At 35.6% G+C, this 65,089-nt stretch overlaps 2 protein-coding genes and 1 long non-coding RNA gene across 5 annotated transcripts; 2 read left to right on the plus strand and 1 right to left on the minus strand.

The window, feature by feature from the left end:
• Positions 1 to 36,484: 36,484 nt before the first annotated feature.
• LOC133035418 (uncharacterized) lies at positions 36,485 to 37,283 on the minus strand. The gene is made up of 3 exons (XR_009686637.1): positions 36,902 to 37,283; positions 36,699 to 36,811; positions 36,485 to 36,621 (listed from the first exon to the last, which is right to left on the minus strand). It is a non-coding gene; the product is annotated as an uncharacterized LOC133035418 (long non-coding RNA).
• Positions 37,284 to 43,853: 6,570 nt separating this feature from the next.
• LOC115711672 (uncharacterized) lies at positions 43,854 to 47,161 on the plus strand. The gene is made up of 11 exons (XM_061111646.1): positions 43,854 to 44,221; positions 44,304 to 44,398; positions 44,657 to 44,714; positions 45,173 to 45,364; positions 45,526 to 45,602; positions 45,713 to 45,795; positions 45,892 to 45,943; positions 46,069 to 46,137; positions 46,264 to 46,350; positions 46,442 to 46,506; positions 46,761 to 47,161. The coding sequence occupies exons 1-11, from the start codon at positions 44,083 to 44,085 to the stop codon at positions 46,873 to 46,875; spliced, it is 1,032 nt and encodes a 343-aa protein (XP_060967629.1). The 5' UTR covers positions 43,854 to 44,082; the 3' UTR covers positions 46,876 to 47,161.
• Positions 47,162 to 49,467: 2,306 nt separating this feature from the next.
• On the plus strand, positions 49,468 to 60,700 carry LOC115708744 (uncharacterized). Of its 3 annotated transcripts, none has more exons than XM_030636747.2 (12): positions 49,486 to 49,706; positions 57,454 to 57,521; positions 57,627 to 57,721; positions 57,934 to 57,991; positions 58,320 to 58,511; positions 58,701 to 58,777; positions 58,938 to 59,020; positions 59,115 to 59,166; positions 59,368 to 59,436; positions 59,712 to 59,798; positions 59,890 to 59,954; positions 60,347 to 60,700. In XM_030636747.2, the coding sequence occupies exons 1-12, from the start codon at positions 49,636 to 49,638 to the stop codon at positions 60,456 to 60,458; spliced, it is 1,029 nt and encodes a 342-aa protein (XP_030492607.2). In that variant the 5' UTR covers positions 49,486 to 49,635; the 3' UTR covers positions 60,459 to 60,700. The 3 variants fall into 3 exon arrangements, with proteins under 3 accessions (XP_060967630.1, XP_030492607.2, XP_060967631.1); XM_061111648.1 differs by having other exon boundaries at positions 49,635 to 49,706; positions 57,934 to 58,004; XM_061111647.1 differs by lacking the exon at positions 59,368 to 59,436 and having other exon boundaries at positions 49,468 to 49,706.
• Positions 60,701 to 65,089: the final 4,389 nt, after the last annotated feature.

Here is a 65,089-nt window from a genome sequence, read left to right on the forward strand (position 1 = left end):
CTAGGAACTCACCTTCTTGTAACTTGGAAGACACTAGTGATTAAAATCCATTGTGGGTTTAAACAAGTAATGGATTGTCAAGATAAGAAACTAAGAAGAAAGCCAATAGAACTATGGTTTGATCCATTCACATGGAGTAACCTAAAGTTTTCTGTTACAAGGACATGAAAGGAAATTTTCGTTCATAAGTCTATTCAATGGACTTAACAAAACTTCCTGTTCCTAGTATTATAGGTTTGAGTTTATCTAAACCTATGGCTTGTGGTATACCTGGAAATTACTTACTCTAATGCAAGCATGAGATGCTGATGCATTTTCTTTCCAATGGAAATCTATAGAAGCTTCACAACTTCTTAGACATAGATTTTATTTATCTAAGGAAAAGTCTCAACTATTCCAGAGAAGATAAAGCCATGAAAGAATTTCTTAAATCAACAGTGAGGGGTCTCAGATATACTTTAGTATGCCTTAGACCAGACACCTGCTGTTGAGTGGGAGTAATGAGTAGGTATCAGATTAATCCAGGAGAGGAACATTGGAAAACAATCAAGTAAATCTTAAGATTAAGAAGAGGAACTATATGTTAGTGAATAAGGGTGTTTGTTTAAAACTCTTAGACTACACCACATCAGATTTCAAGACTTGCCTTTGTGCTAGAAAGTCTGCTGATGAGATGGTGATTACCTTGGGGGTGGAGTTGCGATTTTGGAGAAGTGTAAAAACCTATATGAAATCTCTTGGTCTACCAGAAAGAGACTGAATGTTAAAAGTTGCAGGAAAGATACTTTTTCAGTCTAAGGAAAGTTCTATACATTTGTGGCAGTGTTCCAACTTGCCTTAACTACTAGGGTTACTTCCTGTATAACAAAAGAGTAGTTGCCCAAAAGTATAGAATCCAGTATCCCAAAAGAGTAAACATATAGAGAGAAATTTCACATTATCAAGGATTTTGTGATTAAGGAAGAGTAATGGTGGAGAAGAGGTTGTGTTTAATTCAACCTGTCAGATCCCATTACGAGGAGTATACTACTATTACACTTGATTGGTATATCAAGGTGTTAATGATTATTTGAAATGCACTTTTTGTTTTATATTAGTGCAAGTGGGAGTTTGTTGGGTTTTATGCCCTAAATAAAACTCATTTCAATATAATCAGATTTACTTATTAATAAAGATCAAAAATAACATTTTATGTTGCATGGTTCACATGATTTATTTCATGATTATATGTGTATATAATGTATGAATTCTTTTTAAGTCCAGAACATATGAGTTGGTTAAAGATTATAGTGTTGTCAGCACAGTGGAATATAATCTTTATTATATGTTCAAAAGTTGATTCCCTGATTTGTCAGAACACTGGATTTAGACTGACATGGGTATAATCAGCGATAGGTATTCTTACACCTTGGAAAAGTGTTATGTCCTTTCCAGGACATTGACAAAGTTTACCAGTATCGGATGCATGGAGTATGCATTGGAATGGACCGATATTGAACTTTGATTAGATATTTTGAAACTTACCGTAATATCTATTCAATTCAATATCAACTGTTGATCCTAGATCACATGATCGAAATCCTGATATGGTTAGGCTCAATTTCAAGAGTATTATTCGTGTTCTTTGATTTGTTAGTTAAGCCTAATTTTTAGTCTGGGCAATACGTACATTTTGGGAACACGGTAGTGCAATTGAGTGGGGGAGCGCTAACATAAATATGGAATCTATAGCTTCTATTTGGGAAATAGAAGTAAAGGATGATTTCCTTCGAGCTTAACCAAACGAAGATAAATGGTGGAGATCTCATTTCACTTAGGTGAAATATCATTTATACAGGGTTAAGTGTTTTAAGGTTAAAATACATTGTAGGGTGTTACGGTAATTTAATCCTGTACAGTGTAAATCATCTATATAGAGGATCATTGATCACATTAGGGTTATAACAATGGATAACTAATGACGTGTCTATATCGTGGAACATATAGAGCGTTTCTATATGACTGAGAGTGCAATTCCAAGTTCTAAGTGTGGATTCAATGAGGAATTAATAAGTTAGGGAATTTACTTGGTAAATTCGGTTCGACTTATTGGAAGCTCGGTTATATAGACCCATGGTCCCCATACTAGTTGAGGCCATACTGCTTGTAAGACTCAGTTAATTGATTTTAATTAATCAATTATAATTCTAAAAGTTAGACTATGTCTACTTTATGAATTCTCACAGTTTAAGGATGAAATCGTAAAGAAAAGGGTTTCTAGGTTTAATTATTAATTAAGAGACTTTGTATGTCTAATTAATAATTATTTTAAATGACAATATTATTTAATAATCTATTTTAGTTATTAAATAATTAGTTTTGGCATTTAAATGATTAGAATTGGAAAAATGACATTTTTGGAGAAATAGAAATAAAATTGAGGAAACTGCAAAATCCAAGTGAGGCCCATTTCCCTCTATGGCCGAGCACTCCCTTTGTGTTTCCCAATTATTATTTTTATTTTTTAATTGCCATGTAATTGCTAATCAAAGCCTAGCTATAATAGGAAAGTGGTGGATCACACTAAATAAGGCAGTTAATTGATTACACAGTAATTAAGGAAACTGTTTTATTTGGAAAGTTGTGCTCTCCCTTTTCCGTATATAAAGCAACCTTGCTCTCTTCTCTTGTATGAATGAAAAGCCACGAAATTAAGAGAGAAAAATAGAGAGAAATTTCGAAATCCTTGTGAGATGAGTAGTGCCCACACACATCAAGTGGTATCTCAATCATAGTATGGAAGACTGTGGAATTACTACATCAAAGAAGGAGAAAAGAAGATCCAGGTTCAGATCTTGGTGATGCTCTGCTACAGAAAGGAATCAAGGGCTAGAGATCTGAACGGAAGGAGTCATATTATTCCGCTGCACCCACTGTAAGGTTTTCTAACTTTATATGTGTTTATTTTCATTGTTTTAGAATTCATATTAGGTCGTTAATTCAACATACTTGTTAGTAAATCTAGATCCTGGTAAAATAATTTCCAACAGTTTTATATTAGTGCAAGTGGGAGTTTGTTGGGTTTTATGCCCTAAATAAAACTCTTTACAATCTGATTGGTTATCAATATAAGAAATTTGAAGTGATTGATGTTTGCATGAAATTTACATGCTAATGGTTTAAATATGTTTATTATGTTCGCACACAAAATCAGTTAAATCCAGATCATATGTTTATTCACAATTACAGTATCGTCAACACAATGGAATGTGATTGTGATCATATGAATCAAAAGTTTTGGTCCCTGTTTCATCATTGTTATTGGATTTACACTAATGTGATAATCAGCGATGATGTGTACTTACACTTGGAGTAAGTGTTATGTTCTTTCCAGGACATTAGTAAAGTATACTAGTTTCGAATGTATGGAGTATACATTGGACTGGACCAATATTGCAACTAAGTTAAGATATTACAAACTTACCGTTATACATATCTTTCCAAGTCAATATCAGTAGTTTATCTTAAGATTAAAAGAATCTAAATCCTGATATGCTTAGGCTCAACTCAGGAGTGCTATTCATGTTCTTAGATTTATTAGTTAAGCCTACTTTTGGGTCAGGGTGATACGTATATTTTGGGAACATGATAGTATGATTGAGTGGGAGTGCTGAACATAAATATGGAATCTATAGCTTCTACTAGTGTATAGAAGTCAAGTGATGATTCCCTTCGAGCTTAGCAAATAGAAGCAAATGGATGAGCTCTTGTTTAACTGACTAATTATTAGATCACTAAACACCATTTACAAGTAGCTAAGTGTTTTAAGGGGCAAAATACATTGAGGGGTGAGAACGGTAAAGAAATCCCATCTCGATGTAGATCATCTATATAGAGGATCTTTAAATCACAATAAGATTATAACAATGGTTAAATGAGATAGTATATTGATATCGTGGAACATACAATATGCTCTATATAAGTCTGAGAGTGCAATTCTAAGTTCTAAGAGTGGATTCAACGAAGAATTAATAAGTAGGAATTTACTTGGTAAATTTGGTTCACTTATTGGAAGCTCAGCATATAGATCCATGGTCCCCATTCTAGTTGAGAACATTCTGCTTGTAAGACTCATTAATTGATTTGTGATTGATCAATTATAATTCTAAAGTTAGACTATGTCTAATTTTATGAATTTTCACTAAGCAGGGGTGAAATTGTAAAGAAAAGAGTTTTCTAGGTTTATTTATTTATTAATGGACTTTATATGTCTAATTAATAATTAAATTAAATGACAATATTATTTAATAATCTATTTTAGTTATTAAATAATTAGTTTTGGCATTTAAAAGGTTAGAATTGGAAAATTGGCGTTTTTGAAAAAATAGAGATAAAATTTGATAAAATTGCAAAATTAAGTGAAGCCCATTACTACACCATGGCCGGCCACTTAATGTGCCTTTTCAAATTAATATTTTCATTATTTTAATGCCAAATAATTCCTAACCTAAACCTAGTAGTTGCCTATAAATAGAAAGTGATGGCTCAGTCAAATCATAAGTTTTAACAAGCCTTTCTGACAGAAATTTCTCTCTTCAGAAAAACTGAGCCTTCCCCACTTTCTATACCTGGCCGAAATCATTGCTCTCTTTTCCCTTCATCAATTTCGTGACCCTAGTGAAAGAGTGAGTGCCCACACACAGCAAGCAGTAACTCAATCATAGATTGGAAGACTGTGAAGGATCAAACTTGAAGAAGAAGGACATTCGGGCTCAGATCTTGATTATACTCTGCTACAGAAAGGATTCAAGGGTTAGAGATCTGAGTGGAAGGAGACATTAATTTCGCTGCATCAATGTAAGGTTTTCTTAACTTTATATGTGTTTAATTTATCGTTTTAGAAAGTTCATATTTAGGGTGTTTAAACAACATACTTGTGAGTAGATCTAAGATCCTGGTAAAATAATTTCCAACAAAGTCAAGTTTGGATCAAAACATGCAAATCAAGCTAGGAAGCTCATCTACATCAAGACTACAGACAATCAAGTGGTATAAGTTTAATTTAGTCTTGTTAAAGTGATTTGCATAGTACACTAGGGTTTATAAGTTTAAAAGTTTCGCTCACTAACTTGTGCAACAAGTTATTTCTCAAAAAAATGATATTTAAACTTTTTAAATTGATTTTTAAGATCACATATCATTCAAATAAGAGAACGTAACTGAAATTTTTGAAATCGAATAAACGAGTAAAAAGTTATGCACGTTTTAGTTAAAAAAAATGAATATTTTGCCCATGTTAGCCATTCGGAATTCCGGTTCCCAACTGGAATTCTGGTTGAATCAATTCGGAATTCCAGATCACGGCTGAATTGGCCTCGAAAAAATGTGCTAACGGCTATAAACGGTTAGTTTTCATTCCTACACTATATAAACTCGTTTTTCACTCAAAAATTGAGGTTTGTTGAGCTTCTATTCATCATATAACATCATTCTAAGTGTTCTAAGCTAAAGAATTATCATATTTTCATAAACACACCAACCACACACACTTGAGCCAAACTTGTTCTTATCTTCTCTAGTGTGCTTGCACTTCTCTCTAGGATTTCACATTATTTTTCATCTTATTAGAGAGAGTTTGCTTTGTATTTCAAAATTAAATATTCATTGTATTGAGAGGTGTGGTTGGCACCAGTAGAAAAACAACTCGGTTGTAGGTGAGGTTGACACCGGTTTTTGTAAACAACTCGAGAAAAGTAAGATTGGCACTTTAACAATCCAGTGAGGTTGATAGTCCTTGGAAGAAAACTATTGTGAGAGGTTTGGAAAAGACCTTGGTGAAAAATTCCCCAGTTATAAGGGTTAGTCAAGCCCGTTAACTTGGCTCGATTGTTGAACTCAAAGCTAGGTCGATAGCTTTGAAGACCAAGGACGTAGGTGGCTTAGTTCTACCGAACCTTGTAAAAATCGAGAGTTTGCAATTTCTAACCCTTAAACTCTTTACTTTACAAGTTTGAATATTTGTTATAATATATCGCTTGCCATATTACTTGCATTTATTTGATTAAGTGTCTAATTACTTAATTTTGTGTTAAAAGTTTTAATTTACTAAAATTAGTTTAAATTTCCAATTCACCCCCCTTGTAAACATATCTTGGGCTAACAAAATATGTTGACGAACAAATGGATGAGTTTAACAAATTGATCATTGATCTCAAAAACATTGGTGTCATCAAGACCTTGTTGTTGCTAAGCTCTCTACCAATATCTTTCGGGTATTTCAAGGACACAATGTTGTATGAAAGAGAATCCATCTCCCTCGATGAAGTTTAATCAACCTTGAATGCAAAGGAATTGTATCAAAGAAGTTTAATCAACATTGGTGTCATTGAAATATCATTTATAGGTGGCTAAGTGTTTTAAGGATAAAAAACAATGAAGGGTGTAACGGTAAATTAATCCCTATACAATGTAAATCATCTATAGAGGAGCATTGATTATTGGGATTATTGTTGGAAATTATTTTACCAGGATCTTAGATCTACTCACAAGTATGTTGATTAACACCCTAAATATGAACTTCTAAAACGATTATGAAATTAAACACATATAAAGTATTAGAAACCTTACATTGGGTGCAGCAGAATATAATGACTCCTTCCGTTCAGATATCTAGCCCTTGATTCCTTTCTGTAGCAGAGCATTATCAATATCTGAACCTGGATCTCTTTCTCTCCTTCTTTAGTGTTGAAACTCCTTCTTGCTGAAAGTCTTTCTTCACGATCTTCCTCACTATGATTGAGGTATCACTTGCTGTGTGTGGGCACTACTCTAATCACTAAGTATTTCGAAATCTAATTTAAGTTGTATTAGAAAAAATCTAGAATATTTTCAAATTTAAATTTAATTCAATATCAAAAATTAAGTTGTAACCACTTAATTTAAAAAATATTCCATTTTAAGTTAATATTCGAAAAGATATTAACTTAAAAAAAATATCTAAAATATTCTATTTTAAGTTAATATTCGAAAAGATATTAACTTAAAAAATATCTAAAGAATCTTAATAACCAATGCCTAAAATTCCTCAACTTAATTTTAAAATTTTAAATACAAAAGATATTCAGATTTAAGTTGGTTAGTTGTAGATAACTAAATATCAACTTAAATAGGAATATTTAATGAAAAATTTAAATTAAGCTTGAGAAAGAATCTAGATGGTTATAATTCTATATTTAATTAAATACAAGAAAATACATATAGTTTAGCTTAGAATAAAAAATTCTTTAAACTATAATTTTCTTAATTTCAAAATATTATGTTGCTAATCAATTTTATTAGGTTAAACTAGTTTAATTAACCTAGTATAGTTATTCAAATCAGGCAAATGGGCCTTCACAATTGGGGTGGTTCATGTGAGGGGGTGCTGGGTTCAGTATGTCGTACCCACTACTATGGCTCCCAACTCTCACACAAGGCCCAAAAGAGACGAATTTAACCTTAAAATGAACAACTGTTATTAATTGAATAAGCCCAAAACTAAATGGGCCTAAATAAAATCTATCAAGAACTATGACATTTTATTTAGCAACAGCAACCTATATGCATCTATAATGAAATTAAACACATAGGCTCACACAGGCACACTTTGGATGGGTCCTATCATGTTGCTAGGTCATACACAGATGAAAGAAGATTGTAAATATACCTGTTACAAATTATTAACTTGACCAAGGGAGCCATGAGTTAAAATCAGATCATTGGATCTGTCAACAAGTTAACCATGGCTATTTGCAATCAAGCAATAATAGGTTTTGAAAACTTACACACAAACTAAAACACATACTCCTGCAACAAGGTTAGCTGGATAGTTGGATGTAGAATTTATTTAATTTTAAATTAAATAATTAATTTCAAAATAAGTAATTAATTAAAAAAAATTCGAAAATTTAAAAAAAATTTAAATTTTAAAATTAAACCTACAATTTTGAAAAAAAATAGGTTTCAACCAACCTAAATATCATTTCAAAAATTTGCTAACTACTTTTAAAATTTAAATGTTATTTTATGAATAAAAATTAAAAAAAAAATTAAAAAAGATAAATGAATATCTTTTTCAGATTTTAAATGTAATTTAAATAAATAAAATAACAAAATTTAAAAGTTAGCAAAATATCTTACATCTTTTTAAAATTACATGATTATAGTTATCTTATTTTAAATTTAAATAAGGTCAAATTATTAAAAAAAATAATTTAATTTAAAAATTTAAAATCTGACCTTAAATATAAAAATAAGATAAGATACAATCAAATTTAAAAATAAGATAGATTATTAAGCAAAAAAGATAGATACTAACTATTTTTAAATTCAAATTACACTAATATCTTGAATTAAATTTAAAACATATTAAATTAATTCAAAATGATAATTAGAATTGAATTAGGAATAGTAATAGTATAAATACAGAACTGCACAAAAAATCAGAAGTTAATTCCATGAAAAAGCATGAAAAAACGAAGAAAAACGTAAAAATTGCGAGCTGTACGGACGGGATGCTATGCATACCCGTCCGCGAGCGCAGGAGGGTGTCCTGGGCGAGTTTGTGCGGCGTAATCATGTCGTGCATGATTTCCGCGCGCGCATGCAAGTTTCAGCACGACTCCGATTTTTTCGAATCTTCAAAAAATCATAACTAATTCAAATTAAATCGAAATTGAGTTCTGTAAAAAAGTAACTTGCTTAATTTTTTCCATACTATCCAATAAAAATAATTCCAGAAACAGATATTCATTTATTTTTAACGAAAATTCACAAACACCAATCAATCATCAAATAACACTCAATACAACATGATACCATCCAAAAACAAACAAACAATCGTTTTAAAGTCCAAATTTCTTGCAAGTAAATCAATTACCATGGCTCTGAGGCCAGTTGTTGGAATTTATTTTACCAGGATCTTAGATCTACTCACAAGTATGTTTATTAACACCCTAAATATGAACTTTCTGAAACGATGAAATAAACACATATAAAGTTTAGGAAACCTTACATTGGGTGCAGCGGAACATAATGACTCCTTCCGTTCAGATATCTAGCCCTTGATTCCTTTCTGTAGCAGAGCATTATCAATATCTGAACCTGGATCTCTTTCTCTGAATCTTTGATGCTGAAACCTCCTTCTTGCTGAAAGTCTTTCTTCACGATCTTCCTCACTATGATTGAGGTATCACTTGCTGTGTGTGGGCACTACTCTCACACTAAGATTTTCGAAATTGAAGAGGGAAGGAGAAAGAGAAGGGTCGGCCAAAGATAGGGAGAGAGAAGGCTCAGTTTTTTCTGAATTAGAAGAAGTCAGAAGAAAAGTGTAATTTTCCTGAAGCCTTCACTATCTATTTATAGCATTCCACTAGGGTTAGGTTTGAATAATTTGGCATTAAAATAATGAAAATATCAGTTTGAAAAATCATTCCAAGTGGTCGGCGATGTAGTGTAATGGGCCTTACTTGGATTTTGCAGTTTTCTCAATTTTGCATCTGATTTTCTCAAAAACGCCAATTTTCTAATTCAACCATTTAAATGCTAATTCTAACTATTTAATAACTATAAATAATTATTAAATAATATTGTCATTTATCATATTTATTAATTGAACCATACAAAGTATCATAATTAACAAATATGCCCCTAAAACTCTTTCTTTACAATTTCGCCCTTACTTAGTGAAAAATTCACAAATAGACATAGTCTAATTTGAGAATTATAATTGATTAATCAAAACCAATTATATGAGTCTTACAAGCAATATTATCTCAACTAGTGGGGTTCCAATAAGCAGATCAAGAATTTATAACCTAAATTCACCGACTTATTAATTCTTCGTTGAATCCACACATAGAACTTAGAATTACACTCTCAGTATATAGAATTCTCTATATGTTCAACCATATAGACACATCATTAGTTATCCATTGTTATAATCCTAATTTGATCAATGATCCTCTATATGAATGATCTACACTGTAAAGGAATTAGATTACCGTTACACCCTACAATGTATTTTATCCTTAAAATACTTAACCCTGTATAAATGATATTTCAGCTTATGTGAAATGAGATCTCCACTATTTATTTTCGTTTGGTCAAGCTCGAAGGAGATCATCCTTTACTTACTATTCGCCAGATAGAAGCTATAGATTCCATGTTTATGTTAGCGCTCCCACTCAATTGCACTACCGTGTTCCCAAAATGTACGTATCACCCTGACCTAAAAGTAGGCTTAACTAACAAATCAAAGAACATGAATAGCCTCTTGAGATTGAGCCTAATCATAACAAGATTAAGATCATTTGATCTAGGATCAACTAGGCGATATTGACTTGAATAGATATTACGGTAAGTTTAATAAATCTAAGTCAAAGTTCAATATCGGTCCCTTCCGATGCATACTCCATGCATCCAACTTGAGCTTTAATTTAACCAATGCTCTGGAAAGAACATAGCATTTCTCCAAATGCAAGTAAACTCTGTTGTAGATTATCATATCAGTAAAACCCTGTGTCTGATAAATCTAGAAAACTTTATTCACATAGTCATGTTTACTTTCCAATGTGTTGACAACACAATAAACAGGATCAAGTATGTGAAAAGGGTTTCAAATGAATTCATACATTATGTACATATAATCATCAAATAAATCATGTGAACCATGCAACATTAAATGTTATTTTTGATCTATATTAATAAGTAAATCTGAAATGAGTTTTATTTAGGGCATAAAACCCAACAAACTCCCACTTGCACTAATATAAAACAAAAAGTGCATTTCAAATAATCTCAACACCTTGATATACAAATCAAGTGTAGTAGTAGTAAACTCCTCGTAATAGAATCTGAAAGGTTGAATTAAACACAACCTTTTCTCCACCATTACTCTTCCTTAATCACAAAATCATTGATAATGTGAAATTCCTCTCTATATGTCTACTCTTTTTGGGATACTGGATTCTATACCTTTGGCAACTACTTTTGGTTAATCAAGAAATTAACACTAGTAGTTTTAGGCAATTTGGAATGGTGCCAAAGATGTATAGAACTTTCCTTAGACTGAATAAGTACCTTTCCTGTAACTTTAACATTGAGTCCCTTTCTGGTAGACCTAGAGACTTCAGATAGGTTTTTACACTTCTCCAAAATCACTATTCCACCCCCAGAGTAATCACCATCTTATCAGAAAGATTTTCTAGCACAAAGGTAAATTTTGAAATCTGATGTGGTGTAGTCTAAGAGTTTTAAATACACCATTATTGACTAACATTGTAACACCCTCACTACCTTAGGCGCATTACGTGATTTTTAAACGTACTGTGCAGCTCGTTGCTAATCAACGAGGTTTATGGAAAAACGTGATTAATTAAAATTTTGCTTTTTTAATTAAACTTATAAAATCATATTACAAAAGACTCGGGATCCCGATTATAAAAATATTTACAAAAAGTTTAACTGTTTAACTATTACATAAAATTAAAAGTCGTCTAACGACCAGTTACAAAATTCAGCCTTGCTGTCCCGAGGATCGTACGCTCCAGGCCTAACCGCCCCGACATGTACAATCTCATAAGCTCGCTCACGGTCCATCAGCTATAGCCTTGCCTTTACCTACACATGAACATAAACTGTGAGTCGACAGACTCAGTAAGAAAAGCATAATAATATCATACATAAATCTAACTGCCGTGTCCAACACGATACTGAGTCCCGCTACTGCCATGTCCAACATGGTACTGAGCCACTACTGCCATGTCCAACATGGTACTGAGTTTTGAACGTTCACAGGGACGGTACTATTGACAAGTATCCTCCTGATCGGTCGAACCAGTCATACTCCGCCGTCGGTCATACTCCGGCTGTACCGACGGATAGGTCAATAAGCCGAACCACCAACCAAATGTCGGCTGATCGGTCAAACCGGTCATACTCCATTCTTTGGTCATACTCCGGCACCGACGTGACGGGGTTGGATGGTTCGAAGCCTAAATACATAACTAATGTAATCTAGCGGGCTTCCTACATGCACGCTAAACATGTAATCTACATATGCATACCGTTATACTAATCTTACACGGATTCCGATTTCGTGTGTGCCGTCAACCCGACCGGAATCGAAACCGAGCGGCGGACATCGGCTCCTAAACCATAAAAATCACAACGCTATAAGTGACACGCTAAATCACTTCCCGGGGACTAAAACTTGGAACTAAAAGTTTCCCTATCGATAAAAAGCATGGCAATACCCCTAAAAACATAAAAACGAGGAAAACTAGGGATCTGAAAATTCCCCAACCGGTAGACCGGTTGCCCAACCGGAATTCCGGTTCTGGGAATTACTGGACACCCATCCGGAATTCCGGTTGCACAACCGGAATTCCGGTTCCTCGCAGGAATTTTTTTCAAAAATTCCTAACTCAACCAAATCAAACCCAAATGGTTCCAAACCTTCCAGACCTGCTCTAAATACCCCAAAGAACAAATCTAAGGCACCAAACTAACCCAGAATTCACAGATACACAAAATGCCATTAAAGCTCAAGCTTTGAGTTCTAAACTCAAACTTGAGCAAACCCCACAAACAAGCATTCAAACCTAGTTAATTCTACTCAAATATGCAAGAATAAGCCTCTGAAAATGAACATAAACAACCACAGCAAGTAATTTACAGATTCAACATATATTTTCAAAATTCATGCTCTTGAACTAAAAACTCCCAAAACTTGATTCCAAGTAATCATCATGCATACACTAGCTCTAAATTACTTAAAAATAGCAAGATTAAACTTTAGAAAACAACAACAAATTACAGCAGCAAGGACTTCAAATTAACATGCATGTACTCAACTTTTCCATCATTTTTTCATAATTTTAAAGAAGAAATCAAGAGAGCTAACCTAGCTTGGAAAAAATGCTTAGATTAGGATGAGAATTCACTTGAAAGATTGAACAAAACCCAGCTCCAAGCACCCACATGCACAGCCGAAAATAGAGAGAAAAAGAGAGTGTTCTTTGAAAATTTTCTTACTTTCTTTACTTAATGATTTTTTTGATAAAAAGAGAAAATAACATATAACACATACACTATTCATTTCAGCCAAATAAACACTTAAATAATTATTTATTTTCCATTTCATAAAATCACAAAAGACAAAATACTAATGGGGCAAAAAGACCATTTTGCCCCTCCACCTTAAAACCACATAAATCATACTAAAGGGGTATTTTTGGGAAATTCTAAATTCCCGGCCATTCCTGACATGCCCAATGTCTAACACCCGTCCCCCAAACTACTAACATACTAAGTTGTGATTTCTACTGAGCCAAACGCCGAGTTCCAAAATACCGGACACCAGAAATGCAAAATATGCAAGATACTGAATAACATAAATAACTAAATAATAAATTATTTAAATAGCTATAAATAATTTCATAATTAATCATAAACAACTGATAATTTCCAAATTAACTAAGCGGGCTTTACAACTATTCCCCCCTTAAAAGGATTTCGTCCCCGAAATCTAACCTGAATAACTCTGGATATTGAGCTCTCATATCTGACTCTAGCTCCCAGGTGGCTTCTTCCACCTTACTGTTTCTCCAGAGAACCTTGACCAATGCTATGGTCTTATTCCGAAGGACTTTATCCTTTCTATCCAGGATCCGCACCGGGCTGTTCCTCATAAGTCATGTCTGGCTGAAGCTGAAGACTCTCATAACTGAGTATATGAGAGGGGTCTGAAACGTATTTTCTCAACATTGAGACATGGAATACGTTGTGCATCGCCGATAAATTTGGAGGCAATGCTAACCGATATGCCACTTGACCTATCCTCTCGAGAATCTCGAAAGGTCCTGTAAATCTAGGGCATAACTTGCCTCTTTTCCCAAAACGTTTAATCCCCTTCATCGGAGATACTCGTAAAAACACATGGTCCCCTACTCGGAACTCAACATCTCTGCGTTTCGGATCTGCGTAACTCTTCTGTCTGCTCTGTGAGGCAAGCATTCTAGCTTTTATCTTCTCTATCGCCTCATTGGTCCGCTGTACTGACTCAGGACCTAAGTATTTCCTCTCCCCTGTCTCATCCCAGTGGATAGGGGATCTGCATTTCCTACCGTACAACAGTTCATAGGGAGCCATCCCTATCGTACTCTGATAACTGTTGTTGTACGAGAATTCTATCAACGGTAGGTACTTACTCCATGAGCCTTCAAAGTCCATAACACAGGCTCTCAACATATCCTCCAATATCTGAATTGTCCTTTCAGACTGACCATCTGTCTGAGGATGGAATCTTGTCTTGAATTTCAGCTTTGTACCCATTGCCCGTTGCAAACTTTGCCAAAATTTGGAGGTGAATTTCGGATCCCTGTCTGAAACTATAGACTTCGGTACCCCGTGAAGTCTCACTATCTCTCTGACGTACAGTTCTGCCAACTGATCCACTGTGAACGTTGTTCTAACCGGCAGAAAATGAGCAGATTTCGTAAATCGGTCCACCACCACCCAGATGGAATCATACAAACCCGTGGTCCTAGGTAAACCGACCACAAAATCCATCGTAATATCTTCCCATTTCCATTCTGGTAGGGTTAGAGGCTGCAACAACCCTGCTGGTCTCTGATGTTCAGCCTTAATCTGCTGACAAGTGAGGCATCTCGATACGAATTCTACCAAATTCTTCTTCATACCGCTCCACCAGAAGTACGGTTTCAAATCTTGGTACATCTTAGTGGTACCGGGATGTAGAGAATATGGGGTAGAATGAGCTTCCTCAAAGATCTCATTTCTCAGTTCCACACTGTTCGGAACACAAACCCTGGCTTTATACAAAAGCATCCCACTATCTGACACCGAAAAGTCTTTGGCTTGACCAGCCAATACCTCATCTCGGATCTTCACTAACTCCGGATCTGTCATCTGAGCGACCTTTATTCTTTCCAACAAATCAGATTGCAGCGTTAAGTTGTGAAGCTGACCTACCACAAACTCAATGCTGGATCTAACCATATCCTCTGCTAGCTGAGGTGAGATCTGAACCATGCTAGCTACTTGCCCGGGACCCTTTACGCTCGGGGCATCGGCCACTACATTGGCTTTTCCGGGATGATAGAGGATCTCGCAATCGTAATCCTTCACTAATTCCAACCAACGCCTTTGTCTCATGTTCAAATCTTTCTGAGTAAAGAAATACTTGAGACTCTTATGGTCGGTATAGATCTCACACTTCTCTCCATACAGGTAATGCCGCCAAATCTTCAGTGCAAAAACCACTGCGGCTAATTCTAAATCATGAGTCGGGTATCGCTGTTCATAATCCTTTAACTGACGGGAGGCATAAGCGATGACCCGATCGGCTTGCATCAATACACACCCCAAACCCTGTTTGGATGCGTCACAGTAGACTACGAATTTCTCCTTGTCCGAAGGCAAAGCTAGTACCGGAGCAGTAATCAATCTCTGCTTTAGCTCCTGAAAGCTAGCTTCGCACTTATCTGACCAAATAAACCTCTGATTTTTCTTTGTAAGCTCGGTTAGCGGCATTGAAATTTTGGAGAACCCCTCCACGAACCTACGGTAGTACCCAGCTAATCCCAAGAAGCTTCTGATCTCTGTCACTGTCTTCGGTCTCGGCCAATCCCTGACGGATTCAATCTTCCCGGGATCCACCTTGATCCCATCTTTACTTACAATGTGCCCTAGGAAGGATACCTGAGACAACCAGAACTCACATTTCTTGAACTTGGCGTAAAGCTTATGTTCCCGAAGCCGTTGCAGAACCATCTGAAGATGTAACTCATGCTCCTCTTCTGATTGAGAGTACACGAGGATGTCGTCGATAAACACAATCACACAGATATCGAGGAAATCCTTGAATACTCTATTCATCAGGTCCATGAATGCTGCAAGAGCATTGGTTAGTCCGAATGACATAACCAGAAACTCGTAATGTCCATACCTAGTGCGGAAAGTCGTCTTTGGAATGTCCTCCTCTCGGATTCTCAACTGATGATAACCCGAACGGAGATCAATCTTAGAAAAGACCGTCTTCCCCTGAAGCTGATCGAACAAGTCATCGATCCTAGGTAATGGATATTTATTCTTCACCGTCAGCTTGTTCAATTCCCTGTAGTCGATGCACATCCTCATAGATCCATCCTTCTTCTTGACGAACAAAAGCCGGGCTCCCCAGGGTGACACACTGGGCCGAATGAACCCTATGTCAAGCAACCCTTGGAGCTGAATCTTTAATTCCTTAAGTTCAGCTGGAGCCATCCTATACGGGGCTTTGGAAACCGGATCCACCCCTGGTGCCAAGTCAATCACGAAGTCAATCTCCCGCTGAGGTGGTAACCCTGGAAGTTCTTCGGGAAAAACGTCCGAAAATTCCCGAACCACTCTGATGTCCTCTGGCCGAATGGTGTCTGGCCGAGTGGTGTCCACCACCACGGCCAGAAACCCTAAGCACCCGCCGTGCAATAATTCTCTCGCTGACATAGCCGAGATCACCGGGATCCGAGATCCCTGAACTGAACCCACAAATACAAACGGTTCTTCACTTTCCGGTTGGAAGACCACCATCTTCCTTTTACAGTCAATGCTCGCCGAATATTTAGATAGGAAATCCATTCCTAAAATAATATCGAATTCGACTAAGCTCATCTCTATCAGATCAGCGCTTAACTCTCCACCATCTATCCTGATCGGCATAGACCTAATCCACCTATTGGAGATAACCAATTCTCCACCAGGTAACAGGGTTCCAAACCCTGATTCATATCTATCAAAGGGTCTACCCAACTTACTAAAGACTCTGGCCGCCACATAAGAATGTGTAGCCCCAGAATCAAACAAAGATCGAATATAGCGAGTTGTTAATAGAAAGGCGACTGTGACTACCGATGGGGTGGCATCCGCATCGGCTGCGTGATAGCGAACACCACGGCCGGAGTGGGTATCGCCGGAGCTCTCGGTGCCTCCGGTCGGGCGGGGACATTCCCTCTTGAAGTGTCCGGGCATGCCACAATGAAAGCATCCCTGACCTTTGCACTCACCCCGATGGTGCCTCTTGCAGCTAGGGCACTCGGGATAGGAGAATCGGGTCTCGGTACTCACCGGGACGACTCCTCTCGTTCGGTTCCCCCGGAACCTCTTGTTCTGACTCGAGCCGCCGGAAGCAGTGGGTGCTCTCTTCCTCTGATCAATGGCCGAACCACTACTCCCCCTGCTATAGCCTAATGCAGGAGGGGTAGGAGCCCCGCCACCCACCGGAGTACTGGCTGATTCTGACATGCACCCCACTCCGCCCTCAGCTCGCAGTGCCTTCTCCACCATCTGAGCATAGGTGGTGCTGTCGTCGGTGGTAATCATCAGGTCATGCCTGATCTTGGGGTTCAACCCGTCCAGATACTTCTCCTTCTTGCTGAAGTCGGTCGGCACAATTCCCGAGGCTAACCTCGCCAACCGATCAAACTGAGTGGTATACTTAGTGACGCTCATGTTCTCCCGCTGGGTCAGGTGAACGAACTCTTTCCTCTTGGCGCTTCTGACCGCCTCATTGTAATACTTCGCGTTGAAGAGTTCCTGGAACCTTTCCCAGGTCATGGTGGTGACGTCATGGATCTGAGACACCATGTCCCACCATACCAACGCGTCCTCCTGGAACTGAAACGTGGCGCACACCACTCTGTCGTTACCGGTGACACCCATGAAGTTCAGAATTTTGGTGATCACCGTCAGCCACTGTTCGGCTTTCATCACGTCCGGACCTCCCAGGAATACCGGAGGTGCTTGCTTCCGGAACCGCTCATACAATGGTTCCAATCTATGGGCCGCCACCACTATCTCGGCACAGGCGGCGAGGCAGGTGCCACTGGAACTACGGGCACAGGAACTGCAGGAGCACCCTGCTGTCTCAACCTCTGAATCTCGAGGTCTTGTTCTTCGATCCGGGCTTGCATCTCCGAAAACCGTAACTCCCAGTTCGGGACTCCCTGATCGGCTGGGGGAGCCTGGGCAGCCTGTGGCGGGTTCTCATCACCCCGGCCACGAGCCCTGCCTCGGGGACCTCTGCCTCGGCCCCTAGCAGGTGGGGGGCGAGCTCCCTGTCCTTGGTTCGACCCTACGGAGTTGCCCTGACTCCTGGTAGTCCGCCTGGCGTCCATCTAGTTAGAACCGCCTGCGAAACCAAGAGTTGGCATATCAGGTCGTATTCAAGGCGAGCTTACTAATGCCGCTTAATTTGGAAATTAAAAACGAAACATGCGCCTATTCTACTATCAGGCTACTAACATGCTTCCTAACAGGCTTTTCTTTTTCATAACTGAATAAAATAAACTACTAAAGCAATAAAGGCTTACTGAACCGTGAACCGAGCTAACTGCTGATGATGATTGTACATGTCGTGACGATCTTCGGAAGACAACCTAGCGGCTCTGATACCAAATTGTAACACCCTAACTACCTTAGGCGCATTACGTGATTTTTAAACGTACTGTGCAGCTCGTTGCTAATCAACGAGGTTTATGGAAAAACGTGATTAATTAAAATTTTGCTTTTTTAATTAAACTTATAAAATCATATTACAAAAGACTCGGGATCCCGATTATAAAAATATTTACAAAAAGTTTAACTGTTTAACTATTACATAAAATTAAAAGTCGTCTAACGACCAGTTACAAAATTCAGCCTTGCTGTCCCGAGGATCGTACGCTCCAGGCCTAACCGCCCCGACATGTACAATCTCATAAGCTCGCTCACGGTCCATCAGCTATAGCCTTGCCTTTACCTACACATGAACATAAACTGTGAGTCGACAGACTCAGTAAGAAAAGCATAATAATATCATACATAAATCTAACTGCCGTGTCCAACACGATACTGAGTCCCGCTACTGCCATGTCCAACATGGTGCGAGCCACTCTTGCCATGTCCAACATGGTGCGGAGTTTTGAACGTTCACGGGGACGGTACTATTGACAAGTATCCTCCGATCGGTCGAGCCGGTCATACTCCGCCTTGGTCATACTCCACTGTACCGACGGATAGGTCAATAGACCGAACCACCAACCAAATGTCGGCTGATCGGTCAAACCGGTCATACTCCGCTGCTTGGTCATACTCCACTCGTACCGACGTGACGGGGTTGGATGGTTCGAAGCCTAAATACATAACTAATGTAATCTAGCGGGCTTCCTACATGCACGCTAAACATGTAATCTACATATGCATACCGTTATACTAATCTTACACGGATTCCGATTTCGGGTGTGCGGTCAACTCCGATTGGGCCCAGGCGAAACCGAGCGGATTGCGGCTCCTAAACCATAAAAATCACAACGCTATAAGTGACACGCTAAATCACTTCCCGGGGACTAAAACTTGGAACTAAAAGTTTCCCTATCGATAAAAAGCATGGCAATACCCCTAAAAACATAAAAACGAGGAAAACTAGGGTTTCTGAAAATTCCCCAACCGATAGACCGGTTGCCCAACCGGAATTCCGGTTAAAGGAATTTACTTGGACACCCATCCGAATTCCGGTTGCTGGCAAGGAATTAGGTTCTCGCAGAATTTTTTTCAAAAATTCCTAACTCAACCAAATCAAACCCAAATGGTTCCAAACCTTCCAGACCTGCTCTAAATACCCCAAAGAACAAATCTAAGGCACCAAACTAACCCAGAATTCACAGATACACAAAATGCCATTAAAGCTCAAGCTTTGAGTTCTAAACTCAAACTTGAGCAAACCCCACAAACAAGCATTCAAACCTAGTTAATTCTACTCAAATATGCAAGAATAAGCCTCTGAAAATGAACATAAACAACCACAGCAAGTAATTTACAGATTCAACATATATTTTCAAAATTCATGCTCTTGAACTAAAAACTCCCAAAACTTGATTCCAAGTAATCATCATGCATACACTAGCTCTAAATTACTTAAAAATAGCAAGATTAAACTTTAGAAAACAACAACAAATTACAGCAGCAAGGACTTCAAATTAACATGCATGTACTCAACTTTTCCATCATTTTTTCATAATTTTAAAGAAGAAATCAAGAGAGCTAACCTAGCTTGGAAAAAATGCTTAGATTAGGATGAGAATTCACTTGAAAGATTGAACAAAACCCAGCTCCAAGCACCCACATGCACAGCCGAAAATAGAGAGAAAAAGAGAGTGTTCTTTGAAAATTTTCTTACTTTCTTTACTTAATGATTTTTTTGATAAAAAGAGAAAATAACATATAACACATACACTATTCATTTCAGCCAAATAAACACTTAAATAATTATTTATTTTCCATTTCATAAAATCACAAAAGACAAAATACTAATGGGGCAAAAAGACCATTTTGCCCCTCCACCTTAAAACCACATAAATCATACTAAAGGGGTATTTTTGGGAAATTCTAAATTCCCGGCCATTCCCGACATTCCCAATGTCTAACACCCATCCCCCAAACTACTAACATACTAAGTTGTGATTTCTACTGAGCCAAACGCCGCGTTCCAAAATACCGGACACCGGAAATGCAAAATATGCAAGATACTGAATAACATAAATAACCGAATAATAAATTATTTAAATAGCTATAAATAATTTCATAATTAATCATAAACAACTGATAATTTCCAAATTAACTAAGCGGGCTTTACAAACATATAGTTCCTCTTCTTAATCTTAAGATTTACTTGATTATCTTCCAATGTTCTTCTCCTGGATTAATCTGATACCTACTCATTACTCCCACTCAACAGCAGGTGTCTGGTCTAAGGCATACTAAAGCATATCTGAGACCTCTCACTGTTGATATAAGAAATTCTTTCATGACTTTATCTTTTCTGGAATAGTTGAGACTTTTTCTTAGATAAATAAAATCTATGCCTAGAAGTCGAGAAGCTTCTATAGATTGCCATTAGAAAGAAAATGCTTCAGCATCTTACTAAAGTAAGTTGCTTGCATTAGAGTAAGTAATTACCAGGTATACATAAGCCATAGGTTTAGATAAACTCAAACCTATAATACTAGGAATAGGAAGTTTTGTTAAGTCCATTGAATACACTTATAAACGAAAATTTCCTTTTATGTCCTTGTAATAGAAAACTTTAGGTTACTCCATGTGAATGGATCAAACTATAGTTCTCTTGGTTTTCTTCTTAGTTTCTTATCTTGACAATCCATTACTTGTTTAATCTCACAATGGATTTTAATCACTAGTGTCTTCCAAGTCATAAGAAGGTGAGTTCCTAGAGACTCTCCCACTACAACAAGGTACCGTGAATTATGTCTAAGAAAACTAAATGGTATTGACCTCTTCGGTTGTGACAAGACAACAGAGGCAGTGGGATCATCATATGTCAAATAAGATGATAGAACACTTTTGGAATCAAGAAATAAATATCTCCTTTATTTGTTACTTTATTTTCAGACTTAGTCTTTTTCTTAGAAAAGCAGTATTTGTTTAAACAAACACTTTCTTATCTATTGACTATGGGATGGTCCACCCCTAATCACTTAGAATAGCTAACAAACCATGGTTAAGAGTTCTAGCTTTTCTTAAGATTTTAATTAGGTCATCCATGAATCTAGTAATGATTTACATTAAGTATACAACCATTACATCATTCTGAAATTGTATTACCATAGAAGGAATTAGGCAACGACTAGTAACTAATCATCAATATGCAACTCGAAATTTCTGGGGAGGTAAGTTTGGATATAATTCAAAAATCAATTTAATGATCTTTGAACTGCATATCTACTAACTATTTCTCCACCCCTATCAGTTCGCAAGATCTTTAACCACTTACCTTAATGGTGTTTCACCATTGTTAGAAATTAATGAAATTTTTTTTAAACATTTCAAATTTCTTTGCATAAGGTATAATCTAGAGTTATCGTTTTAAGAATACAACGAAAAACTCATATCCACCCCTGAATGTACATCCATCTGCGAATGAGATGAACTACTTTCAGTGGATATTGGCATATAAACTCTTTGCAGAGATTGATCTTGTCAAAACCACTATGAACAAGATACAAATGCCATAGAAAAAAAAAATGTGGTTGTGTCTTTTTGATGATTTAGGTTTAGTTACTTCAACGAGTCCATAGAATAGTCCAAGTGTATCCTGGTCACAGAATATTAAACTCATATTCCATACAGTTTGAAACCAATGATAGAAAATGGTTATTAAACACTTGTGAAAGTGTAACTGTATTGTATTCTGGAAATAGAAATATAAGAAAATTTCTGTTTGGAATTTAAAATTAAAGTCAAAGACTTAAATTTATACCAAATATAATGAGTAATTCTTTCTTGGACCACCACTACTAATTTAAACTCTAAGTCAGATTTGCCTAACAAGTAGGAGATTTCTAAGATTGAGGACTTATATCATTGTGGAATAGAATTTAGGGATTATAATCATATACGTCATTTAATTTCTGAAGAGAAAATATAATGACATTAAATGATTTATAAACCATTCATCCAATGATATGTTATGGAGTTAATTCGAAATGAATAAGCTAAGAGGAATTAGGATAATTTCGTTGTTTAAATAAGAATCCAACGATGCTTCGATTAGCGAGAGTCAAAGTAATCTTATTTATACAATCTTCTTGTTTCATATTGTAAAAAATACTAGTCTAAGGTGTCATCAATTGATGAACAGCTAGATGTCGCATATACAATATTTATCTTTCGAGAGATCTAACACTATTATATATGTCTAATGGTGAAAATCCATCAGGGATTTATCTCATTAGAAAAACAAACACGTTGGACCAACAATGAAGATTCGAAATTAAACTACAATTTAATAACAGAAAATAACATGGTTCAATATAAATTCATACACAATTCAGAAATTATTAAACATATAGCAAGTAGGAATGACAAGTGAAAATACTAAAACATACTGTAACACCCTAACTATCTTAGGCGTATTACGTGATTTTTAAACGTACTGTGCAGCTCGTTGCTAATCAACGAGGTTTATGGAAAAACGTGATTAATTAAAATTTTGCTTTTTCATTAAACTTATAAACCATTTTACAAAAAGTCTCGGGATCCCGATTTATAAAAATATTTACAAACGTTTTAACTGTTTAACTTTTACATCAAAATGAAAGTCGTCTAACGACAGTTACAAAAATCTCAGCCGTGCTGTCCCGAGGATCGTACGCTCCAGGCCTAACCGCCCCGACATGTACAATCTCATAAGCTCGCTCACGGTCCATCAGCAACTGCCTTGCCTTTACCTACACATGAACATAAACTGTGAGTCGACAGACTCAGTAAGAAAAGCATACTAATATCATACATAAAACTGACTGCCGTGTCCAACACGATACTGAGTCCCGCTACTGCCATGTCCAACATGGTGCGAGCACTACTTGCCATGTCCAACATGGTGCGAGTTTTGAACGTTCGGGGGACGGTACTATTGACAAGTATCCTCCCGATCGGTCGAACCGGTCATACTCATTCTTGGTCATACTCCGGCCTGTACCGACGGGATAGGTCAATAGCACGAACCACCAACCAAGTGTCGGCTGATCGGTCGAGCCGGTCATACTCCGGCTTGGTCATACTCCGGCTGTCTGCAGACGTGACGGGGTTGGGTGGTTCGAAGCCTAAATACATATCTAATGTAATCTAGCGGGCTTCCTACATGCACGCTAAACATGTAATCTACATATGCATACCGTTATACTAATCTTACCCGGATTCCGATTTCGAATTGTCTTGGTCAACTTTATTTGGAAGGCTGAAGGCGAACGGCGGATTGCGGCTCCTAAACCATAAAAATCACAACGCTATAAGTGACACGCTAAATCACTTCCCGGGGACTAAAACTTGAAACTAAAAGTTTCCCTATCGATAAAAAGCATGACAATACCCCTAAAAACCCAAAAACGAGGAAAACTAGGGTTCTGAAAAATCCCCCAACCGGCAGACCGGTTGCCCAACCGAAATTCCGGTTCTGGGAAATTCTGAACCCCCATCCGGAATTCCGGATGCTCAACCGGAATTCCGGTTCCTCGCAGGCAGCCAACTAAAAATCACATAACTTGACCAATTCAATCCCAATTGGTCCCAAACTTTCCGGACACATTCTATATGCCCCAAATGACATTTCAAAGGCATCAAACCTACCCAGAAACCACACATGCAAAATTCACCATTGGAGCTCAAGCTTTGAGTTCCAAACTCAAGCTTGAGCAAAACCACCTAAACATGCAATCCATAAGCTTAATTCTACTTAACTAAGCCTAAAAACATCTCTGAAAACAAACAGAAACATCCAGCAATTCACAGAAACAAAACATGGCATTTTCTCTCAAAAAATCACCTATTTTAACATATAAACTAAAAGCTTTAAACAATCAATACAACATGCTTTCAACACAGCTCAATCAACAACAATAATCATGCTTTAATCCTCATAAATCAACAACAAAACACAGCAGTAACATCTCTCAAAGTCACATGCATTTACTCAACTATTTTCACTTAAATTTCAAGAAAACACAAAGGAAATTATAAGGGATCAAACCTTGACTTGAATTACACTTAGAGGAGAAGAAAATCACAAGCTTTAGGCAGAAAATTCCCAGCCCTAGCAGCCCAAGTCTCAGCCGAAAAGAGGGAGAAAGAGAGAGCTTTGAGTGTTTGATTTTTTTTTGAGAAAAAATGATTTTATTTTCTAAGTTTGGAAAAATGAATAAAAGCTATACATATCATTATATTCAGCCAAATAAACACTTAAGTAATTATTTATTTTCCATTTTATAAAGTCATAAAAGACAAAACACTAATGGGGCAAAAAGACCATTTTGCCCCTCCACCATAAAATCATGAAAATCATACTAAAGGGGTATTTTTGGGACATTCTAAATTCCCGGCCATTCCCGACATTCCCAATGTCTAAAACCCGTCCCCAAAATACTAACATACTAAGTTGTGATTTCTGCGAGCCAAACGCCGAGTTCCAAAATACCGGACACCGGAAATGCGAAATATAAAAACTGCTGATGACATAATTATGCATATCTGAATTTCATAATTAACAAAGATAAATTATTTAAATGGCTATAAATAATTTCCTGATTAACATAAATAGCTTGCTAATTTCCAAATTAACTAAGCGGGCTTTACAACTATCCCCCGCTTAAAAGGATTTCGTCCCCGAAATCTAACACGAATAACTCGGAAATTGAGCTCGCATATCCGATTCTAGCTCCCGTGTGGCTTCTTCCACCTTCTTGTTTCTCCAGAGAACCTTGACCAACGCTATGGTCTTATTCCGAAGGACTTTCTCCTTTTTCTCCATGATCTGCACTGGCTGTTCCTCATAAGACATATCCGATCGAAAGCCGAAGGCTCTCATAACCGAGTATATGAGAGGGGTCTCGAAACGTATTTTCTTAACATTGAGACATGAAATACGTTGTGCCTTTGTGATAAAGCCGGAGGCAATGCTAATCGATATGCCACTTGACCTATCTTCTCGAGAATCTCGAAAGGTCCCGTAAACCTAGTGGCATAACTTGCCTCTTTTCCCGAAACGTTTAATCCCCTTCATCGGAGATACTCGCAAAAACACATGGTCCCCTACTCGGAACTCAACATCCCTACGTTTCGGATCTGCGTAACTCTTCTGTCTACTCTGTGAGGCAAGCATTCTAGCTTTTATCTTTTTTATTGCCTCATTGGTCCGCCGAAGCGACTGCTGGACCTAGGTATTTCCTCTCCCCTGTCTCATCCCGGTGGATAGGGGATCTACACTTTCTACCGTACAACGGTTCGTAGGGTGCCATCCCTATCGTACTGCGGTAGCTGTTGTTGTAAGAGAACTCTATCAACGGTAGATATTTATTCCATGAACCCTCAAAGTCCATAACACGGGCTCTCGGCATATCCTCCAATATCCTGAATTGTCCTTTCGGGTGACCATCCGTCCGAGGATGGAATGCCGTCTTGAATTTTAGCTTCGTACCCATTGCCCGTTGCAAACTTTGCCAAAATTTGGAGGTGAATTTCGGATCCCTGTCCGAAACTATAGACTTCGGTACCCGTGAAGTCTCACTATCTCCCCGACATATAACTCGCCAACCGATCCACCGTAAACGTTGTTCTAACCGGCGAGAAAATGAGCGATTTCGTAAATCGATCCACCACTACCCGGATGGAGTCATACATACCCGTGGTCCTAGGTAACCCGACCACAAAATCCATCGTAATATCCTCCCATTTCCATTACGGTAGGGTTAGAGGCTGCAACAACCCCGCTGGTCTACGATGTTCGGCCTTGATCCGCCGACACGTGAGGCATCTCGATACGAATTCTACCAAATTCTTCTTCATACCGTTCCACCAGAAGTACGGTTTCAAGTCTTGGTACATCTTGGTGGTGCCGGGATGCAGAGAATATGGAGTAGAATGAGCCTCCTCAAAGATCTCGTTTCTCAAGTCCACACTGCTCGGAACACAAACCCTAGCTTTATACAAAAGCATCCCACTGTCCGTCATCCTTTGAAAAGTCTTTGGCTTGACCGGCCAATACCTCATCTCGGATCTTCACTAACTCCGGATCGTCGTCCGAGCAACCTTTATTCTTTCCAACGGATCGGATTGCGGCGTTAAGTTGTGAAGCCGACCTACCACAAACTCGATGCTTTGGATCTAACCATATCCTCTCGCTAGCCGAGGTGAGATGCTGAACCATGCTAGCTACTTGCCGGGACCCTTTACGCTCGGGGCATCGGCCACTACATTGGCTTTCCCGGGATGGTAAAGGATCTCACAATCATAATCCTTCACTAGTTCCAACCAACGCCTTTGTCTCATGTTCAAATCTTTCTGAGTAAAGAAATACTTGAGACTTTTATGGTCGGTATAGATCTCGCACTTCTCCCCATAAAGGTAATGCCGCCAAATCTTCAGTGCAAAAACCACTGCGGCCAATTCTAAATCATGAGTCGGGTATCGCCTGTTCATAGTCCTTTAACCGACGGGAGGCATAAGCGATAACCCGTCGGCTTGCATCAATACGCACCCCAAACCCCGTTTGGATGCGTCACGATGAACTACGAACTTCTCCTCGTCCGAAGGCAAAGCTAGTACCGGAGCGGTAATCAACCTCTCGTTTCGGCTCACGAAAACTAGCTTCGCATTTATCCGACCGGATAAATCGCCGATTCTTCTTTGTAAGCTCGGTTAGGGGCATTGAAATTTTGGAGAACCCCTCCACGAACCTACGGTAGTACCCGGCTAATCCCAAGAAGCTTCGATCTCATCCTTGTCTTCGGTCTCGGCCAATCCTCGACGGATTCGATCTTCCCGGGATCCACCTTGATCCCGTCCTTACCCACAATGTGTCCTAGGAAGGACACCACGAGACAACCGAACTCACATTTCTTGAACTTGGCGTAGAGTCTATGTTCTCGAAGTCGTTGCGGTACCATCCGAAGATGTAACTCATGCTCCTCTTCGGCGAGAGTACACGAGGATGTCGTCGATAAACACAATTACACGGATATCGAGGAAATCCTTGAATACTCTATTCATCGTGTCCATGAATGCTGCGGGAGCATTGGTTAGTCCGAATGACATAACCGGGAACTCGTAGTGTCCATACCTAGTGCGGAAAGCCGTCTTTGGAATGTCCTCCTCTCGGATTCTCAACTGATGATAACCCGAACGGAGATCAATCTTAGAAAAGACCGTCTTCCCCTGAAGCTGATCGAACAAGTCATCTATCCTAGGTAATGGATATTTATTCTTCACCGTCAGCTTGTTCAACTCCCTGTAGTCGATGCACATCCTCATAGATCCATCCTTCTTCTTCACGAACAAAACCGGGGCTCCCCAGGGTGACACACTTTGGGCCGAATGAACCCTATGTCAAGCAACCCTTGGAGCTGAATCTTCAATTCCTTAAGTTCAGGTGGAGCCATCCTATACGGGGCTTTAGAAACCGGATCCACCCCCAGTGCCAAGTCAATCACGAAGTCAATCTCCCGATGAGGTGGTAACCACGGAAGTTCTTCGGGAAAAACGTCCAAAAATTCCCGAACCACACCGATGTCCTCTCGGCCGAATGGTGTACGGCCGAGTGGTGTCCACCACCACGGCCGTAAACCCTAAGCACCCACCGTGCAATAATTCTCTCGCTGACATAGCCGAGATCACCGGAATCCGAGATCCCTGAACCGAACCCACAAATACGAACGGTTCTTCACTTTCCGGTTGGAAGACCACCATCTTCCTCTTACAGTCAATGCTCGCCGAATATTTAGATAGGAAATCCATTCCTAAAATAATATCAAATTCGACTAAGCTCATCTCTATCGATCGGCCGCTTAACTCTCTACCGTCTATCCCGATTGGCATAGACCTAATCCACCTACCGGAGATAACCAATTCTCCGCTGTAACGGGGTTCCAAACCCCGATTCATATCTATCAAAGGGTCTACCCAACTTACTAAAGACTGCGGCCGCCACATAAGAATGTGTAGCCCCGTAATCAAACGACCTTTGAATAAAACGAGTTGTTAATAAAAATCGACCTGTAACAACCGATGGGCCGGCATCCGCATCGGCTGCGTGATAGCGAACACCACAGGCCGGAGTGGGTATCGCCGGAGCTCTCGGTGCCTCCGGCGGGCTGGGGACATTCCCTCTTGAAGTGCCGGGCATGCCACAATGAAAGCATCCCCGCCCCTTGCACTCACCCCGATGGTGCCTCTTGCGGCTAGGGCACTCGGGATAGGAGAATCGGGTCTCATTACCACCGGGACGACTCCTGCTCGTTCGGTTCCCCGAACCTCTTGTTCGACTCGAGCCGCCGGAAGCGGTGGGTGCCCTCTTCCTCGATCAATGGCCGAACCACTACTCCCCCTGCTAAAGCCCGATGCGGGAGGGGTAGGAGCTCCGCCACTAACCGAGATCTTGGGCGGATTCCGACATACACCCCACCGCGCCCTCGGCTCGCGGTGCCTTCTCCACCATCCGAGCATAGGTGGTGCCGTCGTCTGTGGTAATCATCGGGTCATGCCCGATCTTGGGATTCAACCCGTCCGGATACTTCTCCTTCCCGCCGAAGTCGGTCGGCACAATTCCCGAGGCTAACCTCGCCAATCCCACAACCGAGTAGTATACTCGGTGACACTCATGTTCTCCCGCTGGGTCAGGTGAACGAACTCTTTCCTCTTGGCGCTTCTTACCGCCTCATTGTAGTATTTCGCGTTGAAGAGTTCTGGAACCTTTCCCAGGTCATGGTGGTGACATCGTGAATCTGAGACACCATGTCCCACCATACCAGGGCATCCTCCTGGAACTGAAATGTGGCGCACACCACTCTGTCGTTACCGTGACACCCATAAAGTTCGAGTGCGGTGATCACCGTAAGCCACCGCTCGGCTTTCGACACATCCGGACCTCCCGTAAATACCGAGGTGCTTGCTTCCGAACCGCTCATACAACGGTTCCAATCTATGGGCCGCCACCACTATCTCGGCACAGGCGGCGAGGGGCGGTGCCACTTTGGAACTGCGGCACTAGAGCTGCCGGGAGCACCCTGCTGTCTCAACCTCTGAATCTCGAGGTCTTGTTCTTCGATCCGGGCTTGCATCTCCGCAAACCGCAACTCCAAGTTCGGGGCTCCACGATCGGGTGGGGAGCTCGGCGGCTGTGGCGGGTCCTCAACACCCCGACCACGAGCCTGCCTCGGGGACCTCTACCTCGGCCCCTGGCAGGTGGGGGAAACTGAGCTCCCTGTCCCTGATTCGACCCTACGGAGTTGCCCCGACTCCTGGTAGTCCGCCTGGCGTCCATCTAATTAGAACCGCCTGCGAAACCAAGAGTTGGCATATCAGGTCGTATTCAAGGCGAGCTTACTAATGCCGCTTAATTTGGAAATTAGAAATGAAACATGCGCCTATTCTACTATCAGACTACTAACATGCTTCCTAACAGGCTTTTCTTTTTCATAACTGAATAAAATAAACTACTAAAGCAATAAAGGCTTGCGAACCGTGAACCGAGCTAGCTGGCGATGATGATTGTACATGTCGTGACGATCTTCGGAAGACAACACAGCGGCTACGATACCAAATTGTAACACCCTAACTATCTTAGGCGTATTACGTGATTTTTAAACGTACTGTGCAGCTCGTTGCTAATCAACGAGGTTTATGGAAAAACGTGATTAATTAAAATTTTGCTTTTTCATTAAACTTATAAACCATTTTACAAAAAGTCTCGGGATCCCGATTTATAAAAATATTTACAAACGTTTTAACTGTTTAACTTTTACATCAAAATGAAAGTCGTCTAACGACGATTTACAAAAATCTCGGCCGTCTTGTCCCGAGGATCGTACGCTCCGGGCCCTAACCGCCCCGACATGTACAATCTCATAAGCTCGCTCACGGTCCATCGGCAATCGCCTTGCCTTTACCTACACATGAACATAAAGCGCGAGTCGACGGACTCGGTAAGAAAAGCATACTAATATCATACATAAAACCGACCGCCGTGTCCAACACGATGCGAGTCCCGCTTACCGCCATGTCCAACATGGTGCGAGCACTACCGCCATGTCCAACATGGTACCGAGTTTTGAACGTTCGGGGGACGGTACTATTGACAAGTATCCTCCCGATCGGTCGAGCCGGTCATACTCCGCCGCTGGTCATACTCCGGCCTGTACCGACGGGATAGGTCAATAGCACCGAACCACCAACCAAGTGTCGGCTGATCGGTCGAGCCGGTCATACTCCGCTTGGTCATACTCCGGCTGTCTGCAGACGTGACAGGGTTGGGTGGTTCGAAGCCTAAATACATATCTAATGTAATCTAGCAGGCTTCCTACATGCACGCTAAACATGTAATCTACATATGCATACTGTTATACTAATCTTACCTGGATTCCGATTTCAGGTGTGCCGGTCAACCTGACTGGAACTGAAGCTGAACGACGGATTACTGGCTCCTAAACCATAAAAATCACAACGCTATAAGTGACACGCTAAATCACTTCCCGGGGACTAAAACTTGAAACTAAAAGTTTCCCTATCGATAAAAAGCATGACAATACCCCTAAAAACCCAAAAACGAGGAAAACTAGGGTTCTGAAAAATCCCCCAACCGGCAGACCGGTTGCCCAACCGGAATTCCGGTTAAAATTCGAACCCCCATCCGAATTCGGATGCTCAACCGGAATTCCGGTTCCTCGCAGGCAGCCAACTAAAAATCACATAACTTGACCAATTCAATCCCAATTGGTCCCAAACTTTCCAGACCTGTTCTATATGCCCCAAATGACATTTCAAAGGCATCAAACCTACCCAGAAACCACACATGCAAAATTCACCATTGGAGCTCAAGCTTTGAGTTCCAAACTCAAGCTTGAGCAAAACCACCTAAACATGCAATCCATAAGCTTAATTCTACTTAACTAAGCCTAAAAACATCTCTGAAAACAAACAGAAACATCCAGCAATTCACAGAAACAAAACATGGCATTTTCTCTCAAAAAATCACCTATTTTAACATATAAACTAAAAGCTTTAAACAATCAATACAACATGCTTTCAACACAGCTCAATCAACAATAATAATCATGCTTTAATCCTCATAAATCAACAACAAAACACAGCAGTAACATCTCTCAAAGTCACATGCATTTACTCAACTATTTTCACTTAAATTTCAAGAAAACACAAAGGAAATTATAAGGGATCAAACCTTGACTTGAATTACACTTAGAGGAGAAGAAAATCACAAGCTTTAGGCAGAAAATTCCCAGCCCTAGCAGCCCAAGTCTCGGTAGAAAGAGGGAGAAAGAGAGAGCTTTGAGTGTTTGATTTTTTTTTGAGAAAAAATGATTTTATTTTCTAAGTTTGGAAAAATGAATAAAAGCTATACATATCATTATATTCAGCCAAATAAACACTTAAGTAATTATTTATTTTCCATTTTATAAAGTCATAAAAGACAAAACACTAATGGGGCAAAAAGACCATTTTGCCCCTCCACCATAAAATCATGAAAATCATACTAAAGGGGTATTTTTGGGACATTCTAAATTCCCGGCCATTCCCGACATTCCCAATGTCTAAAACCCGTCCCCAAAATACTAACATACTAAGTTGTGATTTCTACTGAGCCAAACGCCGAGTTCCAAAATACCGGACACCGGAAATGCGAAATATAAAAACTGCTGATGACATAATTATGCATATCTGAATTTCATAATTAACAAAGATAAATTATTTAAATGGCTATAAATAATTTCCTGATTAACATAAATAACTGCTAATTTCCAAATTAACTAAGCGGGCTTTACACATACAATCCTAAATAATTTCCAAGATCTTCAACAAACTGATACAGTATCCCGGTAGGCGAGAGTGAAAGTATCATTCATTGAATAGAGTTGTCAGCTCATCTAAAATGCAAACCATTCTAGCAACCTTTTATTCGATCAAAATAAGAATCCAACGTTGTCCCGGTAGGCGAGAGTCAAGGTTATTCTCATTTTATGAGCTGCCACCATTGTTTCATGTTTTATAAGTTTATCTCTAAGTAGTCACCGTAGGGGAGAGTCTATAATAGAGACGAAAACTTACAAAACACTTATCAAATGAGATCTTACGGTGTTAAATGCGTTCAACGAATAACCATCCATAGGGGGACGAAGTCAAGCGTCTCGAGGTTATATTGAAAACATTTAACTATTGTAAGACCAACAATGGAGATCGAATATCCTAATAATAATAAAGCTCATTATTTAAGGAGAGTTGTATTTTCTTTGATACTTATTTTAATCTATTTATTTTAAATATATATTTATTTAATTAAAATTTCCAATTTAGAATGAAAAATTCTAAATATAAATTTTAATTTAATATTTATAAATTTTACTTAGATGGATATGAAAATAACATAAATTATTTCCATCTTAGTAATAAATAATATAATGTTTAAGATTAAAATTGTGATATATTATATATATATATTATTATGAATATAATATATAATATAATTGAGAATTATATACATGTAATAATCACAATATAATGTGATTGGGAGTTACATATATGTAATAGTTGTAACATAAGAGGTAGAGTTACTTATATTTTGTAACTTCCACATGATCACTAATTAAGTGTGTAAAGAGTGGTTACACAACTTAGTTTTTTGAAATTCAAAAACTATAATTTAAATATAATTATTGGGGATTGAATTTTATCATTTATAATGTGTATAAGTGATACAAAATAAAGTGGGAATGCTTCCTCACATCTGCGCTCGTCAAGCCAACCTTACTTTTTGGGAGGTGAAACAGCGGTTGAAGCAGACATTTCGAAAAGAAAGCATCGATGATATGTATATATATATAAATGGTCACGGTTATCCGAGAGTGCATTCCGAAAAAAGTGGTTTGGAATAGGTTGGAGTGTTATTTGCAAAAGCTGAAAAATTTTATAACTAGTAACTAGTTACTATTTTTTTTCAGCATTAATAGTAAAACGTTTTTTCCTATTGGGATGGCTTTTAACAACTCCCATAACCTCCAAATCACCCATTTGATCCCATTTGCACCCCATTAAGAAATGGTAACAGCCATTGGGTGTGGGATGTTTGAATTTCAAAGTTTGTGATCCTAAACACTATAAATAGAGGCATTGGTTCACCCTTTGAGACATACTCTTTTCTTCTATCTTTCAAACACAAAGCTAGAGAGTTCCAAGGCTTGATAATTCCTAGAAGTATTTCCACAAAGCCCTAAGTGTTTCATAGAGGGGAAAATAATCTTCTTGGATACAGGTGTAGAAACTTTATTCAAGCTTTTGGTGATCTTCATCTCCACTTTGGGTGTTTGTTCTTCTTTCTTATTTTATTCAATTCTCAAGTTTTATATTGTTCTCTTGTTCTCCTCTATACACTCTCTATATACACTACTCTTTATATCTCTACTATATATCATCTATTATATGTATATATTCTATATTATATATATACACAATTATATATATCACTACTACAAAAAACCCCTTTAGAGGCGGTTTTTAAGCCCTTTCAGCGTCGGTTTTCGCAAAATTCGCTACCGACGCTGATCAGGGCGACGTTAAAGGGTATATATGAACCGACATCATATGTACCCCTATGGCGTCAGTTATTAGCTAGGAACCGACGCCATAGGGGTAGCGTAGCAACCGATGCCAAAAGCAAGTGAATTTCAGTTTTTTCAATTTTTTTTAATTTAATTATATAATTTTAAGTACATTTTAATTATATATTTATTAATTTATATATTATTTTATTTAATTTAAATTACATATTTATTTTTTAAAATGTAAATTAAATATTATTTAAATTTCGGTAAAATACATAATTTAATTTCATAAAAGTAATTAAATATTACACAAACATTAATGTAAAATTAGTTAAAAATATTAATAAGTTAATAAATCAAACTACAAGTTAATCTATAAAAATTACATAATGAAGAAAATTTTTTGGACCTTTCAACCTCAATCGTCATCGTGAATCACTGCCATCAATTGTTCTATCCACTTTCGCTGTAGTGGTAACAATTCAGTTTTTGGATCGTATTGCTTCTTACCCCCAAGCTGTTAAAAAAATTAAAAATTTATGTTAGTTTATATATATATGTATATTATATATTTGTTATTATAATAAATATATACTATAATCAATAATTAAAACTTACAACTTTTTGATCTTGTATGTAACGGTTGGGGTTTGCACGTGCGACGATGTCAGTGATATATTTCAAAACATAAAAACCACATTCTTGGCTTTTAGGTTGTCTTAGACAGTTTGCTTGGTTAATTCCTAGCCACTGGCCAAGATACTGATGTGCTTCCCCTATATACATGAATGCACTGTTTTGAAAAATTATATTAGCATTTCAATTTGTTAGTTAATTTAAATTTGTTACATAAGAAGTCATTAAATTATTTACCTTCCGATCATTTGTTCTATTTCTTCGGGAATTAGGCGGCCACTTACAGGGTTTAAATGGATAATTTTCCTTGGCGTAACCACCACTAGCGTCCAATGAATCCTAGAAAATTATATTGGAATATAAGTAAGATAGTATAAAAATAATTTGAAGTCATAATATAGAAATGAACAATTAGCACTAAAGAATTAAATAGAGTTTACCCGATATTCTAAGGAATAAAGAACATTTGGTGGTTGCTATTCATTAATGATAACCAATTAGCGAATCGTCTTGCCGCATCGTCAAAAGACTGACTCTTTTCTTCATTGGTGTTCCCATGCACTACGAGAAGCTCTGGGTCGTAGAACTTGAAAATTTTTCTCAGACCGTTGATGCTCTCCCAGATGTTCCTGCCAAAAAAAGTGTCAGTGTCTTATAATAATTTGACTAGAATTTGATATATATATATAAGGTTAATTAGATTAAAGAAGAGTATACATCATTCCAAACAGCATTCCCTGGTTGCCGATGTAGTCACACGTAGCAACCTGCTGCAAATCCTCTCCAGATAACGTGATCTGGGTACGCGGTGCAATGAATCCTTGGTAGACAGGAATTGTGATTATATCACGTTTATCTTTGAGCCTCAGGAATTCACGAATCATCTATTTTAGCGAATTAGGGATCAACGCCATCTTCTCTTCCGTGAACAAGTCATCTTCCCGTGCACCACCGCCTTGTGGAGAAAGCAATGGAGCTTTCCCCTTCGACGCATCACGTCTTGAGGGCGGTTGAGCGAGTGGACCCTAAACAAAATGGAACATAATATATATATCAAATTTTATCCAAATTCTACCGAAATTTCGGCAGCATAACGGTTGTAATTGAATGCCCCCAAAAAGTTTAAACATGCCTGTATAACGACAAATAACACATATATAACAGTAGTTTGTTCATCCATCCCACTGCAGCACATATATTCGCAAAACCTACTTCACTACGGATGAATATTGAAGATATTCAAACTCCACTAATCATTAATAATTAATTTATAAGAAAAGTTAACTCGGTTGTTAGAATTAAGTGTTTAGGCCAAGGAAGGAACATCTGGTATACGTCCCTAACATATCTGCACTCTTCAATTGGGACTGGGATTTCAGCGTCCTCTTGCAGGATTTCCGACACCATAATCCGGGCATGTGAATCATCGTAGTCCTGGCAGTGAACTTTGATCATACCAACATGCTCGTACAAATACGCTCGGGCCACAATGTTGTCGATGTTTTCAGAGCAGAGATGTACTTGCTAATTAAGGGCCGCATGGTCATCGAAATTGTACAGGATACCTTGGTCGTTGAGGGAAATAAACTCCTCAGCATAAGTTTGTGGTTGTACCTCATCTTGAGGAGCGTATGGTTGTGGAACATACGCCTCACCCGCCACCTCTCCTTCTTCCTCTTGTTCGGCAGCGTTTGTCTTCTGCTTAAGGGATTGGACTTCGGCTTTTAATTTTTCAATCTCCTTCGCTTGTCGAGCCACAACATCAGACACTTCCCTTTTCTTCCTGCCGAACAGTTGAGATGCCCTGGTTAGGAACCTACAAATCATAAAATGCAAATTAACTACGATTTTATTTGTGTAACTAAATAAAAAACATTTGAAGTAATAGCATACCCAGCAGCCCTGACACGTCCAGGATGCTCTGGTGTCCCGAGCGCCTGCGTCAGGATATCGTTTTTGCCCTGGACCTGAATTTGTCCCTGACTAAGCTTCTCCTCTAATTGAGCCTAATGCACGCATATATTCAAGCAATTAGTATATGAATTATATACACTAACTCATGACTAGAATTGAATTAAGGATTAATATATACTTACTATCTTCTCTGCAATTTCCTTGTCGTAATCAGTGACAAGTTTTCGACTCTTGGTGCGAGATTTAATCCAAACACGGTGGCGGGGGGATCTGCGACTTCGAGATCCTTTTTCTACATCACGTTATAACAATTAAATGAGTACCAATTAAATTTTATAGCACATTATAGCACATTAAATTTTAAGCATTACTTACCACAGCTTCCCGTACGTTCACCATTCCACTCCGGCCACTTTGATGTCTGGATTGAATTTTCGAGGAACGTTCACGTTGCACCTTACTCAATTCCTACAATGCCAAAAAAATACATTAGATACATGTACTTGTATTTAAGAGTTTATCTTAGTGTTAATATAATTAGCGTACCTGAAATTCAGGAGTTAGTCGACTTTCAACAAAAGTGCACCAATCTGCAGCGTCGATCTCGGGGTGCTTTTCAGGGACTTGTGCGAGTCGTCCCAGATCCTTCTCTTGCAAAGCGGGCATTATGATGTCTTTTTTCATCCTATTCTTGAAGTCTTTCATTAACTTCCCAGCTAGGATGAGAAAATCATGTTTGAAGGAGTCCGGCATAATGAACCCCGTCTAGTTTGAAGGGAAACAAACACGGTTAGAGTGAACATTTGAATTAATAGAAAAACAAATCAAAATTCTAACAAATAATAGCTTACTTGTATGTCGTTCCAAACTTTATTTTTCAGAGTCGGGTTGACTTCTTTCCAGTTTTTATAGGACAACCCTATCGTCTGCCGGCATCTGACACATAGAGTGGATACGAGCTTAGCATAGCTTTTCCCGCAGTATTATCCTTTGTCATTAACCTCGAGGGCCACTCTTTTGCCTTGATCCATTAGCTTGGATATTTCATTCATTTGAGTAGGCCCTCTTGTAGGTATTACTGTTGGACACTCTGCCTCTGGGTCTGAATCAGATCCTGAACCCGAGTTGGCCATATCTACACCATTAACAAACAAAATTTGAGAACCTTTCAAATATGAACTTTGACATTGATAATCATGCTACTAACACTAAATTCTACCGAAATTTGATCCAAATTCTACCGAAATTTTGGCAGCATAACGGCTGTAATTGGACGTTCCCAAAAATTTTAAAAGTGCCCAAAGTAACAAACAAAACAAATATAACAATACAGAACAAAGAAACTAACATAAACAATACAAAATTTATCCACCCATCCGACCGCAATACATGTATTCCCAGATGCTACTTCACTACGGATGAATATTTAAGATATTAAAACTCAACTAAGCATGCATTGATAATTAATTATAATAACAAAAGGTTAGCGGATGGATATACCTATTGCAAATCCGATCAACACCGAAATATGTCGATCGACTCTCAAATATTAGCACACAACCTATAACATAATGCAATATACAGCTAAATTAAAATTTTAATTTTAAACAAAGTAGCAAGTTACTAGTTACTAATTTTCATAGTTAATTTTTTTTTAAAATAACATATACATATATATACATATATAATCAATTAAATATCACACTACCATTATTTTAAAAACTTTAACTCTAAACTAATTAAATTCCTACTACCTCTCATTCTCATTCACAACAAATATATATACAATACAAATACACAAATAATATATACACAATATATATACACACAACATATATATAAACACATATTCAATAATAAAATACAAAATATATACATATATATATTATATATCAAGTAAATAAATATTTACCTTATAAACGCAATCCGGCGACAAATTGCGACCAAAAATCCAGCCACCTATAGCACACACAATATAATATTAATAAAATGAAAAAATCCCAAAAAAAAATTTACAAAAACAAAATAATACCAATGTACATTAATAAAATGAATAGAAATCATATTTATACCTTAATGAACGTTGAGATTAAACGATTTCTCTGCTAAAATCGGTGGTCGGAGTTAAACCACCACCTTTTTTTAAAATAGGTTCAGGTACAGTGTAAATGGGTGAAAAAACAAAACTTTTTTAGTGTATGGGATTAGATATTGAAAATAGAAACTTTTAAGACAAAAATGAGGTGAAATGGTGAAGAAATGAGAGAGATATGTGGGTTTTTAGAGGTGGTTGGCGAGGGTTTTCGTGGGTTTTTTTGTGGGTTTCTCTCTGCTATAGAAGTGGCTGGTATGCTGGAGAAGAAGAAGTGAGGAAGAAGAAGACGATGCAGAGGTTATTAAGGGGAGACCCTATGTCGTCAATCCTAGCAAAGAACCGACGGCATAGGTGCACACGTGTCAATAAAGTGTGCACCTATGTCGTCGGTTCTTTGCTAGGAACCGACGGCATAGGGTCTCCCCAAAACCCTCAAAAATTCCCAATTTCCAACCGACGGGATAGGGTTTATTAATATATATACCTACGGTTTTTACCAAAAAACCGCCTCTAAATGTCAATTTCGAATTAGGTGGGTGTTTTCACACCCTTTAGCTTCCCTTTTTATAAAATGGGTTAAAAAAAGGGAAGCTAAATACCCATATTGTAGTAGTGTATATGCTTTTATATAGTTTACATTTACTTGTATATTTGAGTTTTGAGTTATAACTCTTTTCTTTTATTTGTATTTTGTGCTTTGGGATTGTAACTCTTTATTTAATATATTGTCCTTGTAATATTTTGTTTAGAGTTGTAATTGTCTTAGTCTTTTATTCATCTTATTTCATTCTTCCATTGTAATCTCTCTATTATTTCTAAGAACACTCACTCACAACCTTAGTGTAGATTAGTGGGGATCACCATGACTTAACAAGGTATTACACCTTTGTCCAAAAACTTATTTTCTCTTATCTCTAAGCACTAAGGGAACTCTCTAGGAAATAGCTTTAAAAATTATTATGCCTTAGGATTTTCTAGTAATGTGCTTTTTTGATAGAAAATTTCTCATCTCAATATAAGCACCTTACACCTCTTTATATAGTGTTTAAGATATCACCATTCGAAATTCAAACTCATAACCTCCATGGATATTATGGACTCAAATGTAACTTATGTACACACCATAACTCTTATAGTGTTAGAATTTGAGGAATAAGATGAATGAGGTTCCATCCCAAAACCAATTGGCAATGGGAGGAGTAGCCCATTCATCTTATATATCACAATTTATTTCCACACATTAGCAATGTGGGACTAACTCTAATACACCCTCCTCACGTTTGGACCTGGAAAGTGTGGGTATAACGAACGACCTTTAAGACCACAGGGTCGAACGTGACATTTGAAAGAATCCCACAAGGCCAAATATTGGGAAATTTGTGGGTGTACACGTCGGGAAATTAGTGGATTTTGAAACAGGTCAAAGACCCCAACACTAGAAATTGGCACACATTGGCCGAAAGGTCCCAAATGGAGGTTAAAGGGGAGATAGCAGAAGTATCTGTTTGGACCGGCGGCACTTTGGCTCACAACGGATCACAAACGGCTTTTTAGACCGGTGGCAATTTGGGCTCACAACGGATCACAAGTGGCTCTGATACCATGTTAGAATTTGAGGAATAAGATGAATGAGGTTCCATCCCAAAACCAATTGGCAATGGGAGGAGTAGCCCATTCATCTTATATATCACAATTTATTTCCACACATTAGCAATGTGGGACTAACTCTAATATAATGCATTAAGAATTTCAAATTAAGATATGTAACATTTTTTGTACTTTTAATATTGGTGATTAAGTCCCCCAAATTAGGGTTGTACAAAAAAATTTGTAAACCGCCTAAACCGAATAACCCGCCCAAACCGAACCGAAAAAACCGATAAAAATTACAAACCGAAATAACCCGAAAAAATTACAAACCGCCCAATCTGTTAATTGGGCGGGTTGAAAATAGGTCCAACCCGCCCAATTAACCCGACCAACCCGATTTTGCACCTTTATTTTTTTTTAAACTTTTTAGTTTTTATTATATATAATATAAATGATTAAATATATAATAATATAAAGTTATATACTTAATTATTAGTTTTAAAGTCATATTGGTATTGTATTTTGGTGGAATGTGGTATTTTTAATTTATTTTTTTAATTTTTGTTGATTTTGACTTTAAAACTAAAAAAAAAAAAAAGTTTGGCCGGTTTGGGCGGGTTAACCCGACCAAACCGCCCAAACCGTTGGTCGGTTTATAGATTTTTTTTTTTTAAATTGGGCGGGTTGCACTTAAATTTTAGCAACCCGAACTTTAGATTGGGTTAGAAAATATATAGGATAAACCGCCCAAACCGACCGATGTACAACCCTACCCCAAATATTATAATTAAAATGATGACAACTAATATATAATGTCATATGTTACATATTAATTTATTATACATATTTAATCTATACATTATATTATTTATAAATAATATAACACTTTAAATGTTTCAATAAGGAGATCTATTAAGGCAAACTGATAACTTGTTATTGTGTAAAGAAAAAGTTTGGATTGGATAATTATTCTCTACCTTCCATTATGTAATTTTGTTTGGCTTCTTTGATATTTAATGAAACCAGCAAGTACTCAAAATAAATAAATTATAAGCCAAAATATTTGGCTCATAAATAGTCACTCCTTTAGTCCTTTTCCTTTTTTAAAATATAAATTTGCCCATTACATTCACTTGTTGTAATGGGCTACAACTAAAAAAGCATTTCATACTTCACTATGAATGAAAAGGGTAAATACCATTTTGGACCTTTTTTTTTGCAAAAGTTATCAATTGGACCTTATATTTTCTTAAATGACAAAATGGACCTTGTATTTTCTAAAATAATACAAATAGGACCCTGAATTGATTTTTTATCAAAATAAAGTTTAATTATAATCCGATCTAAAAGTGCTATGACAAAACTGTTTACATTTTTTGTATCTGTTCGTATTAAGCATTGTCTTCAAGTTGGTTGTGTTAAAAAAAAGTTGTCAAAAATTAAGCTCAGGGTCCTATTTTTACTATTTAAGAAAATACAGAGTCCATTTTGTCATTTAACAAAACACAGGATTCAATTTGTAATTTTTGCAAAACACATGATCTAAAATGGTATTTACCCGAATAAAAAAGACAATAATACAATGAAAGGTTGAATACGACTCACTCATCGTAAAAACGACAATTAGATCAACAAATCAATGGCACAATAATAATATGTTTCAGATAAAAACAAGCAAAACAAAACAAAACAATTATTAGTTCACGTAACCACCACTATATTTAACGCTATTTATTATGAAATCTATGGGATTGCATGACAATTATTTATTGATTAAAATTAGAATTGGAGGGTTTGTCCAAAAAAAATAAAATAAAGTAAAATTAGAGTGGGGTGGAGTAGAATGGAGGAATCTTATCTTAACTAGCATCAGCATTGACTATATTGATACGTAAAATATAATTTATAATTTGTAGTTCCAAACTTTAATTAATTTGGACTAAATTATTTGAGACCAAATCAAATAAATTCAGTATCAAATCAATAATTTAGTTAATTTAGACTCTTTATAATTCTCTGATTCGGTCACTGTTTCAAAATTTTCGGTGGCGATTTAAACCAAACCAATCTGTATAATTATTTTATATACTTAATATATTTTTTTAGGACGGAATGTTGGAATTTGGAGATAAATTTAGGTAAAATATTGATATTAACTTACTATTGTAATGAGAATATTTTTTTTATTATTGTTATTTATGTATTATAAATTTATTAAAAGTAAAAGAATTACTAAAAAGATTACAATTATTGTAAAAAAGAAAAAGAACAATTACGAAATACAAATTATGGTTTGAACCAAATTAATTTGTTCTTGAGTTGATTCGTTTGGTTTAGTTTGATCATTTAACTAATCTGATTAAATTTTGAATTTTTAAAAAACTATAATACTGGTTTACTTTTGAAAAAAATTGAAAATTCGAAACAAACTAATTCGTGAACACTTGTAATTATATGTATAGTGTTCATTATAAAAAATGGAGTGTAAAAATAATATATTTTTAGAAATGAAAAAAAAAATCAACCCATGTCTCACAATAGTCAAAAATTGTTATTGAATATAAAATAAAAATAATTGATGAAATTATATTGTATATTTATTTTACTTTATTTGTTTTAATTTTTATCTTTATTTTTATATTCGGTAAGATATACTCACTTTTATAGATAATGTCTCTATTATACTTCTAAGATTAATGTAAATTATGTGTTAAACTTAGGAATAATTACATAAGACACTATTTTTTGTAAAATATTTATATTTTTACACGGTTTTTCAAAAAATAACACGAAAACAACATATAATCAACAAGAAAACTACATAAAAGTAACATGAAAATAACAACGAAAAATAACATACAGATAACAAAAAATCAACAAACAAATTAACAAGATTACAACATAAAAAGACCGTAGTTTCTGTAAATAAAACCAAAAAAATCGTAAAAATATTTAAAATTCCATAAAACCGTATTTTTGTAATTTTTTTGTTGTTTTTATGTTTTTGTGAAATAATCCCTTAAACTTAGAGGATGAGAGTATATTAAACAACTCACCCATAAAAAGTAAATACATTTTAATAAAATTTAATAAAGATTATTTTTTATTAATGAATATAAAAAAAAAATATATTCTTCAATTTATCCCAAACAAATTGGACATGAATGAGGTTGGTGGCCCAGCAGTTGCGTGGTGAGTTTGCCGCCCAGTAATATGCAATAGGACAAATTATGTGTTGGGTTGCCAAGTTTGGTTGGTTGTGTGAGTGACTGTCTCAACTTAACGGTCACACTTTCTATTTCCAATGAAATCTCTTCATTTAATTAACATCATGAAATTGTCAACATCTCCACTTCCTTGGCAGTTGGGTGAGTGGGTGAATCACAATTTTATTTATTTATTTATTTATTAACCAATATAAATAGGATTTTATATTGAAATAATGTGCTACTAATGATAACCAATTCACTGTGGTCAATTGCAAAGGAAAAACGTGATCTATCTAGATTTCATCAACCGGTCATAACAGATCTTGAAAGGTAAGCCGAGTGGTCATTTTAGAGCACAAAATGAAGAACACCCTCTTCTCACGTCTCCCTCATACAACTACAAATCCATTCAAAAGTGACACTTTTTCATCATTAGATTAGAGAGGGTGATATTTACTAGAGTTTGGTTATGAACTTCTCTGTGTTTAACAGAAGCTGGTGGTGTAACCATGAGACTAGAAAAACTTTGTACCTCTTGTTCTTGGGTCAAGTGGTCTCCTTCACTTTAGCTCTTATGAGTTTCACTTCATCACTCATTGCCAGTTTAGGTGACTTCAGTAATTAAAACCCCATTTCAGATTTTTGGATTTTGTGATCTGTTTCTTTTGATTCACCAATTCCCCATTTCAGGTGTGGATGCGCCTCTTACACAGAGCATTTTTATTTACTTAAGCTTGGGCTTGTTTTATGGAAGTATCTTGTTGTACAGGCGCCAGAGATTAAGGGTATGTATGTAGAAATGGGATACGACCCTTTTCTTAATTTTATTACTTTTCTTATAAAAACATGCCTTTTCAACCATTTTCAACATTATTTCTAAGATCCATTAGGTGCATTTCTTTTTTAATTTAATATGTAAATGGGAATGAGAAGTTGAACTTTTGACAAATGGCTTACCGAGTTTAACTGATTATTAACTTATAATTGCTTTGTTGGTTATTAAATTCCAAAATTTTTGATAGAGAATTTGTGGGGTTCTGCAGGTTTCTTGGTATTGGTATCTCTTATTGGGGTTAGTTGATGTTCATGGGAATTATCTTGGTGAGTGATAATGCTTGCTTTAGCTTTTGTCCGTTTCTGAGCTGAACTGGTTCTTTTTTATAAAAGCTAATCAACTTTTTTTTGGGTAATGGTATGGAATTGATAGGTCCATTTGTAACAAATATGGATTCTGACATTATTTCTTGTTATGGTGAAATTTTTAGATATACAATAAAGACTAAATGTATTTGCTGAAACTTTATGGTAGAGCCCAAATGTTCAAAGTCTCCATAAAGTTTCTTTATGAAGTTTTGGATCTAGATAAGTAGTCAATTTTGGAATAAATAGGACGAAAGTACTGCAAGCCAATATAGAGGTGGTTGAGTGTCCATTCATTACTATCAATTAACAAATATTTATGTGGTTTATGATAGTGAGTAGGGTCTTAAAATATGACAACTAATTCCTAAAATATTTGTTTGGTTTTTGAATGGCAATGTGTTTTTCTCTTGATGCAGTTAATAAAGCATACCAATTCTCATCAATTACTAGTGTGCAATTATTGGATTGTGGAACTATAGCATGGGCCATAGTGTTAACATGGATCTTCCTAGGCACTCGATATTCCTTGTGGCAAATTTTTGGTGCAGCCATATGTGTGGCGGGTCTCGCTTTGGTGATCTTCTCTGATTCAGGAGCGGGTGATGGAGGTTGTTAACTTTTCAACTTTTCTTAAGATAATACTACCATCATTCATTTATGTAACTTTTCTTAATTTTTTCTGGTCTGCCTGAGTTTGTTATTGGAAGTATTTGAATCAGTCCTATATTTTGAACGCTTGTCTCATTTTTCAACTTGTTTATTATTTTAGGTGGTTCAAGACCTCTACTTGGCGACGCACTTGTGATCGTGGGGACTCTTTTCTTCGCTATGAGCAATGTTGGGGAGGTTAGTCATCTATTTGCACCTAAAGCTACTTGTAAGTTGTAACTGAAATTGTAACCAATTGAGGTTATTCCTTTTACGAGCTACACTTAGTCGATCATCATACGTTGCAGGAATTTTGTGTAAAGAAGAAAGATCGCGTTGAAGTAGTTTCTATGATTGGTGTCTTTGGATTTCTAGTAACTATTTGTGAGATGTATCCACCCATTGCAGCTTTTGCAAAATATATAAGCACTGTTGATACAATATATGACTTTATAGCTATTGCTTTCATTTCTTAACACTCAATTAGACCTTTGATAGAGCTGAAGAGTTTGGAGTCAATCAACTTGTCCACGGATATTGTAAGTAACTAAAGTTTCAAAATTTTCTTCAAAGAATTGATAATCTCTTGTTGTTATAGATCTGCATTATTCATTAGCATTGCTTCTACTGATCTTTGTATTTGTTCATTTGATTTTGTCTTCAGATATTGGCTTTTGTTGGCTTCACTCTTGCTGGTTTTATGTTCTACACAATTGTTCCATATGTTCTCAAGGTCACTTTCTTCATTATAAGTACTATGTTTCAATGCACAATCAAAATTGGCAACAATATGGACTAACAACTACAAATTGACTAATACCTGTTTTTAACCACTTTCTTTGGGAATTCTCTGTTGCAGCTAAGTGGTGCTACAATGTTCAATCTCTCTGTTCTCACCGCCGACATGTGGGCAGTTATTTTTCGAATCTTTTTCTATCATCAACAGGTACCAATCATACCATCTTTCACATTCTCTATAATTAATCCTCATTGCATGTTGTAGCAAATCTAACCAGAATTCAATCTTAACTTTGCAGGTTGATTGGTTATACTTTCTTTCTTTTGCAGTTGTAGTTATTGGGCTCATCATATACTCACTAACGTAAGTTCTAACCTTCCTTACACATTTTATCTTTTGCATAGAGATATTGAAGAAAAAATACAAAATTTGTGACAAACTCATCTGGGATATTGTTATAGCTCATTAGAACACTGAAGCACCACATAGCATGATAGTGTTTGTAGTTAGAAATGTTCTATTAATTTTGGTCACTGATTTTGTCAATCACTATGGCTCTCACTGTTTGCTTATGGAGTTTTGGCATTACTTCTTAAGCTTCATTTTTGTTTGTATAGTGAAAGGGATCCTCATCCATTACCATCTTTGGAGAATGGAAATGCCGATGTTCAGTACCAAATACTTGTTGATGAAAATATTGTGACTGAGAATGAGGCTTCGGGTGCAAGATGAACACACAGAAAGTTAAACTATTCTTAATTTGAGTCTGTAATTATAGCTGATCCATGGTAAATAATTGGGCATTTATAATAAGATCTTTGATTCTTACACAGTTTGGCTTTTAAACTTTTGAGAAGATTAGATTCTTTTTCACCTCAAAAACCAAATTATGCAAATTCAGAGTTCAAAAAGATAAGTAGAAATAAGTGATATAATTCTTAGTTCTAATTCTTTCATGTCTTATGTGTTGTATAAAACACTTTGATTTATACTATAAATATATGATTTATACTATAAATATATAATGATCTGCAAACTATACTAGCTTTTGTGTTCAATATATCATACAAAATTCATGAGCTGAGCATTGTCCTCATGTCCTGGATTCTGACAGCATCAAACTACATAGATGTGGTGAAAATACCCTCAAAATGGAAAATTTGTCTTATTTTTCTTCGTTTGATTACATAGGTCTTATTTATTTTTATTTTTTTTGACAATTACATAGGTCTTATTTTGAACGTAGCTATAAATATGTGTGTGATTGCCTTGTAAAATAAGAATTTCACATTTAAAATATTAAAAATTAATGTGAATTAAATTTATAGTATAAAATTTTATTAATTTAGACTCGATCTATTTAAAATTAGAAGAATAATCTCTTAAAAAAAATAATGACAATTTTTTTGTTTAAAAAAAAAATATCTTTGATTCTAAGTAGACTTTAGGAAAATTGAGGGAATTTAGAATTGCAGAACTCAATAATTTTAGCTAACTGAGCTTTTTGATTCCAATTATGATGATATTAAATAATTTAAGTAGACTTTTGAAAAATTAGAGATTTAGAATTACAGCTGAACTGCGTACATACATTCTTTGTGAATGATCAAACTATTTGTAGTACAAAAAAATATGATATTTTAGGATTTGAATAGAAGAATTCCGGTATATGACAATTTTCAAGAATTATTTGCTATTTGAAAATTTAAAAAAAAAAAATCTTAGTTGAATGACCTTTTGTAGAATTTCGGGATTTATATTTTATACCATTTTGTGGTATTGGCAGCTGCACTTAGTCTTAGAAACTAAGTTGTCTACTGCTATTTTTGTGATCCTTTGATAATTAAGTGATGAATGACCTCTTTTTTGATACCGTGTATCTTTTGAACTGATCCAAGCTCTTTCATCTCAAATTCTCTTTGGAGCTTGGCTTTGATACTTTTGATCACATATTTATCTTTGCTCATGATGAGCATATCATCCACATAGAGCAATAAGTAGACGGTTGTAGATTGCTCCAGATTCTTGAAATATAAGTAGTGATCGTATACGGATCGTTTGAACCTGATTTGATGCATATACATATCAAATCTCTTATTCCATTGTCTTGGAGATTGTTTCAAATCATATAAGGATTTATTAAGCTTGCACACTAATTAAACTCATTTCCCTTCCACCTGAAACCCAGGTGGTTTCTTCATGTAGATCTCTCCATCCAAGAATCTATTCAGAAAAGTAGTCTTAACATCAAGTTGTTCAACCTCGAACTCCATTTGAATAGCGAAAGACAGAATCAACCTTATTATCTTGTACTTTACCAAAAGTGAGAAGATATTAGTGTAATCTATACTAGGGGTATTTATTAGACCAAATCCAATATTTTTAGACATATTTAGATCCAATCCAATTATATATTGGATGTTAGATCCGATCTGATCCAATTAATTTGAGTCATCTAATTGATTCCAACATCTATTGGATGTTAGATTGAATCGGTTCTATCTGTTAGATGTATTTTATATATATTTATTGGTTTAATTTGGGTTTATTCAATATATTAGACCTAGTATTTTTTTGGATTGGATTGGATCCATCTAACATTTTAGGTCCAGTATGTATTAGATTGGATTGGATCCATCCAATCTAAGAAAAAAAGAGTAAAATTTTAATGTTAAATTTTATATGTACATATATGGAACACTTCTCAATGGGTATTACACATTAATGGTTACTAAATAAATTTAACTATAAATATTAATTTTTAAAATATTAAATTATTAGATTTTGATCCAATAACAATAATAAAAGAGAAATTTTAATATCTATGCTTAGTTTAGCTATTTAATTAAAAGAAAATATCAAAAAATATCTTTTTTTTACACTACATTAAAAATATATTTAGATACAAAATATTTAAGTCAAATTCAATTTTTTTTTTATCTTTTTTTGCCGAAAACTTTTTTTTTTAATTTTTTTCAGTAGATGGAACAACTCCAACTCATAATGTAAAAATGAGAGATTAAACTAATTAGATATAAAAATTAAGCTTAAAAATTAAAATTTACTTTTAATAGCCGTTAAAAGTGCATCCATGTATATTTAAATTTTTCTATTTTTAACTTTTATTGGAAGACAAGTGGCATTTGGAGAAAATGGGCAGAATTTTTGGACAGAATTTTTGTGGATTCGGATCTTATATAAAATCTTATCTTTTAATAATGTGATCCTGCCTATTTAAAAAATAAATAAAAAAGAATAATGTGATACTGCAGCCAAAAAAATAAAATTTGACAACGAAGTATTCCGATAATGATTGAGTTAGAAAGAAAAGCCGAGTGGCTTTCAGTGAAAGTAAGTATTACCGAAAATGAGCACAAAAAGATAAAGAACACCCCCTCTTCTCATTTCTCTCTCCCTCCTAGGACCACAAATCCATAAAATAGTGACACTTTTTTTGGAGTTAGAGAGGGTGATATCTACAAGAGTTTGGGTATGAACTGGTCTGTGTTTAACAGCAGTTGGTGGAGTAACCATGAAACTAAAAACACCTTGTACCTCTTGTTCTTGGTGTTAGACTATATATATAGTGTATGTAATATAGCATATATAATGATATGAAATGCGGAAAATAAACTGTAATCATATCTATAATATATGCAATGAAAGGATCGATGTACCTCCAGCCATTGATCTTTGAGCTTCAATCCCTGCGATAGCTTCAGTATTGGAGTTCGGGCTTCCTCGCTCTCTCAACTCTCTTTAGATGGAATTTGCTGAATGGATTCAGAATGAGTGAGGAGCTCGGGGACCGAGACCCTATATTTATAGGTGAGATACTCCATCAGTATCTGTGCCACATTAATTGTCAGAATATTTTGACAATTAATTCAGGAAATCAAATCAGGTAATGAATATAGAAATCTGACCATATATAGAATATTACATAATTGATTTTGTTCAGATTCAATGAATATAAAATATTCATTTATCAGAAAATCAATTATTTATTTATTTCCTTAAATAGAAAATCATTTCCTTAATTAGAAAATAATTTCCTTAAATAAAAATATTCTAATATTCTCCCACTTGGTCAGCATTTAAACTAAAATATTCAAACCCTAACGTTCCTCATTATATAATAAACATACGAATCATAGCGACATGTCCTCATTATGAATCGAGTATTATCTTCCATGTATTACAATACATTTATTATATAACAATGTACTTTATGTGGCAATGTACTTAAGTGAATAAACCCTAAACCTTATGTTTATTCAGGTCCTCTGAAATTTTTCTCAAATGTAAAATTAAGATGCGCATAAATATGAGAAAAATCAAAATAAGAGTTTCATTAATAATAACTTTATTTGTACAAATTACATAAGGGAACCAAGTCCCATGTTCTCTACATGATCCTTGAATTTATGAGGTGGCAAGCCTTTTGTCATAGGATCGGCAATCATCAATTCAGTGCTAATGTGTTGAATGACCACTTTATTTTCCTTAACACGTTCTCTAATAGCTAAGTACTTAATGTCGATGTGCTTGCTTCGACTTCCACTTTTGTTGTTCTTAGCCATGAAAACGGCACTGAATTGTCACGGAACATCTTTAGCGGCCTTGCAATGGAATCAACCACTCTAAGGCTCGAAATGAAACTCTTTAGCCATACACCATGTGATGTAGCCTCAAAACAAGAAACGAACTCAGCCTCCATAGTAGAAGTAGCGATCAAAGTTTGTTTGTTACTCCTCCAGACACGGCTCCACCGGCAAACATAAACACGTAACCGGATGTAGATTTACGTGAATCACCGCAACCAACGAAATGCGAGTCTGAGTAGCCAACTACTTCTAGATTGTCAGTTCGTTTGAACATCAGTTTGTAATCCTTAGTACCCTGAAGATACCTCATTACTTTCTTTGCAGCTTTCCAGTGGTCTATCCCCGGGTTACTCTGAAATCTTCCTAACATTCCGACAGAATAAGCAATGTCGGGTCTTGTGCACACCTGAGCATACATTAGGCTTCCGACAGCAGAAGCATAAGGAATGTTCTTCATTTGTTCTCTTTCAAAATCATTCTTTGGGCACTGGCTCAAATTTAATTTATCACCCTTCATAATTGGAGCAACGCTCGGTGAACAATCTTTCATATGAAATCTTTCTAAAACTCTGTTGATGTAGGCTTCTTGAGATAAACCTAAGATACCTCGGTATCTATCTCTATGAATCTTAATGCCTATGACATAGGATGCTTCACCCATGTCTTTCATCTCAAAGTTCTTTGAAAGAAATTGTTTCACTTCACGTAGCAACCCTTTATCATTGGATGCAAGAAGAATATCGTCCACATATAAAACAAGAAAACAGATCTTACTCCCACTTTCCTTCAGGTATATGCATTGATCCATGACATTCTCTTCAAATCCAAAGGAAGAGATGACATCATGAAATTTTAAATACCATTGACGGGATGCTTGTTTTAATCCATAGATGGACTTCTTGAGCTTGCATACCAAATCCTGACCTTCACTAGAGGAGAATCCTTCTGGTTGTTTCATGTATACCTCCTCCTCTAGATCACCATTCAGAAAAGCAGTTTTTACATCCATCTGCTCCAGCTCTAAATCAAAATGAGCAACTAATGCCAAGATGACTCTCAGGGAATCTTTCTTTGATACAGGAGAAAAAGTCTCTGTATAGTCAATTCCTTCCTCTTGAGTGAATCCTTTAGCAACAAGTCTCGCTTTGTACCTCTCAGTGTTGCCTAATGAGTCTTTCTTAGTTTTATAGACCCATTTACAGCCAATGGCTCTCGCCCCATTAGGCAACTTTACAAGTTCCCGGTACTCGTTGCACCTCATAGAATTCATTTCATCATCCATAGCATTGTACCACAATTTTGATTCTCTACTGTTCATAGCTTGTAAAAACGTTTCTGGATCATTTCCAATTCCAATATCAGATTCTAATAAATACACAACATAGTCTTTGTAAATCTTTGGTTTGATAGGTCTAGTAGATCTTCTTAAGACTTCACCAACAGGCTCTTGGGGAGCAACAGCAGGTTCAGCAGGTTGTTCAACAGTTGCAGGGAACTCTTGAACATTTTGATCTACTGGATTATCATTACCAACTTGTGGATCTTCAGTGATTGGTAATGGTTGTTCAACATTCGTTTGAACTACAGGAGTGTTAACCATTATCAATCTTGCTTTTGAAGTGGAAGGTTCTGAAGGATCTTTCTCAGGACCTAAGTCCTTTGATTGATCACTCCCACTGATCAAGGCATTCTCAAGAAATTTTGCATTCCTTGATTCCACAATTCTTGTACTATGAGATGGACAATAAAACTTGTAACCTTTAGACTTTTCAGCGTACCCTATAAAGAATCCGCTTATGGTCCTTGGGTCCAATTTCTTCTCTTGTGGATTATATATTCTGACTTCAGATGGACATCCCCAAATGCGTACATGATTCAAACTTGGTTTCCAACCTTTCCATAATTCAAAAGGAGTTTTTGAGACTGCCTTTGTTGGAACTCGGTTTAATATGTACACGGATGTCTTTAATGCTTCAGTCCACAAGGATTTAGGAAGGTTAGAGTTGCTACTAAGCATACTCCGCACCATGTCCATTAATGTTCGGTTTCTTCTTTCTGCAACACCATTTTGCTCGGGTGTACCGGGCAAGGTGAAATGGGCAACAATCCCATTTTCTTCAAGAAACTTCGCAAATGCACCAGGTGCTTGTCCATCTTCTGTGTATCTACCATAATACTCACCTCCTCTATCTGATCTCACTATCTTAATTTGCTTGTTGCATTGTTTCTCTACTTCAGCTTTAAATATCTTAAAGACATCTAATGCTTCACTTTTATTATGAAGTAAGTAGATATACATGTAGCGTGAGTAATCATCTATGAATGAGATGAAGTATTTCTGACCATGTGACTCCATATCTGGACTACATATATCAGTATGAATGATTTCTAATATTTCAGAACTCCTATGGACACCAGTTTTGACAGACTTGGAGGTTTGCTTTCCCTTAATGCAATCTACACAAGTATCAAAGTCAGTAAAATCTAAGGTATTGAGTACCCCATCTTTTACCAATCTTTTAATTCTATCAATGGAGATATGTCCCAATCTCCGGTGCCACAATGTACAGGAATCCTCTTTCATAACACATCTTTTAGTGCCAGCGTGAACATGCATAACATTATTAGTGGTATTATTTTGTAAATTAAGGCAGTAAAGACCATCAGACAAAATACCATTTCCAACACATTCAGATTTATAATATAAATTGAAATATTTGTCTGAAAATGTAAAGGAAAAACCAAAGGGTATAAGTCTTGAAACTGAAATCAAGTTTCTAGAGAAACTTGGTACATAAAAGGTCTTTTCTAACTTTAAAATAAAACCATTACTTAAAACTAAATTGCATGTTCCAATAGCTTCCACATGTGAGCCCATCTTGTTTCCAGATAAGATGCTTTGCTCACTTGCCACTGGCTTCCTTAGATTTTGAATATCCTGCAAGGAATTTGTTATGTGAATTGTTGAACCGGAATCAATCCACCATGTGTTAAGATTAACATTAGCCATATTAGATTCATAACATACTAAGGAAATTGGATTACCTTTGTCATCCATCCATTTCTTGAACTGGCTGCACTCCCTTTTAGCATGTCCCTTTTGTTTACAAAAGAAACATTTGATGGAATCTTTCTTTATGGCAGCCTTGGGAGCCATGGGCTTTTTCCCTTTGTTCTTCTTGAATGGCTTGCGTTTCTTAGGTTGAGTGGTCAGGTGAACACTTTCTCCTTGCTCCTGTAGGAGCCTGGCTTCCTCTTGAACACACATGGTCATCAATTCATTGATAGTCCATTTTTCTTTATGTGTGTTGTAGGAAATTTTGAAAGGCCCATACTGTGGAGGAAGATTGTGAAGGATGTAATGAACAAGGAAGGTATCAGGAATGATAACGTCGAGTTTCTTCAAATGAGCAGTGATGTCCCTCATTTTAGAAATATGTTCTCGAACTCCTTTAACACCGGTGAGTTTTGTGGACGAGAACTCTTGGATGAGGTTGATGAACAAGGATTTATCTGAAGTGTCAAACTGTTCATCCATAACTTTGATAAAGTCTTTCACCTTCTCAGGTGGCTCCACCGATCCACGCATTCCCATAGGAATTCTGGACATAATGAACATGATGCAGACGATTAGATTGCTCCCACTTTTCACGCAAAGTGCAATCTCGACGAGCGGTGCTAGTATCGGTGATAAGCAGTGGTTCATCTTTCCTTATTGCATAATCCATGTCAGTGCAAGCTAGGTGGAGAAGAACTCGTTCCTTCCAGATTTTGAAGTTGTCACTCCTAAGCTCAGGGATTTCACTAGTGATTTCAGCATATTTAGAGGTGGATGAAATAGCTGCAAGAATAGGATTACAAAAAATTTAGATGTTAAAAGAATTGAGGCTTTAATGAATTCATGTTTTACCAATGTAGAAACATGATGAAGATGAAAATTTTATTAAATCTAAAATTGCCTGTGGGCTAAATTTTAAATCTAATAAAATTAGATGAACTTTATGATAGATTTAATGAAGTATTTAATTTAGAAAAATGGAGGAATGAAATCTATCTTTAATTAAAATTTGTGATAACACTATTAATTCAAATCCTCATAACTCCCTGTGGGGTAAATTAAGAGAATTTAACTTAATATATTATCCTAATTAATTATAAAAATATAATAAAATCCCTGTGGGGTAAAATTATTATATCCAAATAATTAATTACAAGTTTTGTCCATTAAGGTGAATTTTAATTAATATATAATTTTATATAATTAAAGATGCTGTGGCTACTCCCTAATTATAAAAAATTATATTTTCACTTTAGACATTAGGTATTGGGCTCTACCTAAAAGTAATTTCGTTATTAACATAATAGACAATCACTGAGATTAGTGCTCCTAGTGTGGTCGTCCGAAGATCATTAAAAACCGTTCTAGATATGAGCATTTGTCCCAGGTTCATGTTTTCTTATGTCAAACCACAAAACTACTTACGTTTTATTCATATTTTATTCATTTTATAAAGTTTTATGAATAATTTTATGAAGTTTTATGAAACTTAATTGCTAAATAAAATATTCAACCTATCTTAATGTTTGAATATTTCTAAATATATCTAGCACTATAAAAGGAATTTATGTATAGCATTTAAATCATACAAATCTAAATTAATTGCATTAAACATAAATTTGTCAATTAAATACAAAATAATACAATTAATGTATGATTATTAATTAAATGCTAATTCCTTAATATGAAATTAATGGCAGATTTTTCAAAATTAATTTAGACAATAAATTGCAGAAATTTGGTAATATATAATTAAATGCACAAATTAGCACAATTTTTACATGCCTAAATAAATCATGTAATAAATTACCAAATTTAAACAAATTTCCATTTTCAATTTATACTATATATATGTATTAAACAATAATGGAAAATTAACTAAATGCAATTTATTGACTAAATTAACACACAAAATAGGAAAATAATTAATATTCCAAATAAATAAAAAATTTATAAAAAATTCGGAATTTCCCCTTTTTTTTTTTTTTTTGAAAAATCCATACTGCCAAACGACATGTCGTTTTTGCAAAAAGCAAAACGACACGTCGTTTTTCCAAAATTTGAAGGGCTGAAGATGCATGCAAACGACACGTCGTTTTTTCACACTGTGAAAAACGACATGTCGTTTTTTCAAACGACAGCTGAAAATGAACCCCTTCAAACGACATGTCGTTTTTGACAAACGACACGTCGTTTTATGACAAACGACACGTCGTTTTTTTTGGAAAAACGACACGTCGTTTTGGGAAAACGACACGTCGTTTTGGGAAAACGACACGTCGTTTTTGGGCAAACTACACGTCGTTTTTGGGCAAACGACACGTCGTTTTTTGGCAAACGACATGTCGTTTGCGTCGTCTTCTTCAGCCAAACCGGGTCGAATTTGACCCGTTTTTCTGCACGCGGGTCCGTCGAACCCGACCCAAACCCGATCGGAAATTGCGTTTCCGACGACCAAATTGCGTGTTTTCAAATCTAAAATGTTCTAAATCAAATAATAAAGAGATCCACATAGATTTTATGCACGAAAACACGAAAAAATATATACTTTAATATCACGAAACTAATCGGGTCCGAAAAAGTTTTAACTGAAAATTTTTTTTTTCCATCTTTAAGTTTTTCAATGGATTTTCAGTGCTTAGATCGATCTATAATACTATACGAATATATAGTAATGTATATAGAATTCAAAATAAACACCGAAAAATGAAAAAAGGAAAAAACAAAACCATGGACCGATCGTGATTATATATACGCATGTATATATATATATGCATGTATATATCACATAATAAAAAAATGAATATTATGATTATTATTATGTGACAAAACATATATATAATATACGATATATATATATAAACATACATACATATAAAATATATATATATACACGTACGAGTATGAAATTATGAATGTATGAGTATATAATATATATGTATATATGAACAATAAAAGATATATATATATGTATATACTGATTAAAATGTATATATAATATAAATGGTATGAATATAAATATATATATACAGAACCGAAACAAATATGTATATATATGAACAGTATATGTATGTATATATATATATATGAAACTCAAATAAAATCAAGGCAGAGATAAATCCGCTCTGATACCAACTGTTAGACTATATATATAGTGTATGTAATATAGCATATATAATGATATGAAATGCGGAAAATAAACTGTAATCATATCTATAATATATGCAATGAAAGGATCGATGTACCTCCAGCCATTGATCTTTGAGCTTCAATCCCTGCGATAGCTTCAGTATTGGAGTTCGGGCTTCCTCGCTCTCTCAACTCTCTTTAGATGGAATTTGCTGAATGGATTCAGAATGAGTGAGGAGCTCGGGGACCGAGACCCTATATTTATAGGTGAGATACTCCATCAGTATCTGTGCCACATTAATTGTCAGAATATTTTGACAATTAATTCAGGAAATCAAATCAGGTAATGAATATAGAAATCTGACCATATATAGAATATTACATAATTGATTTTGTTCAGATTCAATGAATATAAAATATTCATTTATCAGAAAATCAATTATTTATTTATTTCCTTAAATAGAAAATCATTTCCTTAATTAGAAAATAATTTCCTTAAATAAAAATATTCTAATACTTGGGTCAGGTGGTTTCCTGCACTTTAGCACTTATGAGCTTCACTTCATCATTCATTGCCAGTTTAGGTAACTTTATTTAGTGAAAACCCTTTTCAGATTTTTGGATTTTGTGATCTGTTTCTTTGTTCACCAATTCCCCAATTTCTTTTTACTGTAATGGGATTTATGTAGGTGTGGATGTGCCTCTTACATTGAGCATTTTTGTTTACTTGAGTTTGGGCTTGGTTTATGGAAGTATCTTGCTGTATAGGCGCCAGGGGTTACAGGTATGTAAAATATGAGATATATATATAACCCTTTTAGTTATTTTAATTATATAAACATGCCATTTAAGGATTATTTGTAAGATCTATTAACTCCAAAATACAAGCAATTGACTCATGGAATCATGCCTATTCTGCTTTTTAATTGATCATTAACTCATTTGTTTTGTTGGGTATGTTCCAATGTTGTTATAATAATTCGTGGGCTTATGCAGGTTTCTTGGTATTGGTATCTTCTATTGGGGTTTGCTGATGCTCAAGGGACTTATTTTAGTGAGTGGTGATGGTAGTTGAACTTTTTCATTAATGCTTATTTTAGCTTTTGGCCATTTCTGAGCTTAGTTGGTACCTTTTATCAAATCAAATCTAGTTAAGTATTTAAGTGTTTGTACTTTGCTAGTAGTCATTGAATAGGATGAAGTAATACGAGTCAATAGTGAAGTGGTTCAGAGTCCATTCATTACTATCAAATTACAAATATTTATCTTTGTAGAAATGACTTGATCTGGTTTATGATAGTGAGTATGGCTCTAAAATATAGCAATTAATTTCTAGAATTTGTTTGGTTTTTTGACTGTCACATGTTTTTCACTTGTTGCAGTTAACAAAGCTTACCAACTCACATCAAATACTAACGTGCAATTATTGGATTGTGGAACTATAGCATGGGCCATAGTGCTAACATGGATCTTCCTAGGCACTCGATATTCCTTATGGCAACTCTTCGGTGCAGCCATATGTGTAGCGGGTCTTGTTTGTGTGCTCTTCTCTGATTCAGGAGTGGGTGGTGGAGGTCCTTATTTGATCTTTTTAGCTATTATTCAATTCTGCCTAAGTTTGTTGTTTTAAGTATTCAAATCAGTTCTTCCTTCATTGCATTAACACAGATCCCTTTAGTAACTCTTTACTATGCAAGACCACACGATTAAATATTCAAATATTTGAACAGACAGCTCATTTTCCCACTTATTCATCATCTTAGGTGGTTCGAAACCTCTACTTGGTGACACACTAGTTATCGTGGGGACTCTTTTCTTTGCCATTAGCAATGTTGGGGAGGTTAGTCATTTATTAGCACCTGAAGCTACTCACTTGTAAGTTGTATTGTTACCAAGTGAATGTCTCTAAAGAATTTGTTACCTAAACATTATAATGTTTTTGCGAGCATTAAGTTTGTTATTCCTTTTTCGAGCTAGACTTGGTTGTTCTTGCATTACAGGAATTTTGTGTGAAGAAGAAAGATTGCGTTGAAGTAGTTGGCATGATGGGTGTCTATGGATTTCTAGTACTTATTTGTGCAATGTATCCTTTTATGGCAGCATTTGCAAAATATATTACCACTGTTGATAATATATGTGGCCTTAGTTATTGCTTTTATTACTTAACATCAAATTAGACCTTTGGTAGAGCTGGAGAATTTGGAGTCAGTCAGCTGGTCCCCGGATATTGTAAGTAACTGAAGTTTCAAACTTTTTTTCTTCTTCTAAAGAATTGACAATGAAATCTTTGCATTATTTGTTGAGCAAACATACATAAGAAGCACAATGATTTCCTAAGATTGTGCCTAAAACCAGTGAAAATATTTTTCATTTCTCAGAACACACTTTCCTTAATTTCGCCTATTCTTTATTATTTGATTTTGCCTTCAGGTATTAGCTTTTGTTGTCTATACTCTTTCTGGCTTTATTCTCTACGCAGTCGCTCCATATGTTCTCAAGGTCCGTTTCTTCATACGAATATAAAAGAAACTAGCTTTACATAATTATGAGAATTTTGGGGTTGATTGCAATAAAAATTGCTGTGATTAACCAATGCAGTAGCTCATCAATTCTCAGAACTAAGATTATTATACAGATTGATTGTTTCTTTATTGAAAATACTATGTTTTAATGCAATCAAAATTGGCCAAAATACATATCCACTAAACAAATATGAACCTTAGAATAAAGTCATTAACTAGAAATACTTGCTCTAACCATTTCCTCTGATGCAGTTAAGTGGTTCTACAATGTTTAATCTCTCTATTCTCACCGCTGACATGTGGGCAGTTCTTTTTCGCATTTTTTTCTATCATCAACAGGTACCTATCATATCATTAATCTTATTAGCTTATAATCTGCATTGCCAGTTGTGTCAAACCTAACCAAAACTATATTTTTCTTACTTTGCAGGTTGATTGGTTATACTATCTATCTTTCGCAATTGTAGTTATTGGGCTCATCATATACTCAGTAACGTATGTTCTAACCTTCCTCGAAAATTTTATATACAATAATTAAAACTTGTATTTAGACAGGTAAAACTGTTTTACCTGGTTTGACATAACAGATTGAAATATTATCTTCCTAAAGCCATGATTCTAAAGTTTCCACTTTTTAAGCGAATCGAGTATTAAAAATTGACTAGAAAAAGTAACTTAAACTTTTGCATGATAAAGATGATGAAGGAAATTAAAATATAAGTAACAAATTCATCTTGTAGTGAGTTGAGCTCTACTAATTTTTGTCATAGTTGAGACTCAAATGTATGTTGGCAGTTGGCACCTATAAAAGTTATTTTATCTTTAGAGAGCTGTTTGTTTATGGAGTTTTGCCATTACTTCTGAAGCTTCATTTTCTGTTTGTCTAGTGAAAGAGATTCTCATCCTATACCATCTTTGGAGAATGGAAACGCTGATCTTCAGTACCAAGTACTTGTCGATGAAAATGTTGCGACCGGGAATGAGGCTTTGGCTGCATGATGAACAGATCTGCAACCTTATTTATATCTGAAATTTATTCTGTAATTATTGGGCATTTATTTGATAATAAGATCTTGATTTTCCTTCAATTTGACTATCAAACTTTGACACACTTAGGTTCTTTTACTTCAAAATTATGCCAAAGATAAGTGAAAAATAATGTGTTTTAGTAGGAGTTCTAATTGTGAATTAAGTTTGTAGACACCGGCAAACTATAGAAACTTTAGTTAATTGCTGCAAAACCCTTTATTATTTATCTTTTGTAACACTTAATTTTTTATCCTATTTTATGTGGAAAAATCTTCCAATCTTCACTTATGTTGGCGAATTCACATCGGTGAAGATAATGGTGGTGGTATTTTTTAAGAGTGTTAAAAACTTTTAAATTGCTTAAAAATATAATATTTTATTTTATTGGATATTATTATTTAATATACATATTAAATAATTAAATTTTTTTATTTTATGACAAAATAATAATAAGAAATAGGAAAGAGATCATATAAAGAATGTCAATTTTTTTTTATTCTATGATAAGCATTTATTAAAAAATATCCAAAATATATTCATCTCATCCAACATTCTTTAAAGCATTCCCATTTCTAATAGTGGTGCTTGGAGAAAGTACATTTGGCAAAATACTTAGAAGAAGCTAACCATTTGACATGTTGGGTGCCAAACTAAAAATTAATATTGATGCCAAGTCAATACCAAAACTTGGCATGAAATGGTATTAAAATAAATGATGTATTAAATAATAATGAATATTAGAGCAAATTTCAAGAGTAATTATTATTGGAGTACTTTTAGAAGTATGAGCACTCATATGAAATGCTTTAAAACATAGAAATGCTACACTTTTAAGGTGTGTTATTGTTATTGGTGCAAATTATTATTGGAGTCTCACTTATTTTATTTTAATAAATATTATATAAAATAGTTAACTAATTATAAGGCAACAATTCATCATTCTGCTAGGCACTATAAGTGCTTCATAACAATGCTCTTTAAAATAAGAGCATTGATATGGGGCACTAAGGTACCCAGTAGCAGACCCAGGATTTAAGTTGAGGTGGGGCGACACTTTTTTTTTATAAGTGAGGGGTGCATCTTTTTTCTTTTATACATTGCATAACATGTTAAAAATTAATGTAAATTTATATTTTAGTATTAAATATAGTATAAAGTAAAAAAGTAACAATAAAATATATTTTGTTCAATAATTAAGACATTAAATATAAATATGATTGGTAAATGTTCAAAAAGTAAAATAAAAATATTAAAGTAAACATACTTTTATTAGAATTAGAACTCATGACCTCCTTTACATGCATGAAAAACCATTATACCAAAGCTTATTTTATGTGTATAGATATCACTTTTATTTATAAATATATGTTGTAACTAACTAAAATGCATATATATTTTTTTCTCGATTTTTTTTTCAGGGTGGGCGACTGCCCCACCTCGCCTCTATGTGGGTCCGCCCCTGGAGGTACCTAGCACCACTATGAGGTGTCATCCTATAATTAGTTAGTGATCTCTATCATCTTTATTAAAGTAAAATAAGTGGGATCCGATATTAAATTGCACTAATAGCAATATTATATCTCATAAGAGTGCTAGACATCATAAGTATTTTTTTAGCATTTCTCTTAAAATAAGAATTTTTTAAAATATTTAAAGAACTAAATCAAGAATATGTTACATACATCAAATGCTCTAAACTTTTTTTTAAAAAAACTTTTTTAAAATTTACTATTCATGTTATACATTTATTTGTTTGGGGGTTTAAATTTTATTTATTGTGTTAATGAAGATGATTGTTTTAAAAATATATTTTTTATTAATTGTTTAGGGGTTTAAATTTTCTTTTTATATGAGATATGTATAAATATTAATATATTATATATTTGAAATGAATAAAATATTTTAAAATTTGAAAAAAAAAAAAGGATAATTAGGAATTTTTTCTTCCGAACTTTGACATGTACCAAATCATGCCCCCTGTACTTTTTTGGCCCTAAACTATTGAGATTGTTAGATTTAAGGACTTTTGTCTAATTTCATTCAATTTTACTCTTTCAGTGATTGTGTATGTACTAAACCATGCTCCTCAGACTTTGATGTCTACCAAATCAAGCACCTCAAACTTTGATACATACTATATCATGCCCCCTGAACTTTCATCCATGTTAGAATTTTTTTACTAAAATTAGACAAAAGTCCTTAAATCTAACAATCTTAATAGTTCAGGGGGGATTTTTAACGGTCAAAAAAGTTTAGGAGGCATAATTTGGTACATGTCAAAGTTCGAGGGAGAAAATTACTAATTAGCCAAAAAAAATTGAATTTTGGTGATGTATTTTGAATGATAGAATTAGAGCACTTCCAACAACTTTTTTACTCTATCTTTTAAAATGATCATCAGAATATTTATCTATTTTACAACAACTTTTACATTACACTATCCGTATGCTTCTTTATTCCTTTCTTTATATTTTATTTTTTTAAAATGTATTTTATACATTTTAAATATATAATATTAATATATACACATACCCGCATATAAAAAAATATTTTTAAACTAAAAAATTAATAAATATATACATTTTAAATATATATAATATTAATATATACATATACACATAAGAAAGTTCACTATCATTACCACTATCAATAGGCTCCATAAAAACAACACATTGTTCAAAAGGATGGTCAAGACAACCACATTCAAAACAAAATTAAAGAAGCCTTTCATAGCGGTACTCTACCCAAAATTCATCTTTGATTTTCAGCAATCGTATTATCTATCCACGAAGAATCTTTTTAAGAACAAAAAGCTTAACACGGGCACGCAGAAAGTGTCCCCATCCTTCATTTGTGGAGTCTTCATAGACTTCAATGAATTGACCAATGGTATTGCCAAGAGCCTCTGCCAGTACTGAAGACTTACTGAGAAGAGGTTGAAATTCCGTATTTTAATATTCCCAGTTTAACTATTTAATTAAGTGATTAATTAAATGCGGAATAATGAAACTGGTACTGAAAACAGTTTTTCCGTAGTTACAGAATATAACTCTGTAACTCTAGAGAAACCAAGAAAAACAAACAGTGCATAAAAGTAAAAACACACAAGATTTTTTAACGTGGTTTCAACAATCCTTTCAGATTGTTACTAGTCCACGAGGCCACACCCAGAGATAAGATTCATTAGATCGGTATCAAAAATACAAAGTAATTGACTTATGCATAAATAGACTCCCTCTTATTGTATGCCGCTAGCTTGATGTATTCCACCTACTAACCGAATCTTGATAAAACTCCAAGAGCTCGAACTCCCTTCGATCACCTTGAAGAGTGCTTGAATCCTCCCGATTCAAGGCTTAAAGGCTATCTCCCGAAAGCCTATACAACCATCCCCCGAAGGTTGTGTGCTTGTATCATCCCGATGCAAGACTTCAAAAGCAATCTCCCGAAAGCTTGTAAAAACTCTTCTCCCGAAGGTGTGCTTGTATCCTCCCGATGCGAGACTTCAAAAGTAATCTCCCGAAAGCTTGTAAATACCTTCTCCCGAAGGTGCACTGATGTTCTTCTTTGTTGTAGACTTGAATACAGACTCAAGACAATACAAACAACAAATAAACAGAGTAAGAGTTGAACAGCTCTTCTCTACATAATAGACACTCTTTCCTTAAGATATGAAAGTGAATGAAAGAGATACAAAACCTAGCTGCTATAAGATGTATTTATAATGTATATACATCTTATTGACAGCTTACATTCGGTCTGAACAAGACCTCAACCCACTAGAAACTTCCCTAAAATAATTCTTCAATCAGTACAGGAATTTCCGTTTCTGTACCTACAGAATCGTGGGCAGTAACTACAACTTTCCTTTTATAGAAAAGGAAAGTTTAGCTCCGGTTTTCTCTTCAAGAAATCTGATATGAGAAAATAAGAAACTCAACAAAGGATCAGATTATACAGCTGGTTAGATAAAAAAGAAATGGGTAACCAAACTTACCATTTATACCTTTTTTCCAAAAATAGGAAAGCTAGACAACTTTTCTTCAAAGTTTGAATACACAAAATAGGAAACTATATTAAAACATACCAGCCGAAATAATAATAAATAATAAAATATTTTTGTCAATTAAATATGCCAAAAATAGAATTAACAGAGATAATCGGTAAATTTGAACCCAAAATACAGTGTAGATCATATCCTATATTGAGGCATTTTGCCAAGCATTTGGCGCCAGTAGAACAATTAGATAATTTTAATAGTGTCATGGCTCTTTGTTAAGGACCTGACGTTTATCGCCTTCACAACCAAAAGAAATATGGAAAATATCACTTGTATAGTCAGTAATTATGACTAAAAATTGTCCCTTCCAGTGTCCCGACATTTGGTCATAAATTTTTTGCTTATAAACTGTTCGTGTAGTAAGAACTCAAGCCAGCAACACAAAAGCCGATTTAGCAACAACATAAGGATTTGGAACATCAGACAGAGCATTTATGGACCTTTCCTCATCAATAAGAGAGAGGGTAGTTTGTATTGTGTTCATGAGCAATTCCATTTTTGGTTTAGAGACTGGAACCGAAGAGAAGAAATCTATAAAATT

Source organism: Cannabis sativa, chromosome 3, assembly GCF_029168945.1.
Source record: "Cannabis sativa cultivar Pink pepper isolate KNU-18-1 chromosome 3, ASM2916894v1, whole genome shotgun sequence".
Lineage (NCBI taxonomy): Eukaryota > Viridiplantae > Streptophyta > Magnoliopsida > Rosales > Cannabaceae > Cannabis > Cannabis sativa.

Excerpts from the sequence above, each read along its gene's own strand:
- LOC115711672 (XM_061111646.1), top strand. The coding sequence starts at position 44,083 with ATGAACTTCTCTGTGTTTAACAGAAGCTGGTGGTGTAACCATGAGACT. Across the intron at positions 44,715-45,172 it reads TGTTCATGGGAATTATCTTG|TTAATAAAGCATACCAATTC; the intron begins GTGAGTGATAAT and ends CTCTTGATGCAG. Across the intron at positions 46,138-46,263 it reads TTGTTCCATATGTTCTCAAG|CTAAGTGGTGCTACAATGTT; the intron begins GTCACTTTCTTC and ends TCTCTGTTGCAG.
- LOC115708744 (XM_030636747.2), top strand. The coding sequence starts at position 49,636 with ATGAACTGGTCTGTGTTTAACAGCAGTTGGTGGAGTAACCATGAAACT. Across the intron at positions 59,167-59,367 it reads TCAGCTGGTCCCCGGATATT|GTATTAGCTTTTGTTGTCTA; the intron begins GTAAGTAACTGA and ends TTTTGCCTTCAG. Across the intron at positions 59,799-59,889 it reads TTTTTTTCTATCATCAACAG|GTTGATTGGTTATACTATCT; the intron begins GTACCTATCATA and ends CTTACTTTGCAG.